We start from the raw sequence: 67581 nt of genomic DNA on the forward strand, positions 1-67581 counted from the left end.
TACCTGGCAGATATAATTAAGGTTGACAGCCCGCTGGCCTTGAGATGAGATGATCCTTGATTGCTTGGCCCAGCCAGCGGTCATCATAGGGCGTTTAAAAGCAGATGAGGAGGGGCGCGGGGGGGGGGCTCAGTGGGTTAAAGCCTCTGCCTTCGGCTTGGGTCATGAACTCGGGGTCCTGGGATTGAGCCCCGCATCGGGCTTTCTGCTCGGCAGGGAGCCTGCTTCCCCCTCTCCTCTGCCTCCCTCTCTGCCTACTTGTGATCTCTGTCTGTCAAATAAATAAATAAAATCTTAAAAAAAAAAAAAAGCAGACGAGGAAAGCAGAGAGAAGTAGAAGTAGAGGGATTCCACCCGCTTTGAAGCTGGAAGAGCCCATGTGACAAGAAATACAGCGGGGAGCCGAGAGTCCACAAGGCCCACATGACAGCCAGGGAGGATATAGGGGCTTCAGTCTACAGGTGCCTGGAGCTGGAATCTGCTGACGGCCTGAAGGGGCTGGGAAGCCAATGTTCCCGCAGAGCTTCCCGGAAGAGCCCCCAGCCCTGCCCAGAGCTTGATTGCAGCCTTTGTGAGACCTGGAATCGAGGACGCTGCCTGGGTTTCTGACAGGTAGAACAAGAAGCTAATAGATAGTTGTGTTAAGCTACTGAGTCTGTGGTACTTTGTTATGTGACAACAGGGAATGAATACAGCCGCCGGAGGGTCGGGGCCTGCCCGCAGTGAGTTTCTGCTAAACGCTGCTGTTTCCCATCTGACGCTGCTGTTTCCCATCTGACGGATGCCTTCCCCTTGCCTCTCCCTTGCTCGGTGCTGCTTTGTTTCTGCTTTACAAGGCTTTATCAGCCACGTTGGTGGTCTCATTACCCTGTGCTATAAGTGGAGGGACTCGGGGGTGAGAAAGAGAGGGCATGATCCAGACACGTGGCTGGAACATCAGGCGGGTGGAAAGGCATGCAGGAGAGCTTTGAGGAGGGCGGGTGGCCCTCCCTAAAGTGAGGAAAGTGAGTGAATTGTGGGCCGAGCTGCTATGGGGATTGTGGAGCTGTGGGAGGAGAGGGGGAGGACCACAGTCCCAACTGCATGTTTAAAGGACCCGTGGGTAGTGGGTCTTGTGGGGCAGCAAACAGAGGGGGCCTAAAAGGCAGCAATGGCGGCTCATACCTCAGCAGGGAAAGCCAGAAGAGGACAGACTCAGGGCAGGAAGGAGAGGACATGGGTGGCTTCAGAGGAGGTCTTAGTGGATGAGGATGAGGTGGAGGACCTGACCCAGTGGGAGGCAGGAGGGAGAGGCACAAACTCTGGCCAGTTCGGCAGCCGTGGAGGTGGGAGCTGCAGCCTCCCCTGACGCAGGCCTGGAGGAGACGTGGATTTTGCTTTCCTCTCTAAAGACCTTATCACAGGGGTTGTGGGTTGTGCGTTTTGAGGAATAAATAGTATATCCAAGGACACAGGTTTAATAAGCCAAGGAGGGGGTCAATGTGGCCTGCAAATACTGGACATTCTGGGCCGGGTCCTGGAGTCTTAAAGGCAGTACGATAAGAGACAGATGGCACCAGCTGATGGACAGTCGAGGGAAGAACCTGTGAGGTTGCGATGGTCACAGACACGTGAACGGAGAAGAAATTAAACTACTCATTGACTGGGCCTCCTCGGCAGCCAAGAGGCAAGAACCACTGTCCCCGACACCCCCACACCCCTCACAACCAGAGGCACAGCTTAGGTCAGAAGGCTCAGTCCTGCTTCCTGCCCAGTCTATTCCTAACCTCCCTCTACCCTCCATCACTAGCCAGCTTCTCACACAGGGTCTCCTTCTGTGGCTGCCGCTGCCCACAGGTAAAGTACCGCTCAGGTCCCACTGTCTCCCAGCCTAGCGCTACCTTCCTGGGGCTGGATAGTGCCAGGTGTGGGGTGCAGGTTCCAAGATTCAAGTACTCACCACAGGCAGCCAGGAGCTTCCCCTTGGCCCAGGGGTTAGGTACAAAGCACCTCTCTGGAAGAGTGCTTCCCGGTACAAGGCGGATAGGGGAGGGACTGAGGGAGGTCCCAGGCAAGGCAGCTACCCTCCCAAAAAGACAGAGGCAACGAGGAGCCCTTTGGGGTGGGGGAAGGGCAGTAACAGGTTCCATTTCTGCACCGATGAGGGTTAGGAAGCTGGGGCGAGGGCTGGAGGGAACCCAGGCCCAGCCCTAGGGGGAGTGCATGAAGGTGGTAGGAGCAGTGGGTCAGATAAAGCAAAGTACCTACAGGACTCACCAAAACAGAAACCTCAGGGACCGTTGGGGTGGGGGTGGACATGGGGTGAGGAGTATTTGCAACATAGAGAGAAAAGGTTTAATTTGCTTTCATATGTGAAAGACAAGAGCACCTGCTAGTCTGTGGACAGAGACCTGGGGACATCAGGAAGTAGGAGACCTAAACTGAAATAATCCTAACACAACTACCACGGTCACTTCTCCTGGCTCGCTGCACCAGGTCCTACGCTGGGCTCTTGATTTAATTTTGAAAAGTGAAAAAAACCCCAAGAAACACGAAGTACAATATAGCACACCCTGGAGCGCTCGCATCCCCAAATTACCAAATGTTCTTGTTTTGTCCATTTTTTTTTTTTCTTGAAAGATTTATTTATTTATTTATTTGCGATAGTGAGTGCACAAACCAGGATAGGAGTAGATGGAGAGAATGTCCAGTGGACTCCCAAGTGAGTGTGGAGCCAGACGTGGGGCTCAGTCTCATGACCTTGAGATCATGACCTGAGCTGAAATCGAGTCAGACACTTATTTTTTTTTAAAGATTTCATTTATTTATTTGACAGAGATCACAAGTAGGCAGAGAGACAGGTGGGGTGGGGGGGAAGCAGGCTCTCTGCCAAGCAGGGAGCCTGATGTGGGGCTCGATTCCAGGACCCTGAGACCATGACCTGAGCCAAAGGCAGAGGTTTAAGCCACAGAGCCCTCCAGGCGCCCTGTCCTTTATTTATTTCTTTGTCCTGCTTTTAGTACACATGCACACAAAGTTATTTAAAAAAATTTTTTGTAAAGCAAAGCTTGTAGGCAAAAGAGAAAGCCCTGGGAGGGAGGTGGCACACCTCGGTCCTTCTGTTCCTTCAAGGCCTCTTGGTCCTACCCTGGTTTAACAGTTCTCCTAAGGCCAGATGAATGTTTCTGGTTTTGCCTTGTTTTTTCACATGTAATACTTTTTTTAAAGTTAAAGTTTACTAATTTTTTAAAATAATCTCTACACCCATCGTGAAGCTTGAACTCACCACGCTGAGAGGAAGAGTCCTGTGCTCCTCCGCCTGAGCCAGCCAGCGCTCCATATGTTTGTATTTAAAGTTTTTTATTTTTTAAATTTTTTTATTAGGGAGAGAGGAGATGGGGGAGGGGCAGAGGGCGAGGGAGAATCTTAAGCAGACTCCCCACTGAGTGCAGAGCCCAACACGGAGCTCAGTCTCACAACCTTGAGATCATGACCTAAGCGGATATCATGACCTGAGCCGAAATCAAGTGTCAAGAGCCAGACGCCTAACCAGCCGAGCCACCCAGATGCCTCTCTGTTTTATTTATTTTTTATTTTTTGAAAGATTTTATTTATTTATTTATTTATTTATTTATTTTTATGTATTTGACAAGAGATGACAAGTAGGCAGAGAGGCAGGCAGAGGTGGGTGGGGGAGGGCAGAAGCAGGCTCCCCGCAGAGCAGAGAGCCTGATGTGGGTAGGGCTGGATTCCAGGACCCTGAGATCATGACCTGAGCCGAAGGCAGACGCTTAACCCACTGAGCCACCCAGGCGCCTCAGAAACCACTAACCTAATGTCACAATAGATTAGCCTGTTCTGGACATTTCACATGAATGGAGTCACACAGTATGAGGTCTGGGTCACTTTGGCTTAGGCTTCTGTGCCACAGCCCCAGATGTTAAATTCGTTTACATTGTTCATTGTTTTCTCTTCAGGTGCTAGGCCCATGGCTTCTGGTCCAAAAAGTATTTCCTTGCCATTGTGGGCAACTGAGGCAGAAGCCTCTCCAGTCCTGCCTTACCAGCTGTCCTGCTGGACTCAGGCCCTCCTTCATGACATGGTCTGTTCTCCACCCTGCCCTCTTTGTGCTTGATGCACTGTTCGGCTCTCCTCTTTTAACACCAGGATGCATCTTTTAAAAGCAAGGATGGGGGGCGCCTGGGTGACTCAGTGGGTTAAAGCCTCTGCCTTCGGCTTAGGTCATGATCTCAGGGTCCTGGGATTGAGCCCCGCATCGGACTCTCTGCTCAGCGGGGAGCCTGCTAACCCCCCTCTCTCTGCCTACTTGTGATCTCTCTCTCTGTTAAATAAATAAAATCTTAAAAAAAAAAAAAACCACACAAGGATGGGGGCGCCTGGGTGGCTCAGTCGGTTGAGGTCTGACTCTTGATTTCGGCTCAGGTCATGGTCTCAGGGTTGTGATGGAGCCCCACCTTGGGCTCTTGTGCTCAGTGGGGCGTCTGCTTGAGATTCTCTCCCTCTTCCTCTGCCCCTCCCCCTGCTTGTGTGCTCTCTGTAAAACAAACAAATAAATCTTCGAAAACAATAAGGATGGGGCACCTGGGTGGCTCAGTCACTTAAGCATCCAACTCTTGATCTCAGCTCAGGTCTCGATCTCAGGGTTCTGGGTTTGAACCCCATATTGGGCTCCACACCCAAGACAAAACCCCAAAAAACCAAGGATGGTTTCCTAGTTGCCTGTCTTTGGAAGCTCCTCACTCCTTAGAATGCTGGTCCCCATTCCCAGGTCATCAGCTATCCACAAGTGGGCCCTGACTGCTGATTTGTCTCTGCCAGGAACCCTTTCAGAACTGCCCAGGTTCCTTGCTCCCTGTTGATCCAGAAGTTCCACTCACCCTTTTTAAATTAAGGTAAAATTCAGATAAAACAAAATTAACCGTTTTAAAGTGAACAATTCAGGCACACCTGGGTAGCTCCTCCAGTTGGGCATCCAACTCCTGATTTCAGCTCAAGTCATGATCTCAGCATTGTGGGATCAAGCCCCGCATCAGGCTCTGCTCTCAGCACGGAGTCTGCTTGGGATTATCTTTCCCTCTCCCTCTTCCCCTCCCTCCCTCTCTCAAAAAAACAGATAAATAAAATCTTTTAAAAAGTAAAGTGAACAACTCAGTGGATTTTAGTATGATCCCGTGTTGTGTAACCACCACCTCAATCAAATCCAGAAACATTTTGCTTAATCCAAAATAAAAACTTGGAGACGCCTGGGTGGCTCAGTCGGTTAAGCATCTGCCTTCGGCTTGGGTCATGATCCCAGGGTCCTGAGATTGAGCCCTGCTTAGCAGGGGGCTTCACGGAGCTTGCTTCTCCCCGTCCCTTTCCCTCTTCCTGCCACTCCACTTGCCTGTGCTCTCTCTGTCAAATAAATAAAATCTTAAAACAAAAAACAGTGTGTACCCATTGGCAGCAACTCCTCATTTCCTTCTTCCCCCAGCCCCTGGCAACCACTAATCTACTTTCTGTCTCTATGAGTTTGCATGTTTTGGATATTTCATATAAATGGAATCATACCATATATGGTCTTTTGTGTCTGATTTCTTTCAGCTGGTGTCATATTTTCATGGTTCATCTATGTTGTACTGTGTATCCGTTCATTTCTTTTTATGGCTGAATAAGACTCCATCGTATGGAAATACCACATTTATTTATCTAGTCATCAATTAATGGACTTTGGGTTGTTTCCACCTTTGGCTACTGTGAATAGTATTGCTATAAGTTCCTGTACAAGGATTTGTTTGAATACTTGTTTTCAATTTAAGGGGTATATACTTATACTTTTTACTTTATTTTTCTAAAGATTTTATTTATTTATTTGACAGCGAGATCACAAGTAGGCAGAGAGGCAGGTAGAGAGAGAGAGGGGGAAGCAGGTTCCCCGCTGAGCAGAGAGCCCGATGCGGGACTCGATCCCAGGACCCTGAGATTATGACCTGAGCGGAAGGCAGAGGCTTAACCCACTAAGCCACCCCAGCACCCTTTCCTTCTTTTTAAAAGGATTTTATTTCTTTTACTTTAGAAAGAGAGAGAGGGAGAGAGGGAGAATGGGGCAGGGGCAGAAGGAGCGGGAGAGAATCTCAAGGAGACTCCATGCTGAGCACAGAGCCTGAAATGCCGCTCGATCCCATAACCTGGAAATCATGACCTGAGTCAAAACCAAGAGTCATACACTCAGCTGCGTTACCCAGGCCACCCAGTACATACCTAGAAGTTAACTGCTGGGTCATGTGGTAAATCTATGTGTAGCTGTTTGAGGAATAGCCAAACTTTTTTCTAATTGGTGGCTGCACTATTTTACATTCTCACCAGCAATGAAGGAGGGTTCCAATTTCTCCACACTCCTACCAACATTTGCTATTGTCCTTTTCTTAAAAAATAAAGATTACTAATTAAGTGATTTTTTTTTTCAAATTTTGAGAGGGAGAGCAGACTCTCCATGCTCGGAATTGGACATGGGGCTTGAGCTCACAACCCTGAGATCAAGAGTTGCACACACTACTGACTGAGCCAACCAGGCACCCCTAAAGTGGGTGTGAATTGGTAGGTAGTGGTTTGATTTGCAGTTCCCTCATTACTAATGATGTGGAATGTCTCTTTATGTTCTTATTATCCAGGCCATATTGTATAAAAGTCGTATTAATGGGTACCTGGGTGGCTCAATCGGTTAAGTATTTGCCTTCGGCTCAGGTCATGATCCCAGGGTCCTGGGATTGAGCTCTGCAACAGGCTCCCTGCTCAGTGGGGAGTCTGCTTTTCTGTGCTTGCTTGCTCGCTCTCAAATAAATAAAATCTTAAAAAAATAAAATCTAAAAAAACAAACCCTAAAATGAGAGTATTAAGGGTTAGCGCATATGCCATAAAATACACCCATTGCAGGTAGCCTTCAAGGATTCTTCTTAGCAAATTCATATTCATCATTGTGCAGCTATTACCACAATCCAGTTTAATTAATTTTTTAGATTTTTATTTATTTATTCGACAGAGATCTCAATTAGGCAGAGAGGCAGACAGAGAGAGAGGGGGAAGCAGGCTCCCTGCTGAGCAGAGAACCCGACGTGGGGTTGGAGCCCAGGACCCCGAGATCATGACCCGAGCCGAAGGCAGAGGCTTAACCCACTGAGCCACCGAGGCAGCCCTAACTAATTAATTTTAAAAATATTTTTATTAGAAGTTTTTTAATTTTTATTTTTAATTAATGTGCACCCAACATGGGGCTTGAACTCACAACCCTGAAGTCAAGAGTGGCATGCTGTACCGAGGAAGTCAGGCACCCCACCACAATCCAGTTTTAGAACATTATCCTTCCCCTTAAAACTTCCTTTGCACAGTTTGCATCCATTCCTGCCTTACCCTAGGAGTCACTGATCTCGTGTCTGGCTACAGATACACAACCCCTTCTGTGAAGACAGTTGAAGGACAGTAGACCTTAGTTTCTGGCAGGACATCCGCCACTTCTGGATGGGCCCACTGGCTACTTCTTTCCCACCCTCTAGCATTTCCTTTAGCTCCTGTGGATGAGAAATGAGCTCTAAAGACTTGTTGGGTTTCTGGCCAAACACTGGCCGGAACCTCTCACAGAGTGGTGGATGGGTCCTGTTGTGTCTCCTGAAGGGTCTCCGTGTTGCTGACCCTAATGTGGGGGCAATGACAGGCTGACTGGCTGCTCTCCACTCATGTGCCCCCTCCTAGATGATCATATTCACACTTCACAGTACCCTCAGAGTGTGTTCAACTGATAATCCTGACCTCAAGAATCTCATTATTGGTTGGGAAATGATATTTTCTGAATTCTAGAATTTAATGATCTAAGCAAGCACTGGGGCCGTGTGTTCCCCCGAAATACAGTTCCCTTTGGGAAGGCAGGATCAGTGCTGAATTCCCAGAATGAGGGGTCAGCTTAAAAGTGACATCCAAAAAAAAAAAAAAAAAAGTGACATCAAATGGTGACAGAGGGGCTTATTTTCCTGGCTCTCCTTTTTGAGAACCCTAAAGGATTCATGGTATGTCAGCCAATGACAGTTGCTATTTTTTCTGATGCTTGAATTGTATCATCAGGTTTAGTTTCTGTGTCCTTTTAACATGTTCCTGTCATTTTTTGGGCACTTATTTTGTGGCATAACAAGATGTTCCAGGCTCACCTGGGACCCTCCCTGTTTAGCCTTGGAATCGGTCTTTTCTCCCAAGAGCTCTGGTTCCTCTCTGCAGAAAAAGGGATGAAATTCTGGGCTGTGGATGTCTCCTGTCCTTACCCTCCTTGCCCTCCCTGGGAGCTGCAGATTCCCTTGGGAAGGAAGCAGATGGAAAGGGTGAGGGCACCCCCTGAGCCCAGGACTGGGTTGCACTCCTACAGACTGTGGGGCTGTGGACAACTCCTGTTCTCTGATGACTGATTTTCCCATCTGTGAAATGTGGACTTCAGTAGGCTGAAATATGGCTTGCAAAGATGTATACATCCTAATCCCTGGCCCCTTGACGTGTTACCTTATTAAGAAAAAGGATCAGGGGTAGTTAAGCATCTGCCTTGGGCTCAGGTCCTGATCCCAGGGTCCTGGGATTGAGCCTGCATCGGGCTCCCTGCTCAGCAGGAAGCCTTCTTCTCCCTCTCCCACTCCCCCTGCTTGTGTTCCCTCTCTCGCTGTGTCTCTCTGTCAAATAAATAAATAAAATCTTTAAAGAAAAAGAAAAAGGATCTTTCCAATTGTAATTAAAGATCTTGAAGTGGGGAAATTATCCTGAATTATTGGGGGTGGGCTCCAAATATAAAGCCACGTGGACCCTTATGAGGGTGAGGCAGAGGGAAACCTGACACTAAGTTGGCTCAAGCTGCCGTTACAAAGTACTGTAGTTGGGTGGCTTAAACACCCAAAATTGGCTTCTCACAGCTGTGGAGGCTAAATCCAAGATAAAGGTGCTGGCAAAGTAGGCCTTTTCTCTTGGCTTGTGGGAGGCTGCGAAATCATCGTGCGGTCACTAAAACATGTATGGGGCGACGTCTGTGTTTATAACAGCACAAGCAGGAGGGAGACCCAAGTGCAGTCAAAAAGAGAATGCGTGGGCGCCTGGGTGGCTCAGTGGGTTAAGCCGCTGCCTTCCGCTCAGGTCATGATCTTGGGGTCCTGGGATCGAGCCCCGCATTGGATTCTCTGCTCAGCAGGGAGCCTGCTTCCCTCTCCTTCTCGCTGCCTACCTCTCTGCCTACTTGTGAACTCTCTCTGTCAAATAAATAAATAAAATCTTTAAAAGAAAAAAAAAGGAGAATGTGTAAACAGACTGTGTGGTATTTGTGTGGTAAGGCCCTACACAACAAGGGCATGCAAGGAACCAAGGCCATACAGAACCACACAGATGTGCACTCAGAAAAAGAAGCCAGATGTTGATATGCAAACCCTGTGTGGTTCTACACACAACCAGCAAAACTTGTTTGTGGTGGCAGTCAAGATGGCAGTGGCTGCTTGGGAAGCACAGAGGACTTCTGGGAGCCCGACACATTCCAGTTTTTGCTATGAGACTCATGGTGCTCACTGGAGGTATGATGTGTATGTTTTTCTCTCTAATTACAAGCCGTCATCAAAAGGTTAAACAGTTCATAGAAACAGAAAGTGGATTAGTGGTTGCCAGAAGCTGGTGGGAGAGTGACGTGTCTATGCACACCAGTGTAGGGAGGTCCTGAGGGAGAGAATATTTAGGCAGACTCCCTGCTAAGCAAGGAGCCCCATACTGGGCTTAACCTCACCACCCATGAGATCATGACCTGAGCTGAAATCAAGTCCTACACTTGACCAACTGAGCCACCCAGGTGCACCATGAATGTACACATTAATATAGCTAAAAACGATAAATTTGATGTTACACGAATTTTAACTCAGTTTTTAAAAAGATTTTGAAAAGTAAGATAACCCAGGGGTGTATGGCTGATTCAGTCAGTAGAACATGAGACTCTTGGGCGCCTGGATGGCTCGGTCCTAAGGCATCTGCCTTCGGCTTAGGTGGGTCATGGGATCGAGCCCCGCATCCATGTCCCTGCTCAGTGAGAGGCCTGCTTCTCCCTCTCCTACTCCCCCTGCTTGTATTCCCTCTCTCGCTCTCTGTCAAATAAATTAAAAAAAAAAAAAAAAAGGACATGTGACTCTTGATCTTGGGGTCATGAGGTCAAGCCCCATGTTGGGCAGGGAGCCTTCTTAAAATTAAAAAAAAAAAAAAAGATAATCCTAATCTCATTTTGTAGCTCACAAAACCGGCACGGTCGAGATAGTCATCATTTCCATGCATTCATTTGTCCTTTCTTATTTTTCTTTATTATTTTCTTTTTTAAAATTTTTAAAGATTTTATTTATTTATTTGACACAGAGAGAGAGATCACAAGTAGGCAGAGAGGCAGGCAGAGAGAGACAGAGAGAGGGGGAAGCAGGCTCCCCGCTGAGCACAGAGCCCGATGCGGGACTGGATCCCGGGATCCTGGGATCATGACCCGAGCTGAAGGCAGAGGCTTTAACCCATTGAGCCACCAGGCGCCCCATTTTTCTTTATTTTTTTGAAGATTTATTATTTTTTAAATAAGACCTCTTTCTTTTTTTAAGATTTTATTTATTCATTTGACAGAGAGAGATCACAAGGAGGCAGAACAGCAGGCAGAGGGGTGGGGGGAAGCAGACTCCCTGCTGAGCAGAGAACCCAATGTGGGGCTCGATTCCAGGACCCTGAGATGGTGACCTGAGCCGAAGGCAGAGCCTTAACCCACTGAGCCACTCAGGTTTCCCAAGACTTCTTTTTTATTTATTTATTTATTTATTTATTTTAAAAAGATTTTATTTATTTATTTGACAGAGAGAGATCACAAGTAGGCAGAGAGGCAGGCAGAGAGAGAGAGAGGAGGAAGCAGACTCCCTGCTGAGCAGAGAGCCCGATGCGGGGCTCGATCCCAGGACCCTGAGATCATGACCTGAGCTGAAGGCAGAGGCTTAACCCACTGAGCCACCCAGGCGCCCCCCAAGACTTCTTTTTTAAAGATTGATTTTACTTATTTGAGAGAGTGAGAGAGCGAGCGCGCATGCGTGCGCAAGAGCTGGTGGGAGGGGCAGAAGGAGAGGGAGTCTGAGGCGGGGCTCCATCCAAGAACTCTGGGATCATGACCTGAGTAGAAGGCAGACACTTAACTCACAGAACCACACAGCGCCCCTAACAAGATTTTGTTTTAAGTATTCTCTGTACCCAGCTTGGGGCTCCAACTCACAACCCGGAGGTACGAGTAGCAGGCTCTACCAGCTGAGCCAGACAGGTGCCCCAAGGGTCAGCGGCTCCTGGGTGGTCAGCCGGCTGAGCATCTGACTCTTGATTCTGGCTTGGGTCATGGTCTCAGGGTTGTGGTATAGGCCCCGAGTCAGGCTCCGTGCTGAGCGTGAAGCCTGCTTTGGATTTCTCTCTTCTTTCCCTCTGCCCCTCCCCGCTTACGCTCTTTCTCTCTAAAAACAAAAAACAAAACAAAACACCCCCAAAAACCAAAAGCAAAAACAACGAGAACAAAAATATAATTCAGTGGCATTCAGTACATTCCTGATGTTGTGCAAGTTTCATGACTGCGTAGTCCCCGATGGAACCTGTGAAGAGGGAGAGAGACTGAAGTGATGCAGCCACCAGACCTCCCCAGGAAGTGGCTTTGGCGGTGACACCTGAAGTTTACAGGGAGAGCCAGGTGCAGGCGTGGAGTGTGGGGGAAGAGAGAGGGCTGCCTGCAGCTAGGCGCTCAAAAGCAGCAGTGGGCAGGCCATGGTTGGTCTGGAGGCAATCTGAGTGACTCTTACACTTTGTTTTATCCCTTGACTTCTGTCTGCAGGGTCATAATGTAGACAGTTTCCAGTGTTCCAGGACCGGGAAGGGTGAGATGCTGAAAGGGTGCAATGAGCACAGAGGATGAGAGTATAAGGTACCACTGACTACTTGGTCTGGCCTACTAAGGGTATAGAGCCAAGATGGACCCATTTCCTGCCATGCACATCTGGACCTCTGAGCAAGATTTCTGCCTTGGTCTTGCCCACCTGTATGCCTCCTCTGCCTCCGCCTACCCTGGGCTGCCCCCTGTGCTTCTCTTATTCTGCCTGAGCCTGGTTCCCAGTTGATTCCCCCTCCCCCAGTGTTGTCCCGGCACTTCGGCACTTCGGAAGACTTGGTTTGTGCATGTGGTGAATGGAGCTGGTAGTGGCCTGGTACCTGATAAGATGGTAGAGGGAATCTTCAAGGCCTGCTTGCTGCTGGCACCTGGTTATACCCTGTCTGTGTGACTGCCATGTACTGGGAAGGAAAGTACTGGGCCCAGGAGGAAGGAGGTCCTGTTTAGAAAGAAAAGCATGAGCCACTGAAACCGCAGAGTCTGTTGCTATAGTCAATGGAGGGGCCCATACCAGGGGCAATCCAGAGGACCCCCCCCCCCAACCTATCCCAAGCTATCTCTGACCACTCCTTACTTCACTGCTCTCTCAGTGCCTCGTCAGGACCCCCGCAATTGTTTCCGCCCGGAACCGTCTTGGAGGTAGTCCCCTAGGAGAGTCCACTGCTACAGTCTTTACTACCACTTCTTATTTTTGACTGGCCCTGACACCCTGGTGCCTGCCCCAGAAGTTTGGGTCGGTATGGGTAGCTCCTATGCCCCCTTACCGGTGATTTTGGGGCGCAGGGAGGGGTGAGGTCGTGGAAAACGCTCAGCAAGTATCGCTACTGTTTGCCACACCTCACCCCACACACTAGCCAACTTTCCTTCCCACTTATCACAGAAGGGAAGCGAGGGTCTGAGGCCAGGGCCTCGGGGGAGCAGCACGGAGGGGGCGGACCACTCCATGGTGGGGCGTGGCCCCGCAGACGGGGTGGGAGAGGCCCGCCACGGCTCAGCTCAGGGGCGGGGAGGGCCCCGGATTTGGGGGTTGCGTTGGGACGGGAACAAAGGCAGGCGCAGAGACAAAGCCCCACGGACACCCAGCCCCCTTCAGGAACAAAGGCCACACCCCGCCCAGCCGGGCCAGACGCGCCTCCGCCGCCAGCACGCGTGGGCGCACGGCTCAGCCCACAGGTTTTACGTTTGAACCCAGAGACGAGGAGGACGACTTGGGGCCAGACTCGCCGGCCAGCATGCTTTAAGCATCCTCTCAAAAGCTGACCTCCCCCTTCCTCCCCATCGTCTCCTTTAGCCTTGTCCTAAACTGGAAACCTCGGCACCGAGGAGCCCTGCAAAGGGGGCCTAGGCCCACCCCTGGGCCGGCTCCGACGCACGCACCCCTCGAGCCTCCTTCGGGCCCCCTTCGGGCCCAGGGCCTTTAGACAAGCTCCCCGGCCAGACTCTGCTCCCGCCTCAAACAGGATCGAACAGGAGCTCTCCGCCTGCATCGTAGGCCGCGCTTCCCGGCTCCGACCGGCCTTCTCTCTCCGCCCCTGCCTGGCCCCCGGGATGCTCGCCCCAGACTCTGCGTCCTCCTCGGGATTCCCACGACAAGGCCGTGTTTGTCTGACAGGAGTCCCCACGGCTCACAGGCCTCGCCCTCCGCGTCGGACGGAATTCTCCCCCGACATTCAGCCAGGACCCCTCCGCCCCCGCCCCGATCCCGCGTCCGGCTGAGGCAGGACTCCTCCCTCGGATGGGACTCTCCCCACCCAGACTCCGCTTTCCCTCCTGCGGGATTCCCCGTCCCGCTCCGCACCCCTCGCCCCGACCCGGCTTCGTGCCGTAGACTCGCCCCGCTCTGGGGTTCATTCCGTTCGCGCTCCTGGAAAAGCGGCTGCCTAAAAGACGGGAAGGGGTCGTTTGTGGGGCCGCGGGACTCGCTGCTCTGGACCCCTTGGAATCTCTGCTTTGGGCAGGTTTCAGTGTTTGCCATGTTAAACAATAAAACGGTTAAAACCCAAAAGTCATCCACTTGGCTCAGAAGGGGACTCCTCCTGGGACGGGGACCCCGCCGCCCCCTTCGCTCTCAGCCCCGCCTCTCTCCCCAGCACGGCTGGGCGCGGAGACAGGAGACTTCCCCGGCCTTGGCCTAAGGGGCGGGAACTGAGCTGGCGGCGGGGACGGCCAAATCGCCTGCGCAGTACCGCGGCCAGGGGCTAGGGCTGGAGGGGGCGCCAGAGCGCGTAAAGGTGCGCGCGCCCCACCCGCGTACGAGGTTGCGGCAGTGGCGTCACTAGCCCCGCCCCTGCCGCACGGGCGGCGCTGGGGCAGCGTGGGTGGAGGTAGGAAGACCGGGCTCAGGCGCGTGCGTACTCGCGGTCTCGCCCCGGGCGGCCGGCCTGGGCCCCGCCCCCGGCGCAAGACGCCCAGCGCGCCTGCGCGGCGGCGTCGGCGCCAGTTATTTCTGTCCCGCCCCCCGGCCGCGGCTCTTTCTGCGAGCGGGCGCGCGGGCGAGCGGTTGTTCGCGTGGCGCGTGGCGCTGTGTCGGGGCGGCCTTTGAGGAGGAGTGCGGTCGGCGGCGGCGGGAGGCTAGCAGGCGGCGGCCCGCGGGGCTTCCAGAGCGCCCCGCGCGCGGCGGGCGGTAGCCCAGGCGGCGCGTGGCGGCGCTCGGCCTCGCGGCGGCGGCGGCCCAGCCGTTGGCGGCCAGCGCGTCTGCGCCTGCGCGGCGAGCCCCGCGCCCCTCCTCCCCCCTGGGCGCCCCCGGCGGCGTGTGAATGGCGGCCTCGGCGGCGGCGGCCTCCGCGGCGGCGGCGGCGGCCGCCTCCGGCAGCCCAGGCCCAGGCGAGGGCTCGGCTGGCGGCGAAAAGCGCGCCGCCGCCTCGTCGGCCGCGTCTGCGGCCGCGGCCTCGGCCTCGGCGTCGTCACCCGCGGGGGGCGGCGGCGAGGCTCTGGAGCTGCTGGAGCACTGCGGTGTGTGCCGGGAGCGCCTGCGCCCGGAGAGGGAGCCTCGCTTGTTGCCCTGCCTGCACTCGGCTTGCAGTGCCTGCCTCGGGCCCCCGGCGCCCGCCGCCGCCAATAGCTCGGGGGATGGCGGTGCGGCGGGCGACGGCGCCGGTGAGTACGGTCGGGCCGCGGCGGCCCATCCCCCCACTCCGCAGGCTTTGATTCTGCCTCGGCGTGGGCACTGGGGGTCGGTTCGCAGCTTGGCGATGGCGGGGGATCGACCGAGCGAGAGGGATAGGGACCCGGATAGAGCGGGGCCGGATCGGGTATGGGCAGTGGGTTCTGGGCTGGGCGCAGAGATGGGGTGTTTGTTTCAAGTGCGATGGAAGAAGAGGTTGGGTTCCTGCTTTCTAATGAGAGGATCTGGTCCTCTTTGGGATGAAGGTTGGGCTAGTCAGGGGATGGGTTATAGCTTGTGGGTGAACTTGGAACAGTCTCTCTTTGTTTTTGGCAGTGGTGGACTGTCCTGTTTGCAAGCAGCAGTGCTTCTCCAAAGACATTGTGGAGAACTACTTTATGCGTGATAGTGGCAGTAAGGCTGCCACAGACTCGCAGGACGCAAATCAGGTATGTCCTGCCCAGAAACCCTAAAGAGGCCTCGGAACATGGTACCAGTTCCAGACTGTATTCTCTCGCTATGGACAGACTTGAGTAGGCTAGGTAAAGGCTGCACTTTGCTTTAAAGTTGTGTTATTAGAGGTGCAGTTGTGGACATGTTCGGAGGTTTTGTCTCGTGTTTTGCCTTTGCCCATCAGTGCTGCACTAGCTGTGAGGATAATGCTCCTGCCACCAGCTACTGTGTGGAGTGCTCTGAGCCGCTGTGTGAGACGTGTGTGGAGGCACACCAGCGGGTGAAGTACACCAAGGACCACACCGTGCGCTCCACTGGTATGCAAGGCAGGGGGAAAAGCCTTGGTTATCCTGCGTTCGTTCTCTACTGTTTATGGTGCTGGTTATCAACGATGGATGGGTCCTGGGGAGGTTTTTTGGAGGGTACCACTTGAAGGGTCTGAGGGCAGAACTCAGAAATGGGGAGTCTGGGGCTCAGGTGTGCAATCTCTCTGGGGCCAAGTGGAAGGGAAAAGGCCGCAGGGCAGGGGTGCACTGAGGGTTCAGGCAAGCTCGTCAGGGACACCTCCCCGCCCTCAGACATACAGAGGATAAGGTCTCTGTATGTGGAGGAGCTCCTGTATGTGTATGTATGTGGTGGAGGGGTCGGCCTGGCCTCCCTGGCAACTTCTGTTCAGACTCTAGGGGAAACGAAGCCTCTGGTTGTAAGGGCCCTCAAGACCATCACGGAGAGTGAGTCTGAGAAGTGTTTTAATTTTGGGTCACACAGATCTAAAAGTTTAGCTCAGGAAGGTATTTGTGCATTTTTCTGTAAGCGCTGGGGTTGGGACAGAAAAGGGCTTGTGGGTTTTCTGAGTTTATCCTGCTTTTTGTTCCAGAACTTTTTGTGAGTGGCCTTTTGGTAGTTAGGTTTTTGCTTCGCGGTCCTAGAGGATAGCATTGGCAGGAAGGTAAGGATGGAGGGGGGTAGCTGTGGGGGCATGAGGAATCAGGAACAAAGGGCAGGAATTTGTAGGAGGTCCTGGGTTCAGGCAGAGGACAGAGTGCAGGAGGTGGCAGTGTTGGAGGACCCGTGGTCTGGCTGGTTTGTGTCTCAGTCATATGTCTTGGGCAGGGATGGTATAGCCAGGGTGTAATTGGGATTGAGTAGGAAAGAGGGATAGATGCTCTCAAGCAGCTTTGTAATGGTGACAGGTAGGGGGTGGGGTGGTGTGTACCAAGACTTCCCCTGCAGAGGGGACCTGACACCTTTGTGAGGATTTTGTCTGACATTTCACCTCTCCTGTCCTGAGAAGGCCTTGCAAGCCCTGGATCCCTTGTAGACCTTTGGGTTATAAGAGGTCTGTGGACTTCTCTTCCTTCAGAGAGGGGAGGTCACCAAAGCATGGTTTTTAAGGAAGCTGTACTTGAACTGTGTCTCTAGTCCCTGATTTGCTTTCTGTCTGTGCCATCAAGTAAACATTGTGTGTGTGTGCTTATAGCCAGAATTCCCTTTTTTCCCGGACAGAACATGCTACAGGTGGAGGAGGAATTGAGCCCAGTGGGGATTTTCAAGGTGGAGGAGCTCTCCAGTGTGTCCACTTGGGGAAGGTTCTAGTAGCCAGAATAGCAAGTGGGAGGTCCCTGCCAGTCTTCAGACTTTGTTGTCCAGGTCAGAAGCTGGGAGGCGGGAGTTGTTCTCCGGGTCAGGCTTGGGGCAGAGTGTTTTGAGAGGAAGGATTTGGGCCTATAGGCCTGTGCTTTTCCCTGGCCACTGCTACAGGGCCCTTGAGTTTTCCCAACAGGCAGCCCAGGGTTGCAGGACAGGCAGGAGTGAGGCCTTAAGTTTTGTTTACTGCTTGAGATGGCAAAAGCTGAGTATGAGCTTCAGTCTCATGGTTTCTGTTCCCCAGGGCCAGCCAAGTCACGGGATGGTGAGCGCACAGTGTACTGCAATGTGCACAAGCACGAGCCCCTTGTGTTGTTCTGTGAGAGCTGTGACACCCTCACCTGCCGGGACTGCCAGCTGAATGCCCATAAGGACCACCAGTGAGTACTGGGAATGCTGGTGGGTGCTGCCTTTTCTTTCCTTCCCACATTCAGTACCCAGGCTCGCTTTTGTCTGCTCTCAGATACCAGTTCCTGGAAGATGCAGTGAGGAACCAGCGCAAGCTCCTGGCCTCGCTGGTGAAGCGCCTTGGGGACAAGCATGCAACGCTGCAGAAGAATACCAAGGAGGTTCGCAGCTCGTAAGTGTGGAAGCCAGGGCCACAGTTGGGGGCAGGCCTGGGGGAGCATCTTCCTGACCTGGTTCACCCTGCCCCCTCCAGGATCCGCCAAGTGTCTGACGTACAGAAGCGTGTGCAGGTAGACGTTAAGATGGCCATCTTGCAGATCATGAAGGAGCTGAACAAGCGGGGCCGTGTGCTGGTCAATGATGCCCAGGTACGCCCTGTCTGGGGCGGGGGGAGGGATTCTGGGTCCCATCTGCTGGCTGCTGACCGCATCTGTGATGGGAGGGCCTTTGGGACCGGCGTCCTCCGTTGGCTGTTGATGCCATCTTTGGTGTCTTCTTTTCACTGCTTCTCTTCTCCACCTGCAGAAGGTGACTGAAGGGCAGCAGGAGCGCCTGGAGCGACAACACTGGACCATGACCAAGATCCAGAAGCACCAGGAACACATCCTGCGCTTTGCCTCCTGGGCTCTGGAGAGTGACAACAACACGGCCCTGCTGCTCTCCAAGAAGCTGGTGTGTGCTGGTGGGCACCCAGGTGGTGGGTTCCAGGCAGGTGCCACTGAGCACCCTGCAGCCGTGTTGGCTATGTGTTCACGCACTGCTCCATCTGCAGATCTACTTCCAGCTGCATCGGGCCCTCAAGATGATTGTGGACCCTGTGGAGCCACATGGCGAGATGAAGTTCCAGTGGGACCTTAATGCCTGGACCAAGAGTGCAGAGGCTTTTGGTGTGTCCTTTTCTTAACCTGCTGCATATTGGTACCATTCCAGAAAGTGGGTGTTTTAACGCTGATTTTATTTCATTTTTGCAGGGAAGATTGTGGCGGAGCGTCCTGGCACCAACTCAACAGGCCCTACATCCATGGCCCCTCCTAGGGCTCCAGGGCCCTTGAGCAAGCAGGGCTCTGGCAGCAGCCAGGTGAGTTGGGGTGGGAGGGGCCCTGGTAGGGGAGGGAGGGGCACGGGGTCTTATGGGACACCTGCTCACTGAGGTCTACCTACTTTGTCCACAGCCCATGGAGGTGCAGGAAGGCTATGGCTTTGGCTCAGGTGAGTACCTTGTAGGTGGGAGAGCTTCAGTGCTTTAGGTCTATCCCTAATCTGCTGTCTCTTTCTCTTTTCTGAGCAGACGACCCTTACTCAAGTGCAGAGCCGCACGTGTCAGGTGTGAAGCGGTGAGTTTGGCTGTCCTCTGGTGGAGCCAGGTGGGCATAGGGATGGGTGTGCTAACGCCGCGCTGCACCTGCACCCACAGGTCCCGCTCAGGTGAGGGCGAGGTGAGTGGCCTCATGCGCAAGGTGCCACGGGTGAGCCTCGAGCGCTTGGACCTGGATCTCACAGCTGATAGTCAGCCACCAGTTTTCAAGGTCTTCCCAGGCAGCACCACTGAGGATTACAATCTTATCGTTATTGAGCGTGGTGCTGCCGCTGCTGCTGCTGGACAGCCTGGGACTGCTCCACCTGGGGCCCCTGGGGCCCCGCCCCTGCCTGGCATGGCCATAGTCAAGGTGAGCCTGCCTCAAGTGATTGTGACTGGGAGATGAACACCTAGGTGTCCACCCTGCCAAACACCTTTTACTACCTCCTTGCAGGAGGAAGAGACAGAGGCTGCCATTGGAGCCCCGCCTACTGCCACTGAGGGCCCTGAGACCAAGCCTGTGCTGATGGCCCTGGCGGAGGGCCCTGGCGCTGAGGGCCCCCGCCTGGCCTCACCCAGTGGCAGCACCAGTTCAGGCCTAGAAGTGGTGGCTCCAGAGGGCACTTCAGCCCCAGCAGGTGGCCCAGGTGCCCTGGACGACAGTGCCACCATCTGCCGTGTCTGCCAGAAGCCAGGCGATCTGGTCATGTGCAACCAGTGCGAGTTCTGCTTCCACCTGGACTGCCACCTGCCTGCCCTGCAGGATGTGCCAGGGTGCGAGGCTGGTGTGGGGCCTGTGCAGGGTGGAGGGCTGGGCCAGGTTCTTTGCAGCTCCTCATTCTCCTTCCATCCAGGGAGGAGTGGAGTTGCTCTCTGTGCCATGTGCTGCCCGATCTGAAAGAGGAAGATGGCAGCCTGAGCCTGGATGGTGGTGATAGCACCGGTGTGGTGGCCAAGCTGTCGCCAGCCAACCAGCAGGTGAGGGTAGGGGCCTACTCCCTTGGGAGTTGCTCAGTAACCCTACCCGACCGTGGCTCTGATGTCTCTTGTCCCGTCCATAGAAGTGTGAGCGTGTCTTGCTGGCTCTGTTCTGTCATGAGCCCTGCCGGCCCCTGCATCAGCTGGCTACTGACTCCACTTTCTCCCTGGTGAGTCTTGGGACTTAAAGGGAGGTGGGGGGTGGGTAGTTGCCTGGTCTCACCTTCAGCTTGTGGCTTTTGTCTACAGGATCAGCCTGGTGGCACCCTGGACCTAACCCTGATCCGCGCCCGTCTCCAGGAGAAGTTGTCACCGCCCTATAGTTCCCCCCAGGAATTTGCCCAGGATGTGGGCCGCATGTTTAAGCAATTCAATAAGCTGACAGAGGTGAGCTTGGGGAGAATGGGGTTGGGGGTAAGGCGAAGGGAGGTGGGAGGAGGGAGAGCTAGGACCCATCCAGTGCAATCTGCCCGGCTTAGGACAAGGCAGATGTGCAGTCCATCATCGGCCTGCAGCGCTTCTTTGAAACTCGCATGAACGAGGCCTTTGGTGACACCAAGTTCTCAGCTGTGCTGGTGGAGCCCCCGCCGCTGAGCCTGCCTGGTGCTGGCCTGAGTGCCCAGGAGCTATCCAGTGGTCCTGGTGATGGCCCCTGAACCTGTGGCTGCTCAGGCCAACCCGGCCTGACTCTGTTCTCTGTCCTGTCAAATCTGCACCCCCCCCCCCCGCCCCCAGTCTCCCCCTCTGGTGGCCTGGCTCCTACTTCTCGGTGGCCCCATCCCTCAGCCCCTCACGATATGGTTTTTACTTATGTGGATTTAATAAAAACTTCACCAGTTCCTCATGCCTTTGTTGGTGGGGGCAGTGGTCCTGGGGCCTGGTCTTTGCAGTTCCCTCACCATGCCCTGGTGGATGGAATAGGTGTGGGGCAGTCCTCTTCAGCCATTTTGGTGTCCAGGGAGTAGGGGAGAGCCTCTCTCCTTGTCCTTCCAATGTGGAGTGTGCCTCAGGTGGGTGGGAGGGTTGCATGGGGCACATGCTGGAGGGTTTTGGGAGCCCCTGTAGGTGGTAATGCCTAGGCTGCTCTGGGCAGGCGGGGTGTAGCCCCAGATACATGCTGTGTGGTGGCCAGTCTTCCTGAGTGCTTCCTGGACTTGGGTGTAACCATTTTTCACAATCAGTGCCACAGAGCTGGGCGGGCTGAGGATCCCTGGCAGAAAAGCCCAGACTTCAGGGTATCTGGGAAGCCCACTGTCTTGGAGGTGTTAGGCTCTAGAGGCCAAGAAGCTCCTAAACCCTGAACATCCTAGAGAGACTTGACCTGGTAACTGCCACAAACTGGGAAGCAATCCAGCCTTCCTTATCGTATACCCCAATGCGTCTGGCATTTGGACTTCTGCCATGCATGTCAATTGCCTTTTTACCAAACCCTGTAAGTGAGCTCCGTGCCAAGGGACCCCAGCCTGGCCCAAATCAGGCCAGTCACACAGGCCTAGGAATTAGTGTCCAGTCTTTTATTACAGAAGCACTACAACGAAACTGTTGGGCATCCACTGCCCGCCTCCCACCCGGGATGGTATAGGGTGATCAGTCCCTCCGCAGGTTCTTGAGCCGCTCCTCCAGGTCTGCATCGGCATCTACTAGGGCTGAGGCTGCGGCCTCTGCTTTCTTCCCACTGGCAGCCACACTGAGTGAGCCTCCGGTGGAGGGGAGGTCTACAGAGAGTGGGGATTAGGAGAGCTCCTGTAGAAAGGAATAATGCTGGGAGCAGGGGGGTCAGGGGTTGTGTCTGGACTGTTGGGTGGGACAGGGCCCAAAGTTGGGTGCACTCACTTGACAGCTCATCTGTCAGGCTCAATCCCAGCTCGTCCAGGACCTGAGACACAACAGCGTCACTTGGGAAGAGAAAAGAACTTTATGAGGGCCAGGCACGTGCGAAGACCAGACATCCGTCCCCATTCTCCCCATACCTGGTGTCCCCCTAACCTTTCTTCTTCATCTTCCTCATCACCCATGGCATCATCAATGGCATCATTCATCATCTCCTCCTTCATGTCCATGATCTCAGCCTGCCGCTCAAATTCCATCATGATCTTCTGGATCTGAGGCAACTTCAACTGGAAGTAGGGTGTGGGGAGGGTTAGTTGGGTGTAAGTTGTGGGGGAGAGGGGGGATTAGGAGAGGCACACCTGTCTGTTCATGGTGCCCATGGCTTTGGTGACCCCCTTCATAGCTTGGGCCATTGAGTTGTTAGACTTCAGTGTCTGGATCTTCAGGGACACAGCCTGGATGTTGGCCCGCATCAACACAAATTTACGCACGTAACGCCGAGTGCGCACCAGGTCTTTTGCCATGATACGGACAGCATCCTGAGAAGTGGACAAAGGTGACGGAGTGAGCCAAGGGAAGATGCTTGCTCCCAGAGCACCATTCCAGCTGATGCTCTCGGACATTTACATGTGATCCCTGCCCCCTCCCTCCTCCCAACCTCATCCTTATGCCTCATGGGTCATCACTCCACAGGCCCCTTTGTACACTACCTCTCTGACAACCCAGACTCTCGAAGGAACGCTGGACTCACTGTATTTAGGGACCCTTCTCCCTCCATATATCTGGAATGCCTTGACTTAGAGAACCTATTCCTGAATTTCGATCCTGGCTGAAGAGTTTGTCTCTCCCTCCACCTCACACAGGCTCGTACCGCAAGCACTTTATTCCAAATAGAAATCTATCCATAGCTCAACTTTTGACTAACCCAAATGTCTTCCTTGCCTTGCCTATCCTGGGAAATGGAACCTCTTCAACCCACCTCCTTAGATTCAAACTCTTGTCACCTGTCACAGGCTCTGCTCCTTACTGATTCAGGCTGTCTCTATTTCTTTTACTGACCTCCATGTCACAGTGAATTCCAGGCCACATCTCTCTTGCATTAAACCCTTTGACTCAGCTCCCATTGTAGCCCATGATTTCAAATGGTCTGGCCTACTGTGTAGTCTGAACTCAGCTATCAGTCCCTTATGGAACATTTACTGCCTCATCTGTTGGTTGCTTAGATCTTCACAGGCTCATTCTCTTCATATCACCTAGAAGGCAGCCTTTCTGGATACCCAAAATATCTGCTCACCCTTAATTTCTCCCAAAGCACCTGTTAGTGTCCTGTCATGTTCCATTGTTATAGTAGTACCTGACGAAACCACAGCACCTAACCCCGTGTCCCAGCTTGTGCCCAACTGAGCTCACCATCTGGCCCTGCTTGGCCATCTTCTTGATGTCTGCGATGATTTTCTTCTCCTGGGTCTCTAGCTTCTGTCGCTCACGGTCCAGCTCTCGCATGGCACGGTTCAGGGCTCGCTGATTCTGTCTCAGCAGCTCCTCTGGTGTCTTCCGGCGCCCAAATAACAAATCCATGGTAGCAGCCCACCAGTGGACCTGTGACAAGTGTGAAGCCTAGGTGCAAAGTGGTGTGGGGCCCACAAAAAGGGCAAGAAGCAGAGCCAAGATCACAATGTGTATTTGGGGGGTTAGGGGGAGCTTGCAAAATGCGAAGGGGTAAGCAGAGAGAGGAAAGGTTAATGGAAAGCCCAAACCTAGCCTGGAACACTGAAGTAGCCCCACGGGTAAAAGTGGGGCCAGTATCCCTTCCTCTCTCTCTGCCTACTTGTGATCTCTGTCAAATAAATAAAATCTTAAAAAAAAAGGTGGGGGGGTGCCTGGGTGGCTCGGTGGGTTAAAGCGTCTGCCTTCGGCTCAGGTCATGATCCCAGGGTCCTGGGATCGAGCCCCACATTGGGCTCTCCGCAAAGCAGGGAGCCTGCTTCCTCCTCTCTCTCTGCCTGCCTCTCTGCCTACTGGTGATCTCTGTCTGTCAAATAAAATCTTCAAAAAAAAGGGGGGGGGCAGCAAAATCTGAAAGTCATCTGCCACACCGGCCCTTCATCATAGTGTCCCAAAGGAGGTTCAAGACTTCAGCCTCTCCAGACCATAGTAGTAAGGCCCTGGAGTCTGATGGACTAAGAATGGAAGTGGTTGTGTGAGGGTGCACTGGGGGTATTTGGAACCTGAGTGGCAAGGATAGGGCAAATGTGGGGGCCCGATGGGATGGGAAGGTAGGTGGAGGGTCTGAGTGCCAAGAACGAAGTGGATATAGGGGTTCTGGAGCTGACAACATATGAATTAGCATTCGGGTTGGGGGGAGGCCTGAATGGGGAGGCAACCTGGGTGCGAATAATATGGTTGTGGGGCACTGGAGCACCCAGTATACTAAAGACATGATGGATGCTGGGGAGCTCTGAGGATCTGGAAGAATCTGGGGTCCTCAGGGACCCCTGTACACCTGGAACGGGATAATGGGCGATGGGGCGCCTTGTTCATCCAGGACAGAACCTGGGGGGCACTGGGAGGCCCGCACACCGAGAGCAAGGTGCCTCGATGAGGCGGCTAGGGTCCCGCGGATAGGCGAGGCAGTCGACACTTAGGCGTCGAGGCCCTCGTATGCCGTCGCCCACGCACCCACCCGGGACCCGCGGCCCGGCAGGGGCCACTCACCGGAGCTGGGACGGAATCCGCTTCCGCTTCCGGGTTACGCTCCTCTCACTCTGCTTTCAGGCGCACCCACCAACGACAGCCCCTCGGTTCTTTCTGCCGTCGCCGCCGTTTCCGGAAGAAACGGTCTGACGTCACAGGCTCCACCGGCACCCGGAACGATGGGCGGGGATAAGAGCGCGCGTGCGCAAGCAGGCCGGCGTCCAGGCGCATGCGCACCACCTTCCGTCTCTCTCGGGCCCGCTTGAGGGTGTTCCGCAGGTTCCAGCTGAGCCAGTCCTGGGACCCCAGTCCCGCTGGGTTGATGCGTCTTCGGGCGCCTTCCGTCGGGCCACCCCAGAGGTCCCGCATCCCACCACCGCACCCACTAGAGGGCCCAGCTCATCCGACGGACACTGACGTTTCCCTAATGTTTCTGGATCTCAGGCCCCTGGTAGCACCAGGGATGGTTCTTGGTGGGCCCTCTCAGGACAGGAGGGGGGCAGAGCTGGAGATGGCACGGACTTTCTTCTATACTGCCTTACCAAGCACGAAGTGAGTGGTTAGGTTACTGGTTCTGCCCCTCGCTGGTCACACACTGGGATTCATCCCATGCAGCCTGAGGCTTGGGATGTTGTCCCCCATTACCCCCCAGGCTGTTTCAGGCACTGGGGAGCTTGCTGAGGGGTGCCCCAGTACCACTTGTAACCACACATCTCCCACCACTCTTGCTGCAAGAGTTCTGGTGGACATCACCTGCCCCTCCCACCCCCACAGAAGGAAGAGGCAGAGGCCATGCAGTAACATTCCCCTTTAATAGCCTGGTGGGACCTCCAGTGGTGGAGGGGTGGGGTGCCCGAGCCCCAGCCACCCGGTCCCCTTAGCCACCCACCCCAGAGCCCAGAGTGGGGGGCTGGACAGCACCCAGCTGGGGGCTAGACAAGCCAATTCATTTCCCATTGCTGAGCGGGTCGGGGGAGGCAGCGCCGACCTTAATCACATGGTGGTTAAAAAAAAATAACTAGGAGCGGGTGGCAGGGAGGGGAGGCAAGGCCAGGGCATGGGATTCCCCCACCGGCCACCCCATGCCCCCCACCTGTGGCCCCCAATAAATATTTGCAGGGGACGCCGGGGCTGGTGGCCCTGGCAGGGGTGGGTGTGCGCCAACCCTATTTCAGGCAGCGCTCGAAGTAGGTGGAGCCGATATAGCCACCCCGCATGGAGCGCTGCACATTCTGCTCAAACAGCCGCCGGTTGTTCTGCAGGACCTCGGCGGCCTCCTTGTTCAGTGGGTCTTCGGGGTTGGGCTCCTGTGGCCGGTATGGGTGGGGGTCAACAGGCCCTAAGAGCAGAGAGGGCCAACCTTCCCCAGCCTCACCCACCCACCCTTACTCACCAAGAAGAGATACTGCAGGCCATAAATTATGGAGTTTATCGTAAGGACTGGCTTCCAGTCCTCTCTGTGGACAGAGAATCAGGGTCAGGGGCTGGTGAGTGGATTGCCAACCACAGAGCCTGCTGGGACTGAACTGGTCAGGCCCAGGGCACAGGATGGTGCAGATGTGAGAGGCTAGGAGGAGAGCACACAGCAGGATAGGCCAGGGAGAAGGCTAAGGACGAGACTTAAGGAAGAAAATGTCGAAAGAAAAGATAGAAAACCACAAACCACAAGAGGGAGGGAAGGGACAGGGACCTGTGCAGTCTAAAGTCGGGGCCCTCACCTGAGGATGTTGAGGCAGACGTTGCCCTCGAGGTCAATGTTGGGATGATAGACCATCGTCTCACACTTCACCTTGGGGGGATCATGTGGGTAACCCTGGCCCACCTGGCTCCAAGAAGAGAGAGAAGATAGAGAGGCGCCCTAGCAGTGCCTGGCTGGGGCAAGCCTCAGCTGTTGCCTCTATCCCTCTATCCCTGCGCACCCGGGACTCACCTTAAAACTGAACACAAACTTCCCGCTCTTGTAGAAGCCCTGTGAGGAGAAAGAGAAGAAGTCTTAGGACACCATCCTGCAGGGCCTGGCATGTAAACCAGGTCTCCTAATTCCAGGTGTTCCCCCGCCCAGCCCCCTGGCCCATGCCTGGGAGTCCAGCTGAGTGTGCCTTACCTCATCAGGACAGATAACCAGCTTGAAGTTGAGGAGATCGTCTGGATCTGAGAAGCTGATGTCACACGTCTTGGGCAGGTTCAGCTCGTTTATGTCTGAGTTTGCAAAGCAGAGAAGCAGAACAAGGAGAGGGAGAGAGGAGAGCACTCAGAGCAGGCGCTGGCATAGCACCCAGGCCTCCTCTAGGATCCTCAAGGCTCTGTCCTGGCTGTGCCCCACAGCCCCAATCCTCTCCCTGCTCTTTCTGCTTCCTAGTCTCCAGGCAGACTCTTCTAGGTCCACAGCACGCCTCAAACATGCATTTTCAACTGCGGCTATGCTGTATCTCCTGGTCCAGGGTAAGTTCCAACTCTTTTGAATCCATAGCCTCAAGTCTCAGCACCCAACATCTGGGTACCCAGCTCCAAATACCCCCACCCCTGTGTGGCCCCCAAGAGCCTCCAACTACCCCAAACACCAGGATCCTCAGCCATACCTCCATTTTCTAGTGGACAATGCTGGTCCCCTCCTGTCCACCCAAACTCAAGGACCCTGCCCCCCATCATCTCCTCACCAATCCTGTCCCCACTGATCCTCCACTTCTCTGGTTGTCACCCTAAATTCGGGGAACCCATCCGACACTCAGGCACATGAGTTCCCATTCCTGTACCCCTCTAAGCAGCCTCTAAGATTCCCAGCACCTCCAGCATAATACTCTAAATGCAATCCTACTCCCATCTCCAATCCCTGGCACACACTGTTCTTCCTTCCTCCACGTGTCGCCCCAAACCCTAACTTGCCATGTGACCCCCCAGACCCACAAATCGCAGTGCCCAAAACTGACTACACTCCATCTCACTTTCAGAGTCCCCAAGAACCCAACATACTCCACTAAATCCTCTCCGATTCCTATCCCCAGCCCTCAGTCTCCCATCCAATCTCCTCTGCCTATCACCCATGTTCCTGTCTGACCCCCAGACTCTCTGGAGTCTCCAGCTTCCTACTCGCTCTCCACTGCCTAACTCTCCGATTCTCGGTCACTAATGGAAGGCGTCTGGCTTTCTGGGTATCCTAAGTGCCCCACATTCGGCCCCCTATCTTTGACCCCCTTCCCCCGTGACTGCATTACTCACTCCTGATCTTCCATCACACCGACACCCACCCTAACCTCCGACCCCCGGTGACTGCATTAACCCACTCCTGACTCCTACATCACCTCACCCCAGGCGCTGACCTCCGACCCCCACCCCCATCCTCCGACCCCCTACCCTTCTGGATCCGCAGCTGCGCAGCCGACGCCTTCTTGCTGCTGCCCTTGGTGCCGCCCGCCGACTCCTCCTCCTTCTTCTGCTGCTTCAGCGAGAACAGCTTGATCATCCTGCCGCCGCCGCCGCTGCCGCCGCTGCGGGGCCCGGGACCCCGGCCACCCGGCCCCCTGCCGCCGCCCGCGCCGCCTCCGCCACTCGAACCCGCCTTCGCGGCCTCCTCCGCTGCTGCTGCCGCCCGCCCGGCCTGCCGCGCCGCTCCGCGCCCACCGCGCGGCCCGCGTCGGCTCCCGTAGTCCGGCTCCGGCCTGGCCCGGCGCCTCGGGCTCGCTCGGCGGCGCTCGGGCCGACTCGGCTGTTCTCGGGCCTGCTCGGCCCCGCCCCCACCCGGCCGCTCCCTCCTCCCCCTCGCCCGCTTAGGTCCCCTGAGGCTCAGCTGCGGCCGCGCCGCCTGTCTGTTCACTCGCTCCCACCGCGAGGGGGTGCGGCTCGAGGGGAAGGAGGAGGCGGCGGCCGCGGTGGCGGCTGCCGTGTACTGGAAGAGGCTCGGCTTCCGCGGCGGCAGCAGCTTCGGCGCGGAGGTCCGCAACGGCCTCGGGCGCCCCACCGCTTCGGATATTTCCGCCGCTTGCCCACTTCGGCTCTTCTCGCCCGGCCTGCGCTGTGCGCCTGCGCAACCGCCGCCGCTGCCACCGCTGCCGCCACCGCCGCCCAGCGTTGCTCCGCGATAGGTCTTGATATTCGGACTTGTTCGGCTGGACTCGGGTATTTCCGTTCGTGCAGGCCGTCCTGCGGTCATTTCCGGGGACGCTCGCGGGTCCACGCATGGGCGGTGCCGCCGCCATCTTTAAGTAGGGCAGATGGAGGTCCCTCGGCTCGCAGTCCGCCTGTGCAGGCTGCGGCGTGGGTGGGTCCTAGAGGCCTTGCCCCAGGAGGTCACAGTGGCAGGGTGATCACGGCGGGCCGGAGCCCGGGCGGGGCCATAGGCTTTGCCCAAAGAGGGCGGCGTCGGGGGCCCTGGGTGTCCCATCGCAAATGCCACGCACGCGCGGAGATTCTGGCTGAGGTAAACTAGCAAATAAAACGTGTATCGTGCTGGAGAGTGGTAAGCACTTCGGGGGTTGACACGCGTGGACACTGGCTAGGACGTGGGGCGGGGGCCCTCTCGGAGCCGGGCCCGAGTTCCCGCGGAGACGCCCCGCGACCTTCCGCCGCCCGTGCGGCCAGCCTCCGCTCCAGTCACACCCGGCGCAGCGGGCCTCGGAGGGCGGGAGGAAGCGGAGCGGGCCGGCGCGGGGACTTCCGGCTGTCGCCGCGGAAGCCGTCGGGCGGGTGAGCTGCGCGGCCGGGGGCCGGGGGCCGGGTGGGTGGGCGGGAGGCGACCTGCCGTCATCGCCCGGAGCCCTGGGGAAGTAGTCTTGGCCGTCCCGTCGGGCAGGGGTGCTCCCGGGCTCCTCTCGGCTTCGCCTCAGGGGAGTCGCCCTGACGCCCGCTCACCCCCAGCGCCTCCTCAGACCCGTCCTGGTGTCCGTCTCGGCCTCTATCATCACCTCCACCTTTTCGGGTCTTGGGCTGGCCCCAGCCTCCTTCCTTAGAGTTCCCGCCTTGCGGGTTTTCGGGTACCGTGGACGTCCCCGGGCTCCTCGGACTGCTCCCTCTTTAGGCCTTCACTTCTCAGTACCGCCATCCCAGACACCTCTGGTTGTGCCTCTGGTTGTCCCGTAATCCCCACATTCCCAGCGTCCTTTCTTGGCTCGAGCGCCGAGTGCTGGCGAGGTGCGAGGATGAGGACGAGGACGAGGACTCAGAAACAGCCAACAGCCCAAGTTTGGGGCTGACATTGCAACCATCCCAGCGTTCTTAGGCTCCAGACATGGCTGGTCACGGGACTCCGGTGGCCCCTCCAGACTCCATCTTCCTCTGTCCCTTCCTGTTCTTCTCAGCCACCCTGGTTTCCCTGCCCTTGTAGGGGCCATCGCCAGGTGAGGGTTGATGACCATTCAGTGTGCAGCCACAGTCTCAAGGGTGTTGCCTGTGGGTCAGCTTAAACCATGTGTCCATCCTCAGGCCCGTTTCTGAGGCCATCAGTTGAAGGCCCATCTGAGGATAGGGTATTGGTTCCTTGGAGAGGTGGTGCTTGCTGCACTAGTCAAAGCTCGACTCTTGTGGTCTCTGACCTCATGGCTTTCCCACCATTAGTGGGGGAAGACTTAGCCATGCAAGAAAATGCCGAGCCATGGGGCCTGGGCTAGGGAGGAGGCGATAGCTGAGCTGAGACAGGGTTTTGGGTTGGAAGTGGAGCACCTGTGTTTTCCTTGTTACTCTCATGGTACAGGTGTCGAGCGGTGAGAGTGCCGTACCCCTTGGGCCTGCATCCTCTTGGGACACAGCATAGGGCTCCACATATCAAAGGTCCAGAGGGAAGCTGGGACTGGCACCTGGAGGGATTGGGCAGCATATGACAGGTGAAGAGTGAGGGTGCAAGTGCACCTGGTGCATCAGCATAGCCTCTGGGACCTGTCACTGAGAAGCAAGGGTCTGTTTTGGAAACGAGTGGCAGGAGTGGGCAGGGAAGGGAGGCTGAGTGCTGTGGGCCTCCAGGCTGGAGATGGGTGGCTGGCATCAGAGCAGTGCTGGGGGTTGGAGAGAATTGCACAGATTTGGGAAGCTTGGGGTTGGGGGTAAGAATAACTGGGTGGATGTGGCATGGGGCGGGTGTGCTTGGGAGCAAATTGTATGGGCTCAGGTACAGATGATCCAGGGACAGGCTGGTTGGGCACTGTTGTAACTTCCCCAGGTGACCAGTTGTCTTAGGGGTTCCTCTCCTGCCTTCCTCCCGTGGTTCTGGCCGAGTGAGGCCAAGTGGTCATTCTGTCCAAGCCCTCAGCCCTGCTGATAGTATGGTAGCACTTGGGTTCACAACCCCCAGCCTGGCATGCAGGGCTGTCCCCAGCCAACTGCAGAAATGGCCCTTCATGGGGGACTCTCCCATCACTTCATGTTTCTGTCTTAGAGGACTGGCTCAGCAGGTGGGTCTGTGGACTTACGACTTTGGGCACGGGGCCCTGGCCTGTTGTTGCCATGCCTTTCATGTGTGTTATAATTTTTCCTGTGTGTAATATCAGGTTCTTAAGTAGTCATATGTGTGCAGATTTCTCTTCATGCTCTTCAAACACCAAGATGATCAAAACAGGAGAGTGAGCTTTCTTGTCCTCTTTGTTTCTGATTATAAAATTCACACAGGACTTGAAAAAAAATCCATGTTACAGGATTTATAAAGTTCGGCAATACTCAACCTCACAACACTAGCAACCTCAGTGTTTGTGCGCCTTCCTTAATCTGACTCCTAGCTTCCACCTAGGGACCCAGGGACTGCTTTCTACCCCTCTGATTTGTATATCCCAGGTCACGGTCCTTAAGAGTTCTGTTTGTGGTTAAGGGGACAGAAGTATTGGCCTAGGGCCCAGGCGGCCTCCCCCCACCTTGCAACGGTGCCCCACGGAAGTACCCCTACATGGGGAGTTGTTGACTTTGCCAGATGTAGATGCCCGAGTGGCCCTGGTCCTGGCTGGGGGTAGGTCAGGGGGGTGGTGGAGAGAGGGGTGGAGTGGGGGAGGGAAAGAGGCAGGGAACACACCTTCTCTGGGATGGCTACTAGAAGCTTCTGGCTGAGGCTGGCTTCTTTCCCTGATTTCGGGACCCCAGTCTTTTGGCGAAGTCCAGCTGTATCCCTGGAAGAAGCTTAGACACATGAGCCTCAAAAGGTTGTTCTTAGAACCCCTCAGGCCAAGGGCAGGCTGACACCTGCCCAGAGTGGGGTTTATGTCCCAAGCCAGATCCCGATGCACGAAGATCTTTCCTTTGGCACTGCTTCTCATCCCGCTTTTGGCACCCAGGGTACCCACTGGTTGGGGATGGGGGGGCGCAGTAGGTCAAGAGCCTGCACAATTTGGATGGAAGGGAAAGATAATCAGGGCAAGAAGCAATGGCATGTGAGAAGTCCAGAGGGTTCCGGAGATGCCAGCCCAGTGCGCAAGCCACCGAACCTGCTCTGGCAGCATCCGCACTTCTACGTAAGCTGCTCACAGCTGTGCTTCCTGTGACTTGCCGCTGAACACATTCTTCATAGGGACCACCACCCAGTGTTGGGGAGCCCTTGGGGGTTGCACACCTGGCCAGGGTTGGTGGCAGCTGTGGCCCACAGAATGTGAATGATCACTAGGGGGATAGAGAACTGGCCTGGGGCCTCCAGTGGACTTTGATTTCTGGACAGGTTGGGGTATCCTAAGGGGAACCTAACCTCAGCATCCGCTGGTAGTTAACATGCATGAAAGAATCTGGATTTCCAGATAAAACCTTCTAGCTTTTATGCCTAAGAAATAGCTTCCTAAGGTTAAAGTTTTATAGACACACCCCCAGCTCTGGCCTGCTGGGCCCCAGTTTGCTACTTGTCCTGCCCTTGATGATCTTGGCTGGCAGGGGAAAACTGGGCCGGTTCTCACCTGGCAGTTGGCTTGGCCCATGGTTGTGCGGGTTGAAGCTGTCATGGCAAACAGTACAGGAGCCGCGGAACAAGGTGGCACCCATAGACCTTGGGAGGGGCTGCTAGGAGTCTGTGGCTCTCACAGAGACTGAATGGTTGACGAAGTGGTAGATGGTGGGGGGGAAGAGGGACCTGTGCGGGTCGGGAGGCACCGAGTGTGTAGATTTCCAGACCCACGTTCCATCTACTGTTTATTGAGCACCTACTGGGAGCCAGGTCCTGAGTGGGCCCGTCTGTACCCAGACTTGATCAGAGGCCTCACAGCAACCCTGTGAGGTTAGTGTTCGGAGCGAAGACCCTTCCCCCCAACCAAAGGCCAGAAGCGGAGATGGAGAGAAGGTACAGCGAGTGCCGTCACTCCGCACTGTGGATGCGCTGGTGCTGGATGAGCTTGGTGCTCTGGTGGAAGCGGCGGCCGCAATCCTGGCAGGCAAAGGGCTTCTCGCGCCGGTGCGTACGCAGGTGCTGCGTGAGCGTGGGCCGCTGGCGGAAGGCCTTGCCGCACTCCGGACACGCGTAGGGCCGCTCGCCCGTGTGGATGCGCCGGTGCTGCGTGAGGTTGGCGTGCTGCCGGAAGCTCTGGCCGCAGTCAGGGCAGGCGAAGGGCCGCTCCCCGGTATGGATCCGCTGGTGCTCGGTGAGCCGTGACACCTGCGTGAAGCCCAGGCCACACTCGCTGCAGTGGTAGGGTTTCTCCCCGGTGTGCGTCCGCTGGTGGCGCGTGAGCTTCAGACGCTGGCTGAAGCGCTGGCCACACTCCGGGCAGGCGAAGGGCTTCTCGCCCGTGTGCACGCGCAGGTGCTGCGTGAGCGTGGGCCGCTGGCGGAAGGCCTTGCCGCACTCCGCGCAGGCGAAGGGCCGCTCGCCCGTGTGGATGCGCCGGTGCTGCGTGAGGTTGGAGCGCTGGCGGAAGCTCTGGCCGCACTCGGCACAGGCAAAGGGCCGCTCGCCACTGTGGACTCGCCGGTGCTGCAGCAGCACGGAGCGGCGGCCGAAACGCTCCCCACACTCCACGCAGCCAAAGGATTTGTCGCCCGTGTGCACTGCCTGGTGTTCCAGGAGCATGGCTCGCCGCGCGAAGCTCTCACGGCACTCGCTGCAGGGGAAGGGGCCGGGGGGCTCCGGGGCGCCGGGAGGCGTGGGGGGTGCAGCGCCCGGGCCCGGGGGGTCGCCGTGGATGCGCTGGTGCTGCAGCAGGTTGGAGCGCTGCCGGAAGCTCTGGCCACACTCCGTGCAGTGGAAGGGCTGCTCGCCCGTGTGCACTCGCCGGTGCTCCTCCAGGCGCGCGCTGCGCACGAAGCCCTGACCACAGTCGCCGCACACAAACGGCCACTCCTCGGTGTGCGTGAGTTGATGACGCAGAAGGTGCGAGCTTCTGCTGAAGCTCCGGCCGCACTCGTTGCACACGAATGGCCGCTCTCCCGTGTGTATCTTCTGGTGCCTCAGTAGGTTGCTGCGTTGGCTGAACACCTTCCCACACACGTCGCAGCGGCCACCCCGCCCCACCCCGCGGCCTGTGCTGGGGCGACCCCGTCCCTGGCCTTCGGTCCTGGGTGTACGCCAGCGGCCAGTGGCCAGTATGGGGCCCAGGAGCTGGTGAGGACCCTCGCTCGTGGGGTTCTGCTCACCTCCGGGGCCACTGGGGAGCACAAGTGCATGTGAGAAGCCACTTTCATGGGAGGGCGACCGGAGTTGGTCTGTGAGGCTGGCCATGCCGAGGTCCCACGGGATGTGGAGGTGGGGGCTCACAGTGCCTGGGCCAGCAGAGATGCTGTCCACGTGGAGGGCAAACCCTGCATTGCACAACGGGATCCACTCAGTCACACCAAGAGAGCTGTGCCTAGACCCATTCCAGCCCATGGTAAATAGGGTGAACTAGAGGGACCTGAAACTAGCCAGTGAGGCAGAACCTAGTATGAGGAAGATTTAGAAGACGGGGACAAGCTTTCCAGGCCTGACTTAAGTTTGCAAAAGTTGCCTTTCTGGAAGGGCTGCAGGACACATATGGGACAGGTGGCCTTGCAATAGTGATGGTGGTTTCTACAAATACACTCAAGTGGGTGGGTCTGAGAGAGGTTGGAAGTGGAGCCAACACGAGAGAAATGGGGATCAGAGGGGACAGGCGGCCGCACTTTGGTCTGACATGCCTTGCTTGAGAAAAAAATCAATCTGACCCTGAAGAAGACTCAAAAAGTTTGGGATTAGAGGTACCAGGTAGCTCTGGCCATGGAGGTGAAGGGGCGAGGCCACCAAGCATGCTGGGGAGGCTGTTCAGAACTACTGCATGGACCAGCCCTGGACTCTCTCAGCAGAGAATTCTGAGCAGATAGCAGGCACTGATGTAGCTCTGATTCCGGGATCTCTTCTCTCATTTTGGCAAAAGGCTGGGTTGAGGGTGTGAGACCACACTGAGGAAGCAATATAGCCAACAGCCAAGGAATACACATTCCAGAAACAAGGGAACAAAACAGTGGAGGGAAAGGAAATCAGAGAAGTAATTCAAACCAGTTTCCCACAATTGAGAGGGACAGATTTCATACCGAAAGGGCTCACCAACAAAGACGATGAGAAAACTCTGAAACAGAATTAGTAAAAAGAATTCTTCATGTAGCCCCACTAGCCTAATATAGAATGTTAGGTAAGTGTTTTAAGAGATAGAGCATCTCAGAACTTTTTATCTGTCATACCATGGTTCCCAGGAAGGTCCACCAGAACAAGGGAGTAAACCAAGACAGAGGCGCAGTCCAGGAAACAAGGAAGAGGAAGAGAGACTGGATGATGGCCGACAGAGAGCAGTATAGCTGAGGTGGACAGCAGGGGCCTCTGGCCTCCTTTTTGTACTGCTCCATCCACGCCCTGTGTCAAGGTCCCTCTGCCCACCCACTGTCTACTAACCTGCTGTCACTGGCAGATCCAGACCCTCCCTCCCCTGATACCCAGTTAGTGGGGGCAAACCCAGACTCTATGGGCCATCTAGGATGCCAGGGCTGGGAGAGGTTGGGGGTATGGGGAATACAGGCCCTGCTCTCAGGTTTTACTGTGGTGGGAAGCAGCACCTGGAGGGAACCTGAACTCAGCAGAGAGCTTGATGGAAACTCCAACAGCCTACTTCATGCCAGGGGAGAGCACAGAAGGTTACGTGCTGCAAGAAAGAGTCCACGGAATGGAGGAACTTGAACATGTTGGACTGAGAGGGCAACCTGAGCAGGGCCAGGAGTGGGATAGGTGAAATATGGTGCTGCCCATGCAGAGGGCCCGGCCCCACCATGCCCAGTCTCACTCACCTGGAGGGAAGATGCCTCCAGCTTCCTCCTGCCACAGGACCCCAGGATGCTCCCTCCATGAAGGCCCCTCAAGTCCAGTTTCACTGTGAGGAGAGGCCTGGTCCAGCACTATTTCACAGCCCTGAAACCACAGTGGTCACTGCTCATCTATGCCCAGCTAGGCTAAGGAAGGGACCCACCTGATCCCCAACCACTGAGGCTCCCCAGACAGGGAGGATGGCCTGTATGGGCTCACCTGGGTCTCTTCAGGCAGGAGAGTGGAGGTGGCCTCCTGGGGATTGGCTAGAGGCCCAGAATCCAGAAGCTCTGTAGAGGAAAGTTGGGGTCAGGTGGCCCAAAGGTGTCCCCACCCCACTGCCCTCCTCAGTGGTATGCCAGATGCTGGAATCCAGACTTGGGGCTGGAGTAAGGCAGAACCCCCCGGAAGGCCACAGGAGAAGCTGTAGCAGGATGAGATGGGCTCAGGACACAGACCCCTGCACGAGCCCTGGGCAGGATGGCCAGCAAGGGTGGATGGGAGCACTGCACTAGGGTCCGCACAGGAAGGAATGAGGGAGAGTGTGGGTGGCCAGCTCTGGCACAGACCTGGAAGAAGTAATATAGAGAGGGGCTGCCTCCCAGCATTCTGGGGTCCTCCCTCAGCCACACCCACCTATATTCAAGCCTGCCACCTACTCCCCAGAGACCAGCTATTGTCTCCCAATGGATCTCCTTGGGAGTGAACCCCACACGCCCCCCCACCCCAAAACCCCAACAGCCTACTTCATGTCAGGGGAGAGCACAGAAACATAGCTGTGGCAGATTTGGCATGAGGGGAGCAGTGATGTCCACTGGCTAGGCAGGATGGGGGTGGGGTGGGGGACACCAGCGCATATGAATAGTTCCATCCAGCAGGTGACCTTTAGGCTGTTGAGGCCAGGCTCCCCTTGTCAACTCCATCAGGCTTTGGGCCATGCGTGCCTCGCGCACCCTCACCTGGGTCATCTGTAACTGTGGGCTCCTCCTTCACCCGAAGGCCCAGTGGTGACGCCTGCGTAGCTTCAGACGGTGTCCTCGGCCCATGTTCTGGAGTCTGAGGCTTGGTTTGAAGGAGGGGCTGGAAGTTGGAGGGCTCCATCTTCTCTGATAGCACCTCCTGACCCTGCACTTGGACTGTGACCTGGGAAGGTGCCCCTCACCATTAGGGACCCATGTGGAGAGTTTAGCTGGGCACAAGCAGTGGATTCATAGGCATCTACCTCATCAAAGGACCCCAGGTCCTGACCCACTAGGCTCTCCAGGGACCTGCATTCCCCCCAGCACTGAGTCAGGGGTAAAGGAACCACCTGCAGTTGCTCTCCTGTTGCTTACACCCGCGAATGCTCAGTGGTCTCCCTCTCTCTCCACCCTGCGTCCCCTCCCATGTCCATGACTCCAGGCGATGTATGGATGGGCCAGGGAGGCTGGCCCTGGAAGCCTGTCTACTCCCACACAAGGTCTGCTGCAAGTGACTCCTTCAAACCACAAGGAACAGGTGTTTGGTCGAGCATGGCACCTGCCAGGGGGAGGCACAGCTGGATACTGTTCCAGCCTGGATCTTGGCTCAGGGCCACCGACTCACCCATCTCCGGGGGCCTCCTGGCTCCTGGCGTAGCCCCTCGACCAGGGCAGCTGCCTCCTCAGGGCTGCCTGGCCGCTGTCCCTCCACACGGGCCTGGATTTCGGGGGGCAGTGCGCACAGGAACTGCTCCAGCACCAGCAGCTCCAGCATCTGCTCCTTGGAGTGCACCTCGGGCTGCAGCCACTGGCGGCACAGCTCCCGGAGTTGGGCCAGGGCCTCTTGGGGACCCACTGCCTCCTCATAGTGGAAGTGTCGAAAACGCTGGCGTGCAGCCTCTGGGCCGGGATCCCATGGGGCAGCCTCACCCTCCTCCTCAGAGTCCTCCAGCTTCACCATGACAGGCCCCTCATCTTCCAGGGCTGTGTGACCTGGGGAGCCTAGTGCTGCGGGCCTCATTGGAAAGACTGGGCTGGGGCTCCGAGGATAATGTCTTTCCCTAGGAGAGGAAGAGGATGAGGCTACTGCAAGGACAAACAGTGGTAGTAAATGCTTATTGAGCAACTACTGTATGCTTCGTTGTTCCATCTTCAGACCTGTACTGAGTGGAAGGCAGATAAGAAAACTGAGGCACAGAGAGGTGGTCACACGCCAGGCACCTGTGTCTCTGGTCTCTAGCTGGGACCTATACAGAGTCTCTGGCATTCCCCTGTTCCAAACACAGGGTGCTTCTTAGGCATATGAAGGCATCCCCCGCCCCCGACCCAAATCCTGCCCTTCTACATGCACCACGCCATCCCTGATGTGTGGATCTCCCACTGCCAAGTAAATGACATCTGCAGTATTCACCACATGGCCATAAGAAACACTCCAGCCCCCTCCCCCAACACCACCCAGAACACCACCCCATCACTGCACCACCCACTCTCCCATCTAGTCTCTCGGACCATTCTCTTCTCAGCTTGGTTCCACAGGGCAGCCTTTCCCACCCCCACACATGGGCAAGGTCAGCTCTGTGGCCACACTTCCAGGCAGCATCCCCCTCTCCCTCCATTCAGTCCCATCCTCTGAACCGGCCCAAGTTATCACACCATGTAATGCCCCACCATTACTTCAGCTCCCTGATTTAGGCAGGGTTAGGAGGTGATGGGATCTTAACAGGGGGCCCACAAAAGCCCCAAGACAACTGGACCAGATGCCTGCAAGCAAGATCGGAGATTCTGATCTTGCCTATTTGCTACGTAACCTTGGTTAGTTTCTGTGAACCTCAGTTTCCCCATCTTTACCGTCCCCCGTAAGTGGGGCTGCCCCCCCTTCCCTCGCCATTGCTGCTCCCTTTGCAGCTGGGAGTAATGTGCGGGCTTTGTGAAGAAATCTGAGTTTATTAAGTGAGTAGATTCGACTTCCAGGGCCGCCGGATCCCGTGGGTCAAAATTCGGATCCTCAAGGTTCCAGGCCAACCTGCAACCCTGGGAGAGAGTTGGACCATTTTTTAAGCCAGCCAGCCACTGCGAAGCTTCCTGAACTACATTTACCAGAAATCCTGGAGGGCAACCTCCCCCTCCCCCCTTCCCCGGCAGGTTTAGTGCCGCCATGGCAACCGAGGGGGCGGGTCTCCGAGACCTTGTCGCCGTGGCGGTGCACTGCGATTGAAGAGCATCGCGCGACAGCGCCCGGCTCGCCGGAGGAGCGCCTAGACCCCTGCTCCGCGCTCCGGGTTCCGCCGGGCAGCCGGAATCCGAGAGTCCGCGGCCTCCGCCCGGGTCCCCGCCCCAGCCTCCCTCGGTGAGAGGTCCCCGCCCTCACCTCCACGCTCAGCGGGCCGCTCCGCGCTCGCGAGCATGCGCACTCGCCGACTTCCCCCTCCCCGGCCGGACTCTGTCTCCCAGAATGCTCCACGCATCAGCCCGAGTGCCACCTTGCCCTTCCCCCACGCTCGCCTCCTTTCCCACCCTCCTCCCGTTCCCCGGGGTAGCGTTGTTCGCAACGACCAGATCACACGCCCGGCCGCCTCTTCCCGCGCTCCCCGCCTCAGAGCCAGGCGTCCATGCCCCGTCTACTTGCGCGAGCTTCTCAGGCGGCAACGGACAGCAGCGCCGTCTTCCCAACCGCGCATGCCCCCCACCACGTTTTCCTCAGTTCTTTACGGGCCTTCCAGGGATTAGCAGGGGTCTGCACCAATCACCGCTCTCACTAGGACGCCGTCAGCCCACGTCTCCATGGCAACCGTTCGCAGAAAAAGGGAACGCCTCCTGCACCGCCCGGCCGGACTGTAAATGGCGAAGAGGCTCGGCCAGGTGCTTTCTGGGAAGTGTAGTCGGCTGGGCCCTCCGTGTGCGCCGGCGCCGGGCGGCGTTCCTTTGTGCCTGGGAGCGGGGGGCGGGGCTAGGACGCGCTATGGTAACCGGGTGGGGACCCGGAGGGCATCTGAGAGGCGGGGCGAGGCGAGGCGGGGCGGGGCGGGGCGTGGGGTGGGGAAGGTGAGGTGACCTGGGGTGGGATGGGGCTGGGGGAGCCGCCTGGGGCAGGAAAGCCGCGCGGGACGGTGAGGAGAGGTGAGGAGAGGCCGACACAAAGACTTAGGAGTGGGAAAGGCCCAGACCCTGTGGGGACCCACTCAGGAGCAGAGAGAGCTGGGAGGAGAAACAGTGAAAGGAACTGAACAGATCCAGGGAAGGAGACCCGGAGAGGAAAGAAAGTCAACAGAGAGGAGTTTCTACTCCCAGAGACCTAGAGAATGAGATAAGAAGCCAGAGGATCCGAGAGTCAGGCCAGGTGGACAGGATGTCCGAGAAGTTAGCAAGGCGGAGGGTCAGGAAGGGATCGATCTGGAAGGAGAGGGAGAATAGATTCACAAAGACAAGACGTGCAGCTATCAAGATCCAAGGGACGGGCATACAGAGGCAAAGGGAGAGAAAGGACAGGCGTTTGAGAGACAGCAAAGATGGGTGGGGAGTTTTCGAAGACCTAGAGAAGGGGGACACCAAGGAGGGACCTGGAGGTAGACTTAGGAAAACTCACCTGAACAATAGCGTAAGGGCCTACTTAGCCGGAGCGATTCCATCTTGAATTAAATAGCCATTTTTTAAATTTATGTAGTAACATGTGGTCGACCAGTCCCTGATAACAGAGCCCAAATACAAGGGCGGGTCGGGTCAGGTGGAGATAACAGAGCCTGAATGCAAGGATGAGTCAGGCCAGGTGGAGACATCCAATCACTATCTCCCTAAAGAATGTGGGCACTGCCTTTTGGGTGCCAATTCTGACCAAGGTGATAGGCTAGTTCAAATAGCTACTATAGGGTGAATTGTAATTCAGTTGGCCACCCGTGTGTGACCTAGCATGACTGTGCAGCTTTCTCTGTGTGTTATCATGGGCCACCTGTGTGTGGCCGGGCTCAACCACATGGCCTTTGCTCTATAAAAGTTAGTCTGTGAGGCTCTGTAAGAGGGGGCCCCGAATGGTCGGTTTGATTTTTTTTTTTTAAGATTTTATTTATTTATTTGACAGAGAGAGATCACAAGTAGGCAGGAGGCAGGCAGAGAGAGAGAGAGAGGGAAGCAGGCTCCCTGCTGAGCAGAGAGCCTGATGCGGGACTCCATCCCAGGACCCTGAGATCATGAGCTGAGCTGAAGGCAGTGGCTTAACCCACTGAGCCACCCTGGCGCCCCAGTCAGTTTGATTCTTGATGCTTGGCACAAAATAAAGCTTTGCTTGACCTTCGCTTTGTATCAGTCTTGCTCCCTTGATCACGTACCCTATCAGTAGGCCAAAAAAAAGGTGATTGGGAGCCCTCTTTGTGTTTCCCAGCATTGTCTACCAAGCCAGCTTGGGCTCATCTGACTCCCTAAATGAAGGAATTCTTTCCCTCTGAAGTACCTTTTGATCGGAATCCAGGCCGCACATGCTTGGGGTTAGAGTTGTATCACCCCCAGGGCACTGAGCTGAAATTGAGACACCCGGGGCTGCGACCCCAAGTGCTCCTCATTTCTTTCACCCTTCCTGTTCTTTCTCATCTTCCTGGAACCGCTGGTGCTATCCTGCGAGTTCCCTCCCTGAGGTAAATAACTCTTCGATGCGCACTCACTGAGTTTATTTTTAAGTTTTAAAAAAAATATTTGACAGTCTGAGCGGAATTAATTCTCCAAGATGGGGGACAAACTGAGAGAAAGAGAAAACAGAGCCGGAAATGGAAGGAGGTAGGGAGGATGTTGGAAAGACACAGAAAGTCGGGGGAGGGAAAAACTCGAGAAATGAGGCAGAAAGCCAGCTTCAGGCAGAGGCAGCCTCCGCTGCCCCCCGCTGGCTTCTAGGCGCAGCGGCCTCGTCGCCGAACTACATTTCCCGGCGGGCTCGGGGGCGCCCGGCGCAGGGTTCGGCGCGCTGTCAGGGGCGGGCCCCACGCCGACTCCTCCAATCCCGGCAGTCCCCGGCAATCTTCTGCCTCCGCCGAGAACATGGAGGTTGAGCTCGGCCGCCTCAGGAAAGGGGCCCTGTAAGGCAGGACACAGGGAAGAGTCGCAGCCCCAGCGGCCCAGCTGAAGCAGCCGACCCACGTCGCGGTCCGGAGGTGAGGGCGGTCGGCCGCGCGGGGGCCTGGGTTTCGGTGGCGGGGGCTGGGGCGCCGTTTCTCTTGGTCCTGAGCGGCGGGAAGAGCACGGAGAGAGGCCTTTGAGCTTCAGTCCGGGACGAGCGCGGGGTGGGGGCCGATTGGCGCTTCCGGCAGCCCCGCGGCTCTATGGGAATTGTAGTCTCACGGGGACAAACCCTGTCTCCCACCCAGACCGGGCCGCGAGCCTCCCCGGGCGGCGCGCTTGGAGGCTTCCTCTCGAGCGTGGGAGGGAGGGAATGGATGAATGAACATACGGGTGAATTAATTTAAAATCATGGGTGAGCAGAGGAAGGCGTGGATGTTGGAGAAAGAACAGAGGCTCGTGAGGGGTTCAGAACTCGGGGACGGCTTCCGGGCAAGAGGAGCCTTTCCCATGCCCACCCACCCTTCCCTGCCTCCCAGGCTCGAGGGTCCCGGGCCTGTGCCACCTTGTTTCAAGCACGCGCAGCCCACGAGTCCCTGAAAGAATTGATGCGACACCGACAGGTGCCATAGGCGCTGTGAAAACAGACCTTCACTCATTTGTTCGTGCTTTCACAGGCACGCCTTCAAAAATTTTTTTAACTGATCAGGTGCTACTTTCACGTGGTTCATAATGCAGAAGGGACAAGATGAAAACTGTCTCCCACCGCCGTACTTTAAAATTAATAATAACGTACTTGAAGTTTAATAATTTCATCATCAAGCGCCTACTGGACGCACTATTCCTGGGCCTGGGGACACAAGAGAGCTCAGCCGACACAGCTCCTGCCCTCAGGCAGCATGTGACAGATGTATAATAAAATGTATGTAGGGAGGGCCTTTTTGATTAGGTTACATTTGAGCAGAGATCTGTAGGAGAGGGAACTAAGCCGTGCAGATAACAGGGAAGAGCCTGAGCCCTGGGCCGAAGGAATCAGGAGCACCCTTCGTCTGCCCCAAGGATGTGGGTAGGAGCGAGCCAAGTAAAGGAGGAGGCTTTGAAGTGCTTGAGGAATCTGGTGAGGATTGTGGCTCAGAACTGGGAGAGCTCTGAGCAGAGCAGGGACAGGATCTTAGTGCTTACTTGAATCTTTGTGGCTGCTGTGTGGAGAACCACCTTCCTCCTCTATTCCCAGATGTTCTCTGGGGTGGCACGAATTATATTGGTTTCCTCCTGCATTGGTTTTCTATGACTGCTGTAACCTATTACTGAAAAAAGAGTGGTTTAAAATAACACAAATATGGGGACCTGGGTGGCTCAGTGGGTTAAAGCCTCTGCCTTCGGCTTGGGTCATGATTCCGGGGTCCTGGGATCGAGCCCCGCATCAGGCTCTCTGCTCAGCGGGGAGCCTGCTTTCCCCCCTGCCCCCTCCCCCATCTGCCTCTCTGCCTACTTGTGATCTCTGTCTGTCAAATAAATAAATAAATAAAATAATAATAATAAAAAATTATAAAATAACACAAACGTATTATCTTGGAGTCTTGGAGGTCGGAGATCTGAGTTGGGTCTCAGTGGGCTAAAATCAAGGTATCAGCAGAGCTGTTTCCTTCTGGAGGCTCTAGGCTTTAGTGGTCACATTGCCGCTTTCTGAGTGAAATCTTTTGCCTCCTCTTGCAAGGAGCCTTCTGATTACATTTAGGGTCCGTTTGAATAAGCCAGGATAATAACCTGATCTCAAGATTATTGACTTAATCACACACACAGTGTCCCTTTTGCCATATTAGGTAATTTTAAAAAAGATTTTATTTATTTGACAGAGATCACAGGAGGGGGGCCGGAAGCAGGCTCCCTGCTGAGCAGAGAGCCCAATGTGGGGCTCGATCCCATAAGAGATCGTGACCTGAGCTGAAGGCAGAGGCTTAACCCACTGCACCACCCAGGTGCCCCACCATATTAGGTAATTTATTCATAGGGATTAGTACTTGGACGTCTTTAGGAGCCATTATTCAGCCACCCACACTGATGTTTGATGTCTTTGGGTGGGAAGCATGGAAATGGGTAGCTTGTTTGCTCATCGGTGTGTGGGAAGTGGGTTTCTAGACTGTCTCGTGGTTGCAGGAGGTTTGCTGGGGGAAGAGAGCAAAGTCTCCTAGCAGACTTTTCTTGATCTCATAAGCTAAAACTAAGGGACAGGCTCCTCTAGATGCAAAGAATGATTGGAATTGAGTGTGCAGTGTTTTCAGCAGCAGGAAAAGAAGGGATTGGGCACACCTCTGAGGCAGTGGTCAGCAGGGCTGGGTGCTCTTTGTCAGAACATGGGAGGGCCAGCTGGTGGTTGGCACTTCCATGTACTTACACATTAATGCCCATGTGTCCTTGTCTTACAGGCAGAGGCAGGTATGGCAGGAGAGGCCAAGGGGTTGCCATCGTGGGCACACTGGTAGCTACTGTGGAGGGCACTGGGGAGAGACGTCATCAAGGTGCATGGCCCAGGGAGGCGGAATGAAGACAACTCCCCGGCTGCAAGTGTCGGGGAAGGCATCCCTCGGTGGGATTGGCCTCCGCCACACTGCCAAGCGGGACCGAAAGTCCATCACCTTGCATGTGAAGTTAGAGGTGCTTCGGAGGTTTGAGGAAGGCGAGAAGCTGACTCAGATTGCCCGGGCCCTCGGGCTGGCCACTTCTACTGTTGCCTCGATCCGTGTCAACAAAGACAAGATCCGGGCCAATTCTCAGGCAGCCACGCCGATAAGTGCCACACAGCTGACCCGCTGCCGGGGTGTGGTGATGGGCCATATGGAACGCTTGCTGAGCCTCTGGATCGAGGAGCAAAAGCGGCAGAACCTGCCTGTCAGCACGCTGCTCATCCAGGACAAGGCCCGACGGCTCTTCATGCAGCTGCAGCGTGAGCAGGGTAGTGGCACTCGGGCTGAGACCTTTGGGGCCAGTAATGGCTGGTTTGCCCGATTCAAGGCTCGCCACAATGTGCTTTTGACAGATGAGCCGTCTGTGGCTGACACCCAGGCTGCTGCCCACTACCCCCCAGTGCTGCGCACCATTCTGGAGGAGGGCTGCTACTCACCACGCCAGGTGTTCAATGTGGACGAGACTGGCCTGTTCTGGAAGCGGCTCCCGGAGCGCATGCTGCTGGCCCTGGAAGGGGCAGCTGGGCCTGGCCTCAAGGCCTCTAAGGACCACCTGACCCTGCTGCTTGGTGGCAATGCAGCTGGTGATTTCAAGCTGAAGCCGCTGCTGGTGTACCCCTCGGAGAACCCGCGTGCCCTCAAGGGCTGCTCCAAGGCCGGCCTTCCGGTGGTGTGGCGCTCTAACCGCAACGACTGGCTGACGCCCAGCATCTTCCAGGAGTGGTTTACTGGCTGCTTCTGCCCTGCTGTGGAGAGCTACTGTGCCAGCCACGGCCTCCCACACCGTGCCCTGTTGGTCTTGGACAGCGCACCCTGCCACCCTGCTCACCTGGGTGGCCTCTCACCCCATGTGCGAGTTGAGTTCCTGCCCAAGAACACATCGGCTCTGATCCAGCCCATGAACCAGGGTATCATTGCCACATTCAAGGCCTATTACCTGCGCCGTGTGCTTAGCCAGCTGGTCCAGGAGACGTCTGGTGAAGACCGACCCTCCGTGCGGGAGTTCTGGCGCAGCTATACTGTTGTGACTGCCGTGGACAATATAGCCAGAGCCTGGGCAGAGTTGCAGCCCGCCGCCATGAACAGTGCCTGGAGGAAGCTCTGGCCCGAGTGTGTGCCTCTTGGCGCTCCCGAGCCGGACACTGTGCCTCAGCTCCGCCGCAGCATTGTTGCACTAGCCAGCCACGTGGGCCTTGGAGATGCAGCCGAGGCTGATGTTGCCAACCTCCTGCAGGCCCATGGGGAGCCCCCACCCCACGGCCTCCCCCAGGATGCAGAAGATGGTGGGGACATCTGTGGCTCTGGGTTGCCGTGGCAGGCAGGGAAAGCCTCAGTCTCTGGAAAACCAGAGCCAGATTTCACAGAGGCTGTAGTGGGTGTGGGGACTGAAGATGCTGATGTGGGTGCTCTGAGCCCTGAGCACCTGGGCCAGGCCCTGTCACACTTTGCTGCTGGTTTACGGGTCCTCCTGGAGAATGATCCAAACCGGGAACGCAGCCTCCGGGTGTCTCGGGGTGTCCACTGTGCCCTTGCCCGCCTCCGGGAGCTGCACCGGGAAAAGAGGCGACAGGCCCGGGCAGGTGCATCCTCAGGAGGGCCCATGGCAGTGGCACCAAGGGATTTGGCAGGAAACCTGCCCTTGCCCCAAGTGGGGCCCACAGAGGGTGAGGAGGTGGCTAAGGGCACAGGTCATGAAGGTCAGACCTCTGGCTGTCCTGTATGATTTGGGGCTTGGGCTTAACCTCACATGATCTCTCTCTAACGATGTTTTGTTTCTGGAGGTCAGATACTGCTACTTCTTCCCCAGGGTTCTCATAGCTCATGTTGTATTCTTTGTGTAGTGACACACAGGCTTGGGGAACAGAAGGGTGGTGTTCTCTGATTGGCAGGTGAACTGCGGGGCCCAGGGAGTGCCCACCCATGACAGGGACACATCCTGTAGTATGGTCTTTGCCCAGCACAGCCTGCCAGGGCTGCTGTGTCAGGGGCCAGAACTGAGACCTGCCTCTCCCATTTTCCAAACCTGACTTCTTACTCCCTACACCATTGTGACCCTTCCTTGCCAACTGTAGGTGAGGGTTTCCTGCTCTCAACATGACCTTTTGTCAGTTTACATGCCATCTTCATGGCCTCTGTTGACCCGGGTCTCTGGTACCTTCCCTGTGCCTGAGCACTTTGATTCTCTGTGGATTTTGATACTGGGGATCACCTCCTTTTTTGGAGATGTTTTCCTCCCTGAGTTTCTGTACTGTAGTTGTCTTGGTTTCCCTCTAGCCTTTGAGGTTGAGCCTTTTGTTACTGTGATGGTCTCCCAGTTCTGGTGCTCTTTGGAAAATACTATCCACTCCTCTAAGAGCTGGATCACCTCAGGGTTAATTCCTAGTGCACTGGCTGCAGCCCAGCCTCTCCCTGAGCTAGACCCTGAGCTCTGATTCTGATGGATATGCCCCCAGCCCAGTCGTATTATCTCCCCTAATTCCAGTTTGTTTTCCTGTTCCCCAAACTGTAACAATCGGCATCATGGGGTGTCCACCTGACTGCAGAAATACCACTTGGGTCACCAAAACAGTCAGCAAGGGAAGGTCTTGTGCTCCAGCTGGATGTGCCACAGGTGATGGGGTAGGGATGTCTGGGCTTCTGGACTCCTTTCAGCACAGGTGCACGTGTACGTGCACACATGCACATATACACACACAGGCACGCCAAGAAATAAAAGTGGGAGAAAGGATTCCTGTTACTTCTGTCCCAGCTAACACCGCACTGATGGGCTTGCTGTCAACATATCCCTGGGGCTGGGGGCCAGGGAGGGGTTGAAGGGCCAGCCTCACTGGGAGAAAGGTCAGATGAGGCCCCGTGCTTGCTTTCCTGGGGAGAATGGTAAGAGGGATGACAGAGAAGGGAAGCTTTTCTTAGGATTCTGGTGACAGACCGGATACATTGCACAATTTAGGAGCACTTGTAACGCGCCAGGTGTTGAGGAGACCAGGGTGAGTGAGACTGACTTCAGGAGCTGCCAGTCCAGAGGTTGTTACATTCTACGTGACAAGGCTGTGACAGGCGACTCCAGGAAGGACCCCCACCTAGCCAGGCACGGAGGACTGGACGTGACAGGCAGGCTTTCTGGGGAGTGTTGTCTCAGCCTCCAGGGACCTTGCTGACAGTCAGGAAACCCGTCATTTCACAATGCCACACGGTACAGAGGGGCTTGACAGAGGCAGCCGGGTGCGGTGGGGTGGCTGGTGAGAGCCCAAGGACCCGGAGGAGGCCGAAGGGGGCAGGCGACCAGGTGGGAGTCCGAGGCGGAAGCTGGCTGGGCGGAAGGGTAGTTAGGGGACCGCCGCTGGAGGTCGTGCAGGCGTGGCGATGGGCGGTGTGGCTCCAGGGCTCGTTTCTCCAGGCGCCTGGCCGGGGAGGCCCGGGTGCCTTCAACCAGCCGTTCCCAGGCCCCTGAGCGTTTCAGGGAGGCCCCGGTGGTGGATCACGGCAGCCCGGCGTCTCCCGGGAGATGCCGGGTCTCAGCCGGACAGGCTGGTTCTCCGGCTCGCTGGGGACATTGGCCAGAGAAGCTCGCCGCAGAGACGGTCTTGGACGCTTTCCACCGCGGGCGTGGACCGTCGCCATAGACACGCAGAAGCAGCGGGGATACCGGTTCCCGCCCCTCCGCGAGCTCGCGTGGGCGTCGAGCGGGGGCGGGGGTCGCCCGCGGGCGGAAGGGCACAGGCGCCGGAAGCAGTCGTTGGAGGGGCCGGGGACTCCCGGTTCCCAGCCCGGGGTGGTCGGCCGCGGCCCTTGCGCGGCGGGGCCGCCCGTGTGGCTCCGGGGCTGGTGCGTCGGGCGCAAGGCAGCCAGACGCGCCGAAAACGCGCGGGCCAGGGCGAGCGGCCTGGCGGAGGGCGGCGGCGGCGTTGGGGCCGAGGAGCGTCGGCCCTTTCTAGTCCTCGAGCGAGGGCGGCTCGGGGGCCTCGCGCGGGCGGGTCCCGCCCCGGAAGTGGCTCTGGGCTGGGCTCGGGCCGGGGTGGGCGCCGCCGCCCCCTGCAGCCGACGTTCCCCGGCTTCCCGCCCGCGGTGGCCCTGCAGAGGCTGCTCCGCGCGGCTCCTTCCGAGCTGGGCTCCCTGTGGGGAGTCCCCGGGTGGCCGCAGCCCCGGCTTGTGTCTCCTCCCTGCGCCGCTCCGCGTGCGTCCGCCCGGAACGAGCGCCCCGGCCTCGGGGAGCAGACCCCGACCCCGCGCGGCGGGAGGCGCGGCCCGAGCTCCTCCCGCCGCCCCCGTGCGGCTCCGAGTGTGCTGCTGTGGCCGTGACCTCCTCGGGGCGCCGGGCGGTGCGGCCGGGTGGTGGGCCGTTGGGTGCGTGTGGGGACCGGAGCGGCCGGGCCTCTGAGAACAGGACGTTCGTTGGTGAAGGCCGGGGAGCCAGTGGCCTGCGGAGGACAGTCAGACCGCGGTGGACGCTCATGAGGAAGAAGCGCAGGGCCTCCAGTTACTGCCCCACATCCCGCCCCCGGGAGCTGGTGTTTCAGGACCCATTTCTGAACATTTGTAACGGTCTCTTCTCCCTGCGCGCACGTGCACCGCGGAGGTTGTTCTAAACTAGTAACAGTGGGATCTGTTGTAACCCGCGGGTTACTGCCTGTTTCCCACCATTTTTTGATCTTGACTAATTGGTTTGGTAAAGTCTTAGAATATAGGTGAGGTTCGGTGGGGTGAGTTCCGGAGCCAATGACCCAGAAAGAATTCTTGAGATGTCTTTGGTGCAAAATGGTGGCTTATTTTTTATTTTTTTTTAAAGATTTTAAAGTTTTTTTTGTTTTTGTTTTTGTTTATTTCATTTGACAGACAGAGATCACAACCAGGCAGAGAGAGAGGAAGGGAAGCAGGCTCCCTGCTGAGCAGAGAGCCTGAGATCATGACCTGAGCCACCCAGGCGCCCCCAAATGGTGGTTTATTAAGGCCCGGGGGCAGGACCCATGGGCTGAAAGCTGCTGCCCGGGGTTGTGAGGAGTGGTCCGTTATATGCTTGCTAGTTGGGAGGGGATCAGGGATGGCATAAGTCTCTGAGGAGTTTTGGGAGCAAGGTTTCCAGGACCTGGAGGGGCTAGCTGTTGTTGGGAAAAAGGTGATTCATTACCAGTAAAAACCTTTGTTGTGAGACCCTTAGATGTGTATCAGTGGGCCATATGCTTGGGAATGATTGTCAACATGTATCCTGGAGGGTTTAGAGATAAAGTTTCCAAAGGAATTGTTAAAGTAGACTGACAGGGTCCTGGTTGAGAGTAGGGGGGTCATCAGGCTATGATTGCCCTTTGCCCTTCGCAAAGTGTTAAGGTGGAGGCAGTTGAGTCCCTAGAGGGATGTCACTGTGCCTGTTTCAAGGGCTTGTGAGTGGGTAAGGACATTTAATAATTTTTCTTCTGCCCTTGTTTCCCACATCAGGTTTGAGCTGAGCCTCTCAGGCTTGGTAGGAGTCTGCCGTGGGGGAAGGAAGGCCTTCCAGTGTAGGAGTCAGCTGTTGCTATCCCTGTGCCTGGCCCATGCTGGCTGCAGTATAGCTGACCCTAGCTTCCGTCTGCCCTTCCAGTCTGTGTCCCCCCCCCCCCCATCACTCTTGCTGGTGCCTGGCAGATGGCATCCTTCACTTGCTCAGACCCTCCCTGGGCACTCACCCTCTGCTAGGTCCCGCTTGCACTTCTGCTTGGGTGCTGGTGGGGTTCTCTCAGGTCACTGAAACGTGGCATGTCCGTGCCCCCTAGCCTCAGGAGCAACTCTCCTACCTTTATCCAGTCGAGCTTGAGCTACTGTACACTTGCGCGGGGTGGGCTCACTCTTCTCTTAACCAAGTTCCCAGTGCCAGGTGTTCTCTTGAGGGCAGAGGTGGGGAGGGAGGTTGAGGCTGGATGTATCCCCTACCAGGTTGACAGCCAGCCAGACTTGGGTTCAGTTTCCTCAGTAGCAAGTGGCCTTGAGGGTGTGTGTGTGGAGGGGGGATCCCCAAGATCACCCTTAGACTTAATGATTTGCTGGAAGGAGTCGCAGATTTCAGCAAGGTCGTTATACTCATAATGGTTGATTATAGTGAAAAGATACATAGTAAAATCAGTGGTGGGAAAAGCTGTATAGTCTGGGAGACAGTGGCCACGAGCTTCCATGTCCTTTGCCAGGGTAGTCGTGTGGACACTGCTTAATTCTCACAGCAATGCTGTGTGACAGTGCGGCAACCGGGGATGCTTACCTGAGCTCTGGTGGGCGGGGTTTTTATTGAGGGTCAGTCACATAAGCATGGAGCATACTGACTTCAGTTACTCAAATCTCAGCTGCTCCCAGAGGTCAAATTGGTACCGTGTGACCCGTGGTCACCACTGTAAGTCACACTGTTAGCATGAACTATCTGCTTTGGCCCAAGTCCTGAGGTAAACAGACTCCTTTAACAGACAGAATATCCAAGGGCTTAGAGGTTACCTCTTAGGATCAGGTCAAGCACCAACCTTTTGGAACGTGTAGGGTTTGGACAACCCAGGCCTGCTGAGTCAACCCTTTACTGAATTTCTTGCTGCAGCCAAAGGAAGGTTCTCATGATCCTTTCCTTGGCATTTCAGTGACTTGGGTTTCAGGGGCTCTGGGTGTACTCCTGAGGTATGTGTGTGTATGTGGACCGAAGTGGGAGCTGCATGCGGGCCAGGGCAGGGTGTTCTGTGGGATTTGGAGGGCAGGCCCTTGTCTCATCCAGCCCGGAAGCCCAGGCCAGCACCGGGGTACATGGTAACTGCCTGGCTGATTGGCCTGGGTGACTGACCCCTGTGCCCTTAGGGTGGGGCCGAGGACACTAACCTTCTCCTCTCCCCTCAGCACGGGCTGAGGCCCGTCCTGAGGACCAGTGGTCTGGAGACCTGGCAGAGCTGGCCAAACCCTTCACAGATGGAGCTCAGGTGAGCTATGAGTCCTCCAAAGTGACAGATGCCACATCTTGCCTGCCACTCCCCCTCTGTGTCACAGGGTACTTGAATGTTTGTGGTTCCAGCGAGTAACGCAGGGGCTGCCCCAGGAGGAGAGGGAATTGCTTATAGACGTTGACTGAGCATACATGGGAAGGAGGGCAGATCAGGCAAGGAGCATGCGTGGCCAGGTCTCCTGTCAGGTGAGTGGGCCACACCCTGGCCCTCCCTGCCCCTTGACTGTCATTCTTGGAGCTTCCTGAGAGACTGCAAAGCATGGGAACTCTTACAGTTTCCCTGTCCAGATCTACTCAAGGTGGGCTCAGTAGATGTTTTCTGTGAGTTAGTGGCATATTGGGAACTCTTGGGGGAATAGCCAGGATGCTTCACTGTGAAACTCCAGTGAGAAATCAGTAGTACAAAGTTGAGCTCCGAGAAATACTGTTTCTAAAACAGGGTGCATGGTCGGCCTCATGGAAGGATATGGGGGAATTAGGCTTCCCTGGCTGCCTCTGGGCCCCTCACCTGGTTCAGCAGTGGCCTGTCTGGGTTATTTCACCATGTCCATGTACGGTTGACCCTTAAATAGCACGGGCTTGAACTTTATGAGTCCACTTGTACATGGATTTTTTTTTTGAAGATTTTATTTATTTTAGAGAGAGAGAGAGCACCCAAGCAGGGTCAGAGGCAAAGGGAGAAGCAGACTCCCCACTGAGCAGGGAGCCTGACGTGGGACTCCATCCCAGGACCGTGGGAACATCACCTGAGCTGAAGGCAGACAACTGACAGCCACCCAGGCACCCTGGATTTTTTTTTTTTTAATAAATATAATACTGTAATGTATTTTTTCCTTTTAAAAGATTATTTATTTGAGAGAGCGAGAGCGCGAGCAAGAGAGAATGAGTGGGCTGAGGGGCAGGAGGAGAAGCAGGCTCTCCACTGAGTAGGGAACCCAGTGCGGGGCTTGTTCCCAGGATCGAGCCACCCAGGCACCCTTGTAATGTATTTTCTTTGTGCTTTTAATAACATTTTATTTTTTCTAGCTTTATTGTAAAAATACAGTGTATAATACATATCACATACGAAGTATGTGTTATGCTTATGTTATCAGTAAACCTTCCAATCGTCAGTAAGTTATTAGTAGTCAAGAGTTATAAGTGGATCTTGAACTGCTTGGTTGGGGGGGTGGTGTCCCCTAGTTCTGTGTTGTTCAAAGGTCAGCTGTTACCTCTAGCAAAATAGACAAAACAACACAAAGCAAAAACTGAGTTGATATCCTTAATTACATTGTTCAGGGTCATTGCAAGCTCAGAGCCATGACAATGTGTTTTCTTGTAACTGGACAGCTTCCTGTTTTCCTCCTTGGCTGCCTGAAAACTCAGAGTTCAGTTTTATGAGCAATTGTTATAAATTCCTGTACCCAGCCACAATATTTGGAGGCACCTCTCCCCCAACCTGTGAATTTTTGATTTCTGCCTTTGGTCTGACATCAGCCTGTGTATTGTGTTAAGCTGGATCCCTCAGGCGGAGGGCTGAAGTAGGTGACTTCAGACAGTATGGCCATTGGGAGGCATTGTTGTAAAGTGGGAGTGGGTTTTCAGAGGCTTGCTGCATTACCGAGACTGAGATCATTTATTCCCCCGGGGCCGGAATTCATCCAGTGGGACGTGAACTTTGTGGCCAAATGAGGGAGATTTATCAATGGTCTTTGACAGGTTTTATCCAAGCCTGTCTCACTTCCCACCAGTCAATGTCTTTTCCCCATTTTACAGCAGGTCAGAGCCAGGGCAGCAGTGGCATTGAAATCGGCAGGCCCAGGGCAGGAACATGCATATTCTTTAGCTGTGTCTGGAGAGGGCGATGCAGACGGAGCCTCCTCCACTGGTCGAGGTGGTCTTCAGACCACTCTGGCTGCAAGAGCGCTCTGGAGAGGCCACCCAGTGCAACCCTGTGCCAAGGCACCAAGTGGGACTGCGAGGCTGTCAACCCTCAGGTGAAGCTTGAGGTGTTGCCAGTGCTTTGAAGCCAGAGAGAAGCTTAGTAGAATCAGGGAGGTGCTGGGACTGTCCACCTCCACTGTGGCTACCATTCTTGACAATAAGAAGATCCGAGTGAGTGTCCGGGCGGCCACCCTGCAGGCGGCCACCAGATTGACACGCAGCAGCAGTCTGGTGATGGAGAATGTGGAGTGGGTGGCGAGGCTGTGGGCACGACTGCGGCAGTTGTGTGCAGGTAGCCCGCCCTGCTGCGGAGAGTGATCTGGGAGGGCGACTGCACACCCTGGCTGTTATTCAGCGTGGATGAGACTGGACCTTTCTGGAAGCAACTGCCTGCCAGGATGCTCCTTTCTCTGGAGGAGAAGTCAGCCGGGATGCAAAGCTGCCCGAGCTCTGATGCTGCTGCTTGGTGGCAACATGGCTGGCGACTTCCAGCCGATGCTGCTGCTGGTCTACCCCTCAGAGAACCCGCATGCCCCCAAGGGCTGCCCCAAGCCCAACCTGCCTGTGGCGTGGCGCTCACACAAGGGAGTCTGGGTGACCACGAGCCTCTTCCAAGAGTGGTTTGTGCACTTCTGGCCAGCTGTGGAGAGGTACTGTGCCCAGTACGGCCTCCCGTACAAAGCACTGCTCATCCTGGGCAGTGCCCCTGGCCACCCTGGGAGCCTGGACGACCTTTTGGAACAGGTGCATGTGGGGTACATGCCCAAGAAAACCAGGGCCCTTGTCCGGCCCATGAACCAGGACGCTGTTGCCACCTTCAAGGGCTGTTGCCTGCGCAGGGTCTTCCGCCTGTCGCTGTTGCAGGTGCGAGGCAGGGACCACCAGCACTCAGTGGTCCTTGACTTCTGGCGAGAATACAGCATTCTAGACACTGTCTACGACATCTCTGAGTCCTAGGAGGAGGTCCGCCAGTGACACTGGATAGACGAAGGAAGCCGTGGCCCGAGCGCGTGGGCGGGATGCCGGCAAGCTGCACGGGGACGCTCTACCGCAGACCCTAAGGGACATCACGGCACTGGCCCACAGTATGGGTTTCAGACAGGTGACAGGCAGATGTGGTAGAGCTGCCGCAGAGCCCCAGCACAGACCTGTCCGGCAAGGAACTGATGGGACTGGAGCAGGAGCATGCTGCTGGAGAGGAGGGCGAGGACATCTCACCTGTCTTCCGGCGGCTCATGGCCATGCACCTGGCCGTGGCTTTGGCACACTTGGATGCTGGCCTGCAGATCATCAGTGACAGTGACCCCAACCTGGAATGCAACCTCAGAGTCGACATCACCAGCTGCTATCGGGAGCTTTTCAAGAAGTGAGGCCCCAAGTGGTGGTGGCGGGGGCGGTGATTGGGAGCTCCAGGGACTCAGCACTTGGTTGGCGAGAGGGCTTCCTGATGGCTCCCTTTGCTTGTGTTGAAGTTGCAATGGCCGGAATTTTCCCATTTCATTATATTCCCCAAATGGCTTTTATCAGCAAATAATTTATTATTTCCAGTGAACTTCTCAAATACATGGCTTTAAAAGCCTCGATGAATTCTCAAGTGTGATATTTTTTGTGTTCTGGGTCCTTTGGAGGAAAGTGTACCAAGTTTCTAAGTGGAAGTCCTTGAGGAAGCCAGGCCCCCGAGTGTCCCTGTGCCTGTGCTCACTACAATGAGCTCTCCTTCTGTTGAGTGTGGGACTCTTGGAACTGTGTGGACATTCAGTGAGGAAAAGGGGTTTTGCTCGGCCTCTGGTCCTCTCATCTTTCTGCTGGGCTTAAGGCCCAGCAGACAGAAAAGGCTGACCCCAGATGTGCCTCCAGAGAGACAATGATACAGAGAGTAGTTTTGGTTGGGAGGAGTATCTGGCCACACACCTCCCAGCTCTGTTCCTCTGGGGCCTTGGATACTAATTGTCACCCTGTCCTGTTCTCTGAAATGATGCTGTGTCCCCACTGAGTGGCTGGGGGGAGAGAAGAGAGACTTCAGCCCATGGTGGATGAACTGGAGAGGCCGCATACTCACCAGGCCTCGCAGCTCCTAGCAAGGGGCGTCCTCATGGCTGCAGGTTTCTCTTGGGCAAAACTGGGTGCCGACTCTTCCTTTCTTCTTGTCTCCTCCCCTGCTCTCTCTGCCTTGTACCCCCTCTGTTTACTGGCTTCCATTTGACTTCTGCCATGCCTCTTTGACTTTCAGAAGAAAGTGGCTTATGTGGGCAAGGCTTATTCCAGACAGTGGTGGCATTTTGGAGGAAAGGCCCTGGATTCTATGAGGGAAGACTGGGGGCCACCCAGTGCCCTGCAGAAGGCAGCCTTTGGGGATGTGTCCTGTTTGGGTAAGGATGTGGATTTGGGGGAGTGGGTTGGCCTAATTGCCAGACACACAGCCCCTCAGGTGAGTGGTCTGTTCCCAGCCATGGATTCCTGCTGCGTAAAGGCCTTACCTGAGCCTACCCTCTTTCCGCAGGAGTGGGGAGAGGGAGGGCTAGCCTAGGAGATCAGTTAGGCCAAACCTTTGGCCCAAAGGTTTTGCTGTGGAGCCCAGATGCCCACGCATCTCCCATCTGCCTACTGTACACACCTGTGCACACCTGAGGTATTCCCAGACTTGACCTCAAATTACAGGCAGGAAGTGAGTGCCACCTGCTGGCTGGACCTGCTGCACCTGAGGCAACTCTTCCGCCCCAGTGCTGAGGCCAGCTCTGGGTTCTCCTGGGAGTGGCCACCATGGGTGTATCTTGGGAACCCAGGGTTGCTGGGGAGCTTCTCCCATTTGGGTACCTACACCACTTAATGTAGAATCCGAATCAGATGAGAGACTGACACTATTTTTTATTTTACTTTTTTAAAGATTTTATTTATTTATTTGACCAATCACAAGTAGAGAGGCAGACAGAGAGGGGGAAGCAGCCTCCCCGCTGAGCAGAGAATATGGCACGGTAATGAATGGTGTGTTGAAAGGCACGTGGAGTGGCTTAATGATTGTGACTGGGAAGCCCCATCTGAGCCAGAGCCCAGGCAGCATGGAGTGGGGCCACCAGGACACCCAGAACTTTGACTTCGTAGAGGGGACCAGTGCATGGACCTTGGGGCTGTACTTTGTCCAAGTGATGAAGAACAGAATTTTGTTGTTTTTATTTTTATTTATTTATTTTTTAAAAGATTTTATTTTTATTATTTTTATATTTTAAAGATTTTATTTATTTATTTGACAGAGTGAGAGAGCAGCAGAGGGAGAGGGAGAAGCAGGCTCCCCGCTGAGCAGGGAGCCTGAGGTGGGGCTCCATCTCAGGACCCTGGGATCATGACCTGAGCCAAAGGCAGACGCTTAACTGACTGAGCCACGCAGGTGTCCCTAAAGATATCATTTTATTTGAAGATTTTATTTATTTATTTGACTGAGAGAGAGATCACAAGTAGGCAGAGAGGCAGGCAGAGAGAGGTGTGTGTGTGTGTGGGGAAGTAGGCTCCCGCAGAGCAGAGAGCCCGATGCGGGGCTTGATCCCAGGACCCTGAGACCATGACCTGAGCTGAAGGCAGAGGCTTAACTCACTGAGCCACCAGGCACCCCTAAAGATTTTGTTTTTAAGTCCTCTTTACACTCAATGTGGGGCCTAAAGTCATATGCTTGAGATCAAGAGTTGCGTACTCCGTTGACTGAGCCAGCCAAGCAGCCCAAGAACAGAATGTCTAACAAGAGCATCTGCAGCTCACCTTATGAGGGGATGTTTGAAGGGATGACATCACAGTGGGCCTGTGGATGTCCTCGCTGCCCCATGGGGCAGTCAGCCAGCGGGAGTCAGAAGAGGATCTGGCAGAGCCGCCACAGAGTTTGAGTATGGGCAGGTCTGAGAAGCAGTGCAGTGGCCTCACCGTCTCGTTGCTGGATGTGCGAGGAGCTGGAGTGGCGCTCTGTGGCGCAGGCCCATTGGCTGTGGGGAAGACCACGCACGTGAGTCCTGCATGACACGTTCCTGTCTTCTGGCTGAGACTCTTGGACTATGAGAATGGTGACCTGGGTATCGAGAAGAGCCTTGTTGCTTCCCTCAGTACACTCCACTCCCATTTAAGAACCTGACGTTGGGCTCTAATCAAAGCACTTTCTGGTCCTGGCATTGGTGATGCCATCCGAATTTCCATCCTGGGTTTAGACAGGGAAGGATGAGGTCAGAAACATCCTGTATGTGATCCTTTCCATCGAAGATGAGCAGTTTTATTGATCAGGCAATGGATTGGGAACAGTAAGGTTCCGGAAGTTAGTTGCAGGCCCCGGATGTAGGGGCGGGCCAGGCCGGATGGAGACGGCCAATCAGTGGGGCGCGCATATATTTGCCGTTGTGGGCTGAAGTCCCATTGGCCGCCTGCGTGTGGGCCGGGCTCGGCCACCTTAGAAAGGTTAGTTTGTGAGGCTGCGCGGGGAAAGTAGGGGGAGTAGTGGGAGGGGTAGGAGGAGTTAGTCGGGGGGAGCCGTTAGAGCCGCGAGGGAGAGCCGGTAGGGTAGCTATCCTAGGGCAGTCGTCGGAGCGTCCTCATGGATGGCGGGAGCGTCGTGTTCGTCATAGTCGTCGGCAGCGGTGCCGCAACGAACGGCCTCGCCGCCAGCAGCCTCACCACCGCGAGCGGCCCCGCTGCCAGCGGCCTCGCCGCCCTGAGCCGGGGCTCCGCCGCCAGCAGCCTCCGAGCCGCGAGCAGCCCCGCCCGGAGCCGCTGCCCCGCCACCAGCGGCCCCGCTGCCCGGAGCCGCTGCCCCGAGGCCAGTGGCCCCGCCGCCCCGACGCCAGCGGCCTCGTTGGGGCGGCCTTGCCAGAGCGGCGTCCTTCCGGGGAGCGGCCTCGCTGGAGTGGCCGGGCCTCGTCCGGAGCGGCATCATTCCAGGGAGCGACATCGTAGGTGAGCGGCCTCGTCCAGAGTGGCCTCGTCTGGGGAGCAGCCGCCTCCGGGGAGCGGCCTCGTCGGAGTGGCATCAGGGGGAGCAGAGTCTGTGTCGTCGGGGTTGTCATCCTCGTCGTCGTCACCTCTTCGTCTTTCGGAGTGGCCTCGTCCGGGGAGTGGCCTCGTGGGGGTCGTAGTCGTCGCCTCTTCTAAGAGACGGGCCCCTACTGGTCAGGTTGGTTTCTGATGCTGGCACGAAATAAAGCTTTGCTTGACTTTCGCTTTGCATCAGTCTCGTTCCTTTGATCACGGACCCTACCAGGAACTATTCAGTTTTTCATGAGGAGTCTGTTCACAGTGTGTTTAGAGGCTTCAGTTTCCATCGAAGAGATTGCACCTGAGGAATGGTCCCTGGGTGAACTCTCATTGTCTCAAGACAATGTCTGTCACTGGCAGGCAGGGACACAGGCAGTGCATGTGTGAAGCCAAGTGTGGGACCAACAAATGCCCCTGCCAGGGCCTTTCAGGTTCCTCTGTTTCTCCAAATATCATTTGGGTTTGTTCTGCTGTAATTAATGTCCAGCTGCTGATGAGGTTCTCTGTAAGCCGTCTTCTCTGCAGATCAGAAACTTCTGAAATGAGGAGCCTGAAACCTGAGCCCCTGCTACGCTTTCCTTGCATTGCTCAACTGACCTCTATTGGGTTTATCTGTGGTTGGGAGTCAGTTAAATAAAGAAATTTTATTGGGTCGGTTGACTTCAGTGTAAATGTGTTTGATAAATAACTGCTTTTATTTGTGTGTATTAGGTTCTGTCTAGCGCTTGTTTCATCAGGACACATCTGGAGGGACGGGAGAGGAGAGTGGCAGTGGGATCTGGCAAGCAATGACTATGGTGTTGGGATGAAGAGGAAGAGCCCAATTCCCAGCTTCACGGAGCAGCTTGTCCCTGGGATGTGGCATCCAGCTAGAGATGGACTATGACTCTCTCAGGAGGGGACTCACACGGCTAGAGGCACAATGAATAGGGCAAGTGGCTCATGGAAAGGGTAAGCAGATCTTGGCTCCAGGGATCCCTGGACTTGGCCTTTGCTATGAGCTCCTACTCAGTTGCCCAGGCTCCTCTTCTCTCCTTCAGATATCCAGCCAGAAGAGAGAATTCTATGGAACTTCTGAGCCCATGGAGAGGTAGTGTAGGCCCAAAGGGAAGGTCTGAGTTTGAGGGAATCCCCATAAAGTCCATCAAAATGAGGATGTTAATCTTCCACCAGATCTGGAGGGAAGTGAGCACGTACTTGCCCAGCCCTGCTTTCAGCTGCCCATGTTGAGCACTTGGACCATGCCAGGAATCAGCAAGCATCCATGCCTAGAGGAGCTATGGAAACCATCATTGTTTGAGGGGGTGCTGGTATTCTGGGGACATGGAGAGGATCTACCATAGAAGGCTTCCTGCAAAAGGGTGAGTGAGGCAGTATAGGTTGAAAATACAGGAGAGGACATGGTGAACAAAGAAATTGCCTTGAATGAATGCTCAGAAGGATAGATGCAGCTTGCCGTCTCTTGAACATTAGAAGCTTTCTAGTCTGAGAGAAACAGACATGTTGAATTGGTGAGTCACAAGGCCATATAAAAAGGTAGGGGCTGGGTCATAAATAGTCATGAATCCCAAACCATGGTGTATCAGTTATCTAGTGTTGTGTAACAGATCACTCCAAGATTTAGTGGCCTAAGACAACACATCATTTCATAGTCTCTCTGGGTCAGGAATTTGGGAGTAGCTTGGCTTGGTGGTCCTGGCTAGGGGGTCTCTCACAAAGTTTCAGTTAACGTGTCAGTTGGGGTTTGCATCATCTGAAGGATTAACTGGGGCTGGAGGATCCACTTCCAAGGTGGCACCTTCAACAAACTTGGCAAGTTTTAGTGTTGGTTTTTGGCAGGAGGGTCTCAGCTCTTTGCCACATGGACCTCTGGGGTGGTTTGAATATCCATAAGACATTGTGTTTGGCTTTTTTTTTTTTAAGAGTTTTTCATTTATTCATTTGAGAGCAAGTGAGGAAGAGTGGGAGCATGAGTGGGGGGAGGAGGGTCAGAGGGAGAGGGAGAAGCAGATTCCTTCCTGAGCAGTGGCCCAACATGGGGCTTGATCCCAGGACCTCAGGATCATGGCCTGGGCTTAACCAAATGAGCCACCCCAGTGCCCCTACTGTTTGGCTTCTACCTTCTTGCTTTTCAAAAATATCTGTTGGGATTCCAAGAAATGATTGGAAAATGCTAACATAGGCAAAAGTTTTCTTTTGTTTGGTTGTTTAAGTTTTTATTTAAATTTGTTTAAGTTTTTATTAAATTCCAGTTAGGGGCGCCTGGGTGGCTCAGTCGGTTGAGTGTCCAACTCTTGATTTCTTGCAAGTCATGATCTCAGGGTCATGAGACTGAGCCCCAAGTTGGGCTCTGCACTGAGTGTAGAGCCTGCTTAGGATTCTCTCTCCCCTTCTCCCTCTGCTCCTTGCCCCACCTCTGCCCCAAATTACTGAATTCTATTCCAGAAGCCAATAATATGTTATTGTTATGTTAACTACCTAAAATTTAAGGGGCGCCTTGGTGGTTCAGTGGGTTAAAGCCTCTGCCCTCAGCTCAGGTCATGATCCCAGGGTCCTGGGATCGAGCCCCACATCAGGCTCTCTGCTCAGTGGGGGGCCTGCTTCCCTTCCTCTCTCTCTGCCTGCCTCTCTGCCTACTTGTGATCTCTGTCAAATAAATAAATAAAATCTTAAAAAAATTTTAAATTAAAAAATACATTAACTTAAAAATACATCGGAAGCCAATGAACATCTTTACTAAATTTGACAATTTGACCTAAATAAAACTAAATCTAAACTTCAAAAAAGTAACAAATTCCAGTTAGTTAACATACTGTGTAATATTAGTTATTAGTTCCAGATGTACAATATAGCAATTCAATACTTCCATACAACACCCAGTGCTCGTCATAAGTGCACTCCTTAATCCCCATCACCTTATTAACCTACCCAACCCCACCTCCCTCCTGGTAATCATCAGTTTGTTCTCTATGGTTAAGAGTCTGGTTCTTGGGGGGCACCTGGGTGGCTCAGTGGGTTAAAGCCTCTGCCTTCGGCTCAGGTCATGATCTCAGGGTCCTGGGATCGAGCCCCACGTCGGGCTCTCTGCTCAGCAGGGAGCCTGCTTCCTCCTCTCTCTCTGCCTGCCTCTCTGCCTACTTGTGATCTCTGTCTGTCAAACAAATAAATAAAATCTTTAAAAAAAAAATTAAAAAAAAAAAAAGAGTCTGGTTCTTGGATTGCCTCTCTTTCCCCCTCCCCACCTTGCTCGTTTGTTTTGTTTCTTAAATTGCACATATGAATGAAATCATATGGTATTTGTCTTTCTCTGACTGACTTAATTCACTTAACATAATACTCTCTAGCTCCATCCATGTCATTGCAAATGACAAGATTTCATTCTTTTTGATGGCTTAGTAATATTACATTGTATCTGTATGCCACATCTTCTTTATCCATTCATCTATCGATGGACACTTGTGCTGTTTCCATAATTTGGCTATTGTAGATAATACTAAAATAAACATCAGGGTGATGTATCCCTTTGGATTAGTATTTTTCTATTCTTTGAATAAGTACATAGTAGTGCAATTGCTGAATCTTAAGGTAGTTCTTTTTTTAACTTTCTGAGGAACCTCCATACTGTTTTCCAGAGTGGGTCCCTGTTGGAGCACAATGCTGTATCAGCCCAGGCAAATATAATACTATACCTGAAGACCTTTTCTTTCCCTGGGGTTTTTGACTGGAGGAAGCATGCAAGATGGAGGTTTGAAGATGGATCCATTAAAACATAAGATTCATTCAGCATGCCTGGGTGGCTCAGTTTGTTGAGTGACTGATTTTTTTTTTTAAAGATTTATTTATTTATTTGAGAGAGCACAAGCAGGAGGGGCAGAGGGAGAGGGAGGGAGAGAGAGAGAGAGAGAAAGAGAGAGAGAGAATCCCAAGCAGACTCCCTGATGAGCACAGAGCCCAACACAGCGCCTGAGATCTCATGAGTCTGAGATCATGACCTGAGCCGAAATCAAGAGTCAGATGCTTAACTAACTGTGCCACCCAGGGGTCCCAAGCAAATGATATTCAATCATTAATCAGACAGTGGGGAGACTGGGCTGCTCTCCCTAAAGCCATTGGATCTTTCTTTTCCAAGAGCAAAAGTTCTAGGTTACAGGGAGGAGGAGATTGGCTCCTGTGAGTCACACTCTGGTTGGGGGTTGGGCCCTGTGATTGGGAAAAGGGGATGGCACAGACTTTGTTAGCATATGCTAGGCATCTGATAGTCCTTTAGAATTTAGTGAAGAAACCTTATATGGTTTTTAACTTTTACATAAACTAACTCAGACCCAAGCTACAAGGTTGGAACTTTTTTTTTTTTTAAGTCCCCACATGTATAATTGCATCTGAATTCCTTCCTCTTCCCTCCTGCCCCCCCACCACTTGTGTTTGTATTTTGGGTTGGTTTACACTTGCACATATTCAACTTTCAGTTTTTTCCTTTTATAGTTTTCTCCCCTCACCTCCAGGACCTTCTCCTTTTAAAAAAGTAAATCACTGACAAGTATGTTCCTGTGTTCTATCTCTCACTATCCCTTTCTCAAATAAATAAAATATCTTTTAGGGGTGCCTGGGTGGCTTAGTTGGTTAAACATCTGCCTTCAACTCAAGTCAGGTTCCCTGCTCAGTAGGGAGTCTGCTTCTCCCTCTCTGTCTGCTCCTCCCATGCCCCCCCCTTTTCATGCTCTCTCTAAAAATAAATAAGTAAAATCTTAAAAAATATATTTTTTATTTGGTTAAAAATCTTTACTTCAGGGTGTGGGCTCCAAGATGGTGGAGGAGCAGGAGACCTAAATTTCATCTGGTCCCAGGAGTTCAGCGAGATAGTTATCAAACCATTATGAACACCTACAAACCCAACAGGAGATCAAAGGAAAGAATAGCAGCAACTCTGTGAACAGAAAAGCAGCCACTTTCTGGAAGGTAGGAGAAATGACTCCAAGGCGATATATAGGAAGATAGACTTCCGGTAGTGGGTAGAGAGCCTCTGTTGGCAAGTGAGAGAGCAGCAGGACATGAAATCAGAACTTTCAGAAGTCTGCCCTGTAGAGGGGCATTACTCCAGTGGCTAAGGGGTGGTGGTGGTGGTGGTGGCAGGGGAACACTCGCGGGGACAGTGTGGCCTCAGGACCCTCACAGTTACAGAAAGACCAGGGGTACCTGAGTGTGGCAGACCTCCCAGGTATTGGAGTGGGGAGGCCAGGTGCAAAGATGGAGCCAAGGAGTGGGCTCTCAGCTCAGGGTTGTCATAAACCATGATCCATGGCACAATGGGGCCACTGCTTTTCAAGCAGGGACCCCACAAGTGGCAGATCTGGGGAGACCTCCCCCCCAAATCTGCTGCGTTTGGAGAATCCAAATGGGGTTGTGCACCAGAGATAGAAATGCTTGGTCACAGGCTGGGTGAGTTCAGAGTGCAGCCAGAGACCAGGGAGACAGGAGTGACTGATTGCTTTTCTCTGAGGGCACACTGAGGAGTGGGACCCTGAGTTCTTGCCTCCTCCAGGACAGAGACTGGGAGGCCACCATTTCCATTCTTGTCCTCCAAATCTGTACGGAAACTGTTCAGGGAACAAAAACTCCTGAGAGCAAACCTGAGTAGATTACTTAGCCTGGTCTCTGGCAAGGGCAGTGCAACTCTGCCTTGGGTGAAGACATTTGAGAACCACTGCAACAGGACCTTCCCTAGAAGATCAGCAAGAACATCCAGTGAAGACCAAGTTTACCAATCAATGATAACTGCAAGACATCAGCGATAAGGGAATATAGCACATAAAATTCATGGCTTTTCCCCCATGATTCTTCAGTCTTTCAAAATTAATTTTTAAAAATTTCTTTATTTTTTCCTTCTTCTATTTCTTCTTCTTCATCTTCTTCTTAAAAATATTTTATTTATTTATTTGAGAGAGAGAGAGATCAAGAACATGAGAATGGAGAGGTCAGAGGGAGAGCAGACTCCTGACCGATCAGGGAGCCCAATGTGGGCCCCGATCCTGGGACTCCAGGATCGTGACCTGAGCCAAAAGCAGTCACTCAACCATCTGAGCCACCCAGGTGCCCTTCTTCTTCTTTCTCCTCCTCCCTCTTCCCCTCCTCCTCCTCCTTCTTCTTCCTCTTTCTGAATTTTCTTCTTCCTTTTTTCAACCAACTTCTTATAATTCCTTTTTAAAAATCTTTTTTAATTTTCATTTTTACAGTCGTATTCTATCTCTTCATTGTATTTAACCTTAATTTTTTGTATATATATGTTTTTCTTTCTTTAAAATTTTGGGATGCAGGGCACCTGGGTGGCTCAGAGGGTTAAAGCCTCTGCCTTCAGCTCGGGTCATGATCTCAGGGTCCTGGGATCGAGCCCCGCATTGGGCTCTCTGCTCAGCGGGGAGCCTGTTTCCCCCTCTCCCTCTGCCTGCCTCTCTGCCTACTTGTGATTTCTCTCTCTCTGTGTGAAATAAATAAATAAATAAAATAAAAAAATTTGGGATGCAGATTCTTCTAACAGACCAAAATATACCCTAAATCTAGTGTATGGCTTTGTCTTATTCACACGCCTGATCATAATCTCCTTTAAAAATTTTTTTTTCTTCTTTCTTTTTTCTTTTCCTGTTTAAAAAAGATTTTATTTATTTATTTGTTAGAGAGAGAGAGAGCACAAGCAGGCAGAGTGGCAGGCAGAGGCAGAGAGAGAAACAGGTTCCCTGCTGAGCAAGGAGCCCAATGCAGGACTTGATCCCAGGACCCTGGGATCATGACCTGAGCCAAAGGCAGCATCTTAACCAGCTGAGCCACTCAGGCGCCCCCCTTATTTCTTTTTTTTTCAACCAACTTCTTATCAATTCCTTTTCAAGGGCCACCTGGGTAGCTCAGTTGGTTAGGTGTCTGTCTTTGGTTTGGGTTATAGTCTCTGGGTTGTTGTGCTCCCAGCTCATCATGGAGTCTGCTTTTCCTGCTCCCTCTGCCTCTCCCCCTGCTTGTGTACTCTTTCTATTTCTTTTTTTTTTTTTGAATTTATTTATTTGACAGAGAGAGATCACAAGTAGGCAGGGAGGCAGGCAGAGAGAGAGGAGGAAGCAGGCTTCCTGCTGAGCAGAGAACCCGATGTGGGGCTCGATCCCAGGACCCTGGGATCATGACCTGAGCTGAAGGCAGAGGCTTTAACCCACTGAGCCACCCAGGCGCCCCAACTCTTTCTATTTCTAATGAATGAATGAAATCCTTAAAAAAATCAAATCTTTAAAAGTTTCACTTTTACAGTCATATTTCATCCCTTCATTGTTACTCTTATTTTTGTATATAGGTAAGTTTTTCTTTCTTTAAAATTTGGGACACAGTTTCCTCTAACAGACCAAAGTGTACTCAAAATCTAGTTGTGGCTCTGTTCTGTTCACCACCCTGATCACATTCTTCTTTTTTTCTCCCTCCCTCCCCATTTCAGGTCTCTTCTGATTTGTTTAGTGTATATTTTTCTGGAGTTGTTGTTACCCTTATAGCATTTTATTCTCTTGTTCACTTATTCTTCTCTGAACAAAATGACAAAACAGAAAAACTAACCTAAAAAAAAAAAAAAAAAAGAACAAGAGGCAATACCAACTGCCAGGGAGCTAATCAACATGGACATTAGTAAGATGTCAGAACTGGAGTTCAGAATGATGATTCTAAAGATACTAGCTTGAAAAAAAAAACTTAGAAGATACTAGAGAATCCTTTTCTGGAGAAATAAAATCTAAACAAGTTGAAATTAAAAAGGCTATTAATGAGGTTCAATAAAAAATGGAGTCTCTAACTTCTAGGATAAATGAGGCAGAAGAGAGATAGTGATATAGTGATATAGAAGACCAAATTATGGAGAATAAAGAAGCTGAGAAAAAGAGAGATAAATGACTATTGGATCACAAGGGGAGAATTCAAGAGATAATTGACACCATAAAGTGAAACAATATTAGAATGATTGGGATCCCAGGAGAAGAAAGAGAGAGGGGGGCAGAGGGTATATTGGAGCAAATTATAGTGGAGAACTTCCCTAATTCGGGAGAAGGAAACAGGCATCAAAGTCCAGGCGGTACAGAGAACCCCCCTCAAAGTCAATAAAAATAGGTCAACACCCTGACACCTAGCAGTAAAACTTACAAATCTCAGAGACAAAGAGAAAATCCTGAAAGCAGCTCAGGACAAGAGGTCTGTAACCTACAATGGTAGAAACATTAGACTGGCAGAAGACCTATTCACAGAGACCTGTCAGGCCAGAAAAGACTGGCATGATATAGTTAGGGTACTAAATGAGAAAAATATGCATCCAAGAATATTATACCCAGCTAGGATGTCATTGAAAATAGAAGGAGAGATAAAAAGCTTCCAGGACTAACAGAAACTAAAAGAATTTGCAATCACTAAACCAGCCCTACAAGAAATATCGAAAGGGGTCCTCTAAGCAAAGAGAGAGCCTAAAAGTGAGGCAGACCAGGAAGGAACAGAGACAATATACAGTAACAGTGATCTTACAGGCAATACAGTGGCACTAAATATCTTTCAATAGTTACACTGAATGTAAATGGGCTAAATGCCCCAATCAAAAGACACAAGGTATCAGATTGGATAAAAGAAAGAGGACCCATCAATATGCTGTCTGCAAGAGACTGATTTTAGACCCAAAGACACTTCAATATTTAAAGTAAGGAGGTGGAAAACAATTTACCATGGTAATGGACATCCAAAGAAAGCTGGGGGTGGCAATTCTTGTATCAGACAAATTCGATTTTAAACCAAAGACTATAATAAGAGATGAGGAAAGACATTATCATACTTAAAGGGTCTTAACAACAAGAACATCTAACAGTTGTAAATATTTATGCCCCTAACATGGGAGCAGCCAATTAATAACAAAAGATGAGAAACATATTGACAATAATACAATAATAATAGGGAACTTTTCTCACCCCACTCACTGAAATGAACAGATCACTTAAAGCAAAAGATCAACAAGGAAGTAAGGACATTAAATGACAGACTGGACCAGATGGACTTCATAGATATATTCAGAACATTCCACCCCAAAGCAACAGAATACACATTCTTCTCTAGTGCACATGGAACTTTCTCCAGAATAGATCATATCCTGGGTCACAAATCAGGTCTCAACTGATACCAAAAGACTGAGATCATTCCATGCATATTTTTGAGCCACGGTGCTTTGAAATTGGAACTCAAAAACAGGAAGAAATTTGGAAGGAACTCAAGCACTTGGAGGTTAAAGAGCATCCTACTAAAGAATGAATGGGTCAACCAGAAAATTAAAGAATAACTTAAACAATTCATGCAAACTAATGAAAATGAATACACATGGTTCAAAACCTATGGGATGCAGCAAAGGTGGTCCTAAGAGGTACGTATATAGCAATAAATCCTCTCTCAAGAAATTAGAAAAATCCCAAATATTCAAGCTAACCCTACACCTGACCTAGAAAAAGAACAGTAAATAAAGCCTAA

At 54.1% G+C, this 67581-nt stretch overlaps 5 protein-coding genes across 9 annotated transcripts; 2 read left to right on the top strand and 3 right to left on the bottom strand.

Annotated features, from left to right (window-relative positions):
• The first annotated feature begins 14590 nt into the window (after positions 1–14590).
• On the top strand, positions 14591–20645 carry TRIM28 (tripartite motif containing 28). Its single transcript, XM_080829384.1, has 17 exons — positions 14591–15016; positions 15360–15472; positions 15661–15793; positions 17368–17503; positions 17587–17703; positions 17785–17899; positions 18057–18203; positions 18304–18418; positions 18503–18609; positions 18704–18740; positions 18820–18865; positions 18946–19198; positions 19283–19602; positions 19683–19806; positions 19890–19976; positions 20056–20193; positions 20286–20645. Exons 1-17 carry the CDS (start codon positions 14677–14679, stop codon positions 20460–20462), a joined length of 2505 nt encoding a protein of 834 aa, XP_080685510.1. The 5' UTR covers positions 14591–14676; the 3' UTR covers positions 20463–20645.
• A 660-nt stretch (positions 20646–21305) lies between these two features.
• CHMP2A (charged multivesicular body protein 2A) lies at positions 21306–24880 on the bottom strand. 4 transcript variants are annotated; one of them, XM_080829386.1, is made up of 6 exons: positions 24352–24880; positions 23047–23235; positions 21996–22175; positions 21793–21923; positions 21640–21701; positions 21306–21521 (listed from the first exon to the last, which is right to left on the bottom strand). In XM_080829386.1, exons 2-6 carry the CDS (start codon positions 23212–23214, stop codon positions 21394–21396), a joined length of 669 nt encoding a protein of 222 aa, XP_080685512.1. In that variant the 5' UTR covers positions 23215–23235; positions 24352–24880; the 3' UTR covers positions 21306–21393. The 4 variants fall into 4 exon arrangements, with proteins under 4 accessions (XP_080685512.1, XP_080685514.1, XP_080685511.1 ...); XM_080829388.1 differs by having other exon boundaries at positions 21640–21682; positions 21777–21923; positions 24352–24862; XM_080829385.1 differs by having other exon boundaries at positions 23047–23253; positions 24352–24508.
• A 243-nt stretch (positions 24881–25123) lies between these two features.
• On the bottom strand, positions 25124–28771 carry UBE2M (ubiquitin conjugating enzyme E2 M). Of its 2 annotated transcripts, XM_080829568.1 has the most exons (7): positions 27883–27987; positions 27682–27763; positions 26435–26529; positions 26261–26299; positions 26049–26152; positions 25724–25787; positions 25124–25637 (listed from the first exon to the last, which is right to left on the bottom strand). In XM_080829568.1, exons 5-7 carry the CDS (start codon positions 26102–26104, stop codon positions 25497–25499), a joined length of 261 nt encoding a protein of 86 aa, XP_080685694.1. In that variant the 5' UTR covers positions 26105–26152; positions 26261–26299; positions 26435–26529; positions 27682–27763; positions 27883–27987; the 3' UTR covers positions 25124–25496. The 2 variants fall into 2 exon arrangements, with proteins under 2 accessions (XP_080685694.1, XP_080685693.1); XM_080829567.1 differs by having other exon boundaries at positions 27682–28771.
• A 2106-nt stretch (positions 28772–30877) lies between these two features.
• On the bottom strand, positions 30878–37776 carry MZF1 (myeloid zinc finger 1). Its single transcript, XM_080828709.1, has 7 exons — positions 37639–37776; positions 37106–37541; positions 36481–36664; positions 35741–35811; positions 35506–35626; positions 32181–34014; positions 30878–31618 (listed from the first exon to the last, which is right to left on the bottom strand). The coding sequence occupies exons 2-6, from the start codon at positions 37499–37501 to the stop codon at positions 32576–32578; spliced, it is 2211 nt and encodes a 736-aa protein (XP_080684835.1). The 5' UTR covers positions 37502–37541; positions 37639–37776; the 3' UTR covers positions 30878–31618; positions 32181–32575.
• Positions 37777–41484: 3708 nt separating this feature from the next.
• Positions 41485–46927, top strand: LOC308358504 (tigger transposable element-derived protein 1-like). Its single transcript, XM_080828710.1, has 2 exons — positions 41485–41612; positions 43944–46927. The coding sequence occupies exon 2, from the start codon at positions 44041–44043 to the stop codon at positions 45922–45924; it is 1884 nt and encodes a 627-aa protein (XP_080684836.1). The 5' UTR covers positions 41485–41612; positions 43944–44040; the 3' UTR covers positions 45925–46927.
• The last annotated feature ends 20654 nt before the right edge of the window (positions 46928–67581 follow it).

The sequence above is a fragment of the Martes martes genome (assembly GCF_963455335.1).
Source record: "Martes martes genome assembly, chromosome: 17".
Classification (NCBI taxonomy): domain Eukaryota; kingdom Metazoa; phylum Chordata; class Mammalia; order Carnivora; family Mustelidae; genus Martes; species Martes martes.

Bases quoted from the DNA above. Each gene is read 5' to 3' on its own strand.
- UBE2M (XM_080829567.1), bottom strand. From the start codon at position 28,477: ATGACCGCAGGACGGCCTGCACGAACGGAAATACCCGAGTCCAGCCGA. The intron at 26,153-26,260 runs GTGAGTCCCGGG...TCTTGGAGCCAG, and splicing joins AGTTTGTGTTCAGTTTTAAG to GTGGGCCAGGGTTACCCACA. The intron at 25,638-25,723 runs GTGAGTAAGGGT...TACCGGCCACAG, and splicing joins GCCTGCAGTATCTCTTCTTG to GAGCCCAACCCCGAAGACCC.
- TRIM28 (XM_080829384.1), top strand. From the start codon at position 14,677: ATGGCGGCCTCGGCGGCGGCGGCCTCCGCGGCGGCGGCGGCGGCCGCC. The intron at 17,504-17,586 runs GTGAGTACTGGG...GTCTGCTCTCAG, and splicing joins AATGCCCATAAGGACCACCA to ATACCAGTTCCTGGAAGATG. The intron at 17,704-17,784 runs GTAAGTGTGGAA...TGCCCCCTCCAG, and splicing joins ACCAAGGAGGTTCGCAGCTC to GATCCGCCAAGTGTCTGACG.
- MZF1 (XM_080828709.1), bottom strand. From the start codon at position 37,501: ATGAGGCCCGCAGCACTAGGCTCCCCAGGTCACACAGCCCTGGAAGAT. The intron at 36,665-37,105 runs GTGAGTCGGTGG...GCACCTTCCCAG, and splicing joins CAGGAGGCCCCCGGAGATGG to GTCACAGTCCAAGTGCAGGG. The intron at 35,812-36,480 runs GTGAGGGTGCGC...TTTCCTCTACAG, and splicing joins CACAGTTACAGATGACCCAG to AGCTTCTGGATTCTGGGCCT.
- CHMP2A (XM_080829386.1), bottom strand. From the start codon at position 23,214: ATGGATTTGTTATTTGGGCGCCGGAAGACACCAGAGGAGCTGCTGAGA. The intron at 21,924-21,995 runs GTGTGCCTCTCC...CCCTACTTCCAG, and splicing joins TGGGCACCATGAACAGACAG to TTGAAGTTGCCTCAGATCCA. The intron at 21,702-21,792 runs GTTAGGGGGACA...TCTCTTCCCAAG, and splicing joins GAGGAAGATGAAGAAGAAAG to TGACGCTGTTGTGTCTCAGG.
- LOC308358504 (XM_080828710.1), top strand. From the start codon at position 44,041: ATGGCCCAGGGAGGCGGAATGAAGACAACTCCCCGGCTGCAAGTGTCG.